Source organism: Mercenaria mercenaria, unplaced genomic scaffold, assembly GCF_021730395.1.
Source record: "Mercenaria mercenaria strain notata unplaced genomic scaffold, MADL_Memer_1 contig_3600, whole genome shotgun sequence".
Classification (NCBI taxonomy): Eukaryota; Metazoa; Mollusca; class Bivalvia; order Venerida; family Veneridae; genus Mercenaria; species Mercenaria mercenaria.
In genome coordinates this window covers 1-62,621 of record NW_026461756.1, presented here as the reverse complement: position 1 = coordinate 62,621, position 62,621 = coordinate 1, and the positions used below count along the sequence as shown (strand labels likewise).

The 62,621-nt window shown below is 34.2% G+C and overlaps 2 protein-coding genes across 4 annotated transcripts; both read right to left on the bottom strand.

Moving 5' to 3' along the window:
* Nucleotides 1-3,597: 3,597 nt before the first annotated feature.
* Nucleotides 3,598-4,656, bottom strand: LOC128553222 (uncharacterized). The gene has a single exon (XM_053534344.1). It carries the CDS (start codon nucleotides 4,654-4,656, stop codon nucleotides 3,598-3,600), a length of 1,059 nt encoding a protein of 352 aa, XP_053390319.1.
* Nucleotides 4,657-33,082: 28,426 nt separating this feature from the next.
* On the bottom strand, nucleotides 33,083-54,095 carry LOC128553221 (cellular retinoic acid-binding protein 2-like). 3 transcript variants are annotated; one of them, XM_053534342.1, is made up of 4 exons: nucleotides 53,852-54,095; nucleotides 38,278-38,447; nucleotides 35,846-35,959; nucleotides 33,083-34,348 (listed from the first exon to the last, which is right to left on the bottom strand). In XM_053534342.1, exons 1-4 carry the CDS (start codon nucleotides 53,943-53,945, stop codon nucleotides 34,295-34,297), a joined length of 432 nt encoding a protein of 143 aa, XP_053390317.1. In that variant the 5' UTR covers nucleotides 53,946-54,095; the 3' UTR covers nucleotides 33,083-34,294. The 3 variants fall into 3 exon arrangements, with proteins under 3 accessions (XP_053390317.1, XP_053390316.1, XP_053390318.1); XM_053534341.1 differs by lacking the exon at nucleotides 53,852-54,095 and adding an exon at nucleotides 52,683-53,112; XM_053534343.1 differs by lacking the exon at nucleotides 53,852-54,095 and adding an exon at nucleotides 47,764-48,236.
* Between the last annotated feature and the right edge of the window lie 8,526 nt (nucleotides 54,096-62,621).

The window sequence follows — 62,621 nt, the reverse complement described above, 5'->3', positions numbered from 1 at the left end:
CAAGATTTACTCGATACATTTTCAAATAAATTTGCAGAATATAAATCTTTAATTGGAAAAGGCAGCTTCACAAAGAGGTGATGATCATGATACAGCATTAGATAACCTTAAAAAAGAAATTAATCTAAAATTAGATGACTTTAAAAAAAAAATTCGAAAATTTGGGTTAGTATTGTTGAAACCGTCACATTTAAAATATGCAGAATTAAGTAAATATTACAAAAAAAATTTCAAGAAGATATTAAAGAATTTAATGATAAAAGTTGAAGAACATAAAAATGAACTGGACTTTGTAGTTGAAAAATCAGTTAAACAAGAAGAAGCAATTAAGATAATTAATGATCAAATTAAAAAATAACAAATGATTTGGACTCTGTAGTTGAAATATCAGCTAAACAAGGAAATCAATCACTGCTAATACCCAAGTAATTACTGCAATACTAAAGCAATAACCGTTAATGTCGGAGAAATTACCACTAATGCTGAAGAAATTACAAAAGTAAAAAATGTTTTCTTAAAACAAGAAACACAATTAGCTAGAACAAAGAATACTGTTGATAGTTATCTGCTTCTGAAGTTGCCACAACAAAACGAGTTGATGATTTAGCTGAAATAATTCTTAAACTTAAAAAGAAAGACAAAAAAATAAAAAAAAATTGGAAAAAGAAATAGAAAAATTAAAACATGAAGTGTTTCTCTTTGAATACTATAAAAAGTTTTTATGATTTACGTAAAAATGAAAAAGTATTTTAACCCTCATGGTGCTTGGTATATTCAACATATGAAGATCTGGGCGGGCTGGGCTATTTAAATATTTTCAATTAAGACCTGGAATTATCGTGATTATAAAGATTTTATAACCACAAACCAAGAATATAAAATAGATGTACTAGATGTGACTTTGAGTGGTGTGTTTATAGCTAAAAACTGGAATTTAATATAATAGATATTAATATTTTTTTAACGGGGGCCAACCCATAGGTGGAGGATAAACCGATTAAAAGTCCAATATCACATTTTTTTATTTAAAGGGGGTGGAAAGATAGGTTTCGGGGTGGTGTTGATGACTATTTTTTTGGTAAATTTAGCAGTAATATAATAATATAGCAGTGAGGCAGCTGGGACTTTGACACTGATCAGTTAAATCTATGTATAAGAAAAAAAATTAAAATTTATTTAACACAAGGAACAATGTTTGATATTCACCCTATGAGGATTCAACATCTACAGAAGTAACATTTTCACTTATGGGGGACGTTACATTAGATTCTACATATCGGATGAATCTATACGGAAAGGACGTGCCGATATAAGCAACTTTTGGATTAAAGGTTTTAATTAAAAGTTTAATTAAAGTTTTAATTACTATGTGTACCCTAATAATATACTTACTAATTGAAAATAAGATCGAATAAGTTACATTTTATCAATAAAAATAATCTGCCAAAAGTTTGCCAAAAGTTTGCCAAGTTGGCAGACATTGTCACATTGCTGCCACTTGGCAGAAAAATGGCAGGCTTTTGATTGGTTGAATTTGTGTTTGCCAACGTTCGGCCAAAAGTTTGTCAAGTTGGCAGCGACTGCCACATTGCTGCCACTTGGCAGGATTTTGGCAAATATTTGGTGGAAGTGTTTAAAATTATCTTTAATCATATTTTACTATAGGTTTTAACAATAATTTGTTAAAATTTGTTTTAAATTTGTTGAAATTGGTCAGCATTGGTCGGTTTAGGTCAAGGGTTAAAATTAATTTGGGTCAAAAGTGTGCCAAAAACCCCATTTCTTATACTACTCCCACTTTTTTAATCTTTCATTCAAGACAACGGTAAATAATTTGGCAAAACAACTAACCAGAGTAATCCCTCTATAATTATTAGGGTCCTGGTTATCTCCCTTTTTATATACGGGTACTATTACACCCTTTGACCATGATCTAGGGAAACACTGCTTGCTTAAAATATAATTAAACAAAATCTCTAATGGCCTATCTAACACATCAATGCCTTCTTTAAAGTATTCATACATAATATTATCTAATGAACAAGCTTTATTTGTGCCCAATAGTTTGACAGCACGTCTTATTTCATTAACAGTAAAAGGGGAGTCTAACTCCTCAAAAATTGGATCAATAATTTCATTACTGTCAAATTCATTCAAAAAATCTTGACATTCAATATCTTCTTCTATCTGAAATTCAGCCGATAATTTTTGAAAATGATTGTAAAATTCTGATATATCAACATCATCAGCCGTTTCAATGGTTTTCTTTTGCTTAAATATTTTCCAAAATTCACGAGGATTTTTTCGTTTCAGATCATTCATTTTCAGGCCCATTTGCCTATTATAGTTTTTCTTTGTAATTCTGCAACAATACTTATAGTCAAATTTCCTATCAAACAATATTCTCTTATTTTCACCTGTTTTATTCAAATTAAACTGGGCAAGTGCATGTTTATAGCTGTTACGTTTTTCCCTACATTCGTCATTAAACCATTTATTTCGAAAACCTGATGACCTATCATTTGAAAAATATGTACATGTTGATATTTTACGTCGTACTTCGAAATATTTACTACCTCTAGTACACAAAAAGTCTGTGAAAGTCTGCACCATATCACCAGGATCACTATCACTTTCTTTGCATGCATTTAAATCATTGCAAAGCATTTCAATATCGCGCGAAATATCATTTATAAACGCAGTTTTACAATCTGGATCCCATTTATAGTACAAACGTTCGCGAACTATATTATCAGGCAATAATGTACCTATCTTTAATGAAAAATCAATCGGTGCATGATTAGAATGAATAGTAAAATCATGAATGCTAAAACCCGTTATATTACAAAAATTAGCTTTTTCGGTAATAAGATAATCAACTGTACTCTGGCCGTTATGCGTATAACAAGTATGTTTACCAAGATTAGCATCGTTTCATACGCGACCATTTACAATACGTAAATTTAACGATTTACAAATATCAAGCAATAAATCTCCGAACCGATTAGTCCCTCTATCCGTCGTTGCCCGCGGTAAATACGAGTCGCAATCTAAGCAATAGTGATCATGTAACGGTTTATCATATTCTATAAAATCACACTTTGACCCAGTCCGAGCATTCATGTCTCCAAAACAGTATACCTGGCCTCTTTCTTGGAAGTACCGTATATCTGACTCAATTTTAGTGAAAACGTCAAAATCGTACACTTGATATATAGGTGAGTTTTCAGGTGCAATATAGGTTGAACATAAATATATGTCTTCTTGATTATTAAAGTAAGATTTATCAAGTTTAAACCACAGTATACAATCTACGACATTTCTCACCAGTTTAACTCCCTTACTAACTGAATTCTTCATATAAACAATTAATCCACCACTATTTCTTTTCGCGCGCCTATTTTGGTATTTCCGATAAGAATGAAAACACTTATATCCATTTAAATCCACTTTAGATGTTTTTCCCGTCCATGTTTCACTCAAGAATATAAGGTCGTAATTTCCAATGAAATCAGTAAAATCAGTGCATGATCGCTTTTGCTGTGACAGCCCCTCGATATTCCATGATAAGCACTTAAGGTCACTCCATCCGCCGTCCTACTTCACGCTACCATCCTCGCTCTCCCTGTGCAAACGACCGTCAATATAAAGTTTATCCACCTTTATATATGCCTCCTTTCCCTGTTTCCTGGCTTCCAACATGATAGGAATTAACCGCCGTCTACTGGACATGACTTCCTGGGGAAATTGCTGACTTATGCCATAAGGCCTTTCCAGTTTATTAGCACTAAGTCGTACCTTCTCTCTCTCAGGATAGTATACAAATTTCGCCACGATCGGACGTGTTTTGGCGTTATCAAATTTCCCAATTCTATGAGCACGGTGCAACTTAATGCTTGATTTTGCGTTTTCTATTTCAAGTTTATTTTCGATTAAATCAAGCACTTTCTCCACACAATCTGAATCGCTTTCGCCTTTCACTTCCGGTATTCCAAAGAAGAGCAGGTTATCCCGCATATTTCGACATTTTAGGTCCGTAATATCCGCTTTCATAGATCGCTCCTGCTCTGTTTGTTGGTGCTCTAGGACTTTTAGTTTTGACAGCAAAGAATCGATTTCTTTTTGTTTCTTTTCTATATCTGCCATACTTGACGAATCATACTCCCGGCTACGCTCCAGATCGTTTATTTTCGTCTCCATAGAATTGACCTTCTGATCTACCTTATCAAGACGACCCCTTATTTTGTCAACGGTATTTTTGATAGAGTCTAACTGAGACAACTTTTTGTCTATACTGTCAAGCCTTTGTATCATTGATGAAAACTGGTCAGTAGACACTCCATTCATATTGCCCGAAGAAATAGGCCACGGCTGCATAGGTTGTATTGACTGCATGTTTTGCATATTTGGTGATCCATTATTCAAAGCTTGCATATATGAAAACGACTGCGGAGAAACAAAATTCAAACTTGCCTGTGGAGTTGAAAATGTAGAATTGTTTGTTTGATAATGTCCGTTTGGCGACTGATACACCACGGAAGCGCCAGGTCCACAGGTCACACTGGGTGATTGCATTCCGCTCGCCATTGCTGTCCGTTTTACTCCACTTTCTTTGTCCTGTGGTGAGCCTTTACTTTTTTTACTTTTTTTTCCCATATTGAAAACACTGTCACAAAATGAAAATGCATACTCCACGATACGTTATAAACAACATAAGATTATCAATGTTACACTCTCCAATAATCTGTATATACGATGTATTTATTAATTTTTCATTTTTTTTTTCCACTACGGTTTTCAAAAGTCCGCCATATCTTCACGCATGCGCAACAATTCATTCGATTATCGTGGAGGACACCTCTTCACATGCTAGCTCAAAATTTTTGAATTTCGATATTTCTGCTGGCTCTAATTTAAATTCTGCTCGAAATTCGATGATTTCTTTTGATTTTAATTTCAATTTTCGAGTTTGTGCGAAATTCAATGTAAGCGAAATTCAACGTCATCCTTTCGAAAATTTGAATTTTGATCTTCTGCTTCTAACTTGCTTCTAACTTGCCCAACATATGCCGCCTCAAATTTCAATGTTTTAAAGCTTTTAAGTTTTTTCCTTCTTACACGCTCGAAATTTAATTCAAGCTCTAAAACAGTTCCTTAAGATTTCCATTTTCGACAGACTCGATGTTCAATGCTGGCTCGAATAAAACACTGAACATTTCAGTTTCGGGCTTCGAGCAAGATCCAAATTCGATGCAAACTCGAAATTCTTCTTTTTGAAATTTTGAATTTCGATCCTCTGTTTAAAATTGACTATTGGCTGTAAACAAAATCATATTATGGAGCGTCTACTAATTTATAATTCCGTACATATGTGCAGTTTAGCTGGTGAGAAGAAATCAGTCTTTACCGTTAAGGAGCTTAGATTCCGTAAGAATTGACGGAAATATACGAGAATGTTCGAGTCTTTCCGATAACGAAAACAACCTATAGTCATTTTCAAAATGCTTAAAAAAGACCATTTTCTTCTTGACCTGGAAAACTGAAGTTAGTCTGAAACAACAGCTAAATGAATATAGATTACTAAGTCGTTTGCAATGGTCTTGAAGGGCAAATAAGAATCTATTTTTTCCTTGTTAAGCAGAAGAAATTTCAGCAAATTATCCATATTTTACTATTAGGTGTGTGTGTGGAGGGGGGGGGGGGGGGGGAGGGCATGTCTACCATGCACCTCCCCCCCCCCCCCCCCACCACACACACACACCGACTTTTTTTCATAGGTACCAATTTGTTCGGCAGGATCAATTCTTTCAAAATAAATACTTATTTGAAGGAGGAATCTGTTTGTAACATACTTTAAACATGTTACGTTACCATGCCAGTAATCTTGTTTTATTGTATCATTATTTTCTCAGAAAATAGTAGAGGAATATTTAGTTATCAAGTTATACTCTTACAAAATAGTATAGTTCCATACTTCTCAAGCGATGAGATTTTTTCCGTAACGGCGCTTTAAAATACGTTACCACTGTATTTTGCTGTATTTAGAAATATGTAGGAAGAAATTTGAAACATTGTTATCAATATTATGATATCATTGATTTGTTAAAACTTTAAAGAATTAATTCTAACATTCTTTCGTTACTTTTGTCAACCAAGAAATCATCTGAAACAGTCATTACAAATTCAATGTTCCTTTTTCATTTTAAATTAATGTATCTATCAGTTTAATTATACTAATATCAGTTTCTTAATTATGTTGTTCTTTTATTTGATGATTTCAATATTGTTGTCAATAATTACATTTTATATTGATTATGTATTTTTATGTATATATTCTGTATATATTAATTATGTATACATCCCTGCTAACATCCATACACTGATAATAGGGTACAATTTGAGGCTGCCTTTCATGGAAAATGTTTTTTTTTTAATGGAATATTTATCTTTGTTTTGTGTGATTGTGAAGTGTATCTATACAATCATTTACGTGAGAAATAAAGCATTTTGTTTTTGAATTTCAGAAACACATGCATTGTATTGAGATATTTATGGGCTTATTAATAAAATTTTCACTGTTGAAAAGCAACACTGAACAAAAATTTTAAAAAAAATGAAATATTCAGGTACTTAAGTAATCTTTAGATTTAAACTTACGAAATTGCAAAAAGCCGTCAAGAATGTGAACAATATTAAGTGTTTAAAAACCAAAATTGTTAAGAAAACAAATACTTAATGCTATTCAAAACTTCTAGGAAGATACTGTGCCTTCTGAACGACATTTCAGAGTTGCTGAAAACATATTGCAATCGACTTTAAGATAATCTTTAAGAAGCAAAGAATGGAACCAAGCAAATAAATAACAAACTCAGTTGGATCAAGTCTCTTTATGAGAGGTAATGAAGTGTGAAACACACCTTACGCCCCCTAGCACTGGCTTAAGAGGAATTCTGTTTCAGTAAGCATGATCCAAAAGGACCAGAAAAAAATCTAACAACACTGAAACCGAGTACAAGTAGACTTTTTACAACCATCACATGGTACTTAAAGACTTTCTTGTGATAGTAAATTTTTTTTTAAGATGATCCTTTGGAAGCATATCAACTCAACCAAGCAAAATAATAGCTGACTAAATTTGATTGTGTCTGTTCATTAGATGTAGTGAAATGTGAAACTGTCCTCACGCCCACAGCACTAGCTTATACAGTGTTCTGTTCTAGTGAAATTGAATGGATTAGTTAAAATCTGAATCTAAAATCAGATGAAATGTCTGAATATGAACAGCACACAATTTGAGGCAGCAGTGTTACAAGAATCACATTCTGCACGTCTTGAATAAGATGTGACATACGATATTTTCACTTTAAAATAATGTTACCTACTATAGTATAGCTCCCTTGTTGGTTAGCTGTTATGAATAATGTGTTGCTTTATAACATATTATTTATAAAATGGAAAGCAACTGACAAAATAAGATCATAGGCTCTCCAAAAACCACTTTATTTTTTATGAATGACATTTGATTACACTTTGATTTCGAAGCAATTTGTATCATGCTCTCGAGTTTCTTGCTACAGTTTGAAATTTTGACAAAGACAGGTCATGCTTTCGTCATAACCTTTGGTACGTAATTTAATTGATAATCAAACTTTATTTGTTATGATTGATGCATAGTTTCTCTTAGTGTTTCTCTTAATGTTCCGGTATATCCAGGAATGTTCCACCACATAATACAATTTAGTCCTTGTCTGTACATTTTAAAATATCAAAAACTATTTTGTACATTCTGTCATTCTTGTAAATGTTTCAAAATGACTACAATAGCCTTCTTTATTTCATATCTGTCAAGCTTTATATATTTCTTATATCTTGATTTGGTATCACTAAAAGATAACAGTTTTGTCAACCTGGTAAACGTTTTAAATCTAAAGTTCTTACTTTAAATACCTCCACATTTTCTTTTGTTTGTCAGTTTTGGTTTAGCAAGGCTTTGCAACAGAAATTCAGTAATGTAATGTTGAGCAGTTAACCTAACAAATGTCCCTGGATTCTGTACCGGAACTATTCAGTTCTCTACAGGCAAATGCTAAGTTCTCCGTATTATACAGGTGTAAGTCTATTGACTTCAGACACAATGTCTTTATTGAATCGTCATGGAGAGCAAATGCCTCATCCAGATATCTGACTCAAGACCCTATGATTCGTCCTATCGAGCTAGAGTTGGTTTTGTATATGTTTTTATAATGGTACTATTTCTAAAGTTCAAAATATACTTTTTATAAAACTTGATTTTTACTCACAGGAAGACTGCACATATCAGCTGTATGATCATAATATTATGAATGCACAGATTGATATTATTGTGTGTTTTATTGAAATTCCATCTAAAATTTTAGTTGGATGGTGCAATATATATTTTAGGCAATTTCTAAAATAACAGAAGAAAACCTTCTTAAAACTTACCGCTAACAGTTTAAATAAATAAGTATGTGACAATTTTGGCTTCAATTTCCTCTTAAATTTAGGGTGGGCCGGTGGTCTAGTGGTATACGCTTGACTGTCAATCCAGAGGTCCGGGGTTCGAATCCCGGTCCAGACACTGTATATTTCTGAGATGCTCTTGAGTGTCTCCTACCTAACTAGAGGCCTGTACTGGTTCTTCCCATGAAAGACGGCTTCACCGTGCTATACACCGGACACGTTAAAGAACCAGACTGTCTATTCGAAAAGAGCTAGGTTAAGTTAGCCGGACACGTCTGTATCTGAAAAGTTCTCTCTGTCTGTTCTGGGGGCTTTATCTCACTCTGTCCCTCTGGTCAGATCGCTCTGTGTCTGTACTAGTAGAGGATGATTTCGCGCCCTGTGTGGCTGCAGTATATGTAAAGCGCCTTTGGACGTGCTTATCATGAAAAGGGCGCTATAAAAATCTGGTATAATAATAATAATTAAATATCTTTTAAAAAGGCAGTGGTAGTGGTAACGTATTTTAAAGTGTGTTACGGAAAAAAACTCACATTGTCTCACAAAGAAAGAAGCATATTGTATTATTATAGTACAAAATAAGTAATATTAATTATGTTTCTGGAATATTTTCTAAATAATTGATGCAATACATCAAGGTTGTTGAAATGGTATCGTAACATGTGTAATGTATTTTTATTCCTCCTTCAAAAAAGTGTTAACTCTATGTCTACGAACTATGTCTACTATGTCTACTATGTCTAGATCACATAAAAATTATTTCATTGATAACAATTAATTATATCATTTTATTCAGTTTTAGTCGTCTCAGAATTTTATTCGTTGTTTACGACACTGGTTCATTTTATGCAAATTAGCTGAGCACATCCACTTTTGAGTAAAAAAAATACCATAAGAGTAACAAAATAATATATTAAAAAACACCGAGAGACTTTAAGACCAGATCAAAGCTGATTGATACATTTAAATTGATTCAATACTTAGAATATGCTATTTTTTAACAAAATTTTGTTATTTTGTAACATTCTCATTAATATTCATGAATATGTTAATTTGTTAATTAACATAAACATGCTGCTATTTTAAAGCTAATGTCTTAGTTTCATTTTGACACCATTTGTATTGTTTTATTACCAAAACTGACCAAGATATGACTGATTATCATATATATGGTTGTCCTTTTCAAAGAATGAACGGTTGCCATAAAAAACAGTGAAATCATATATAGTTTAAAAGAGTTCTTTCACGGGATTTTTTTTTTATTTTGAAAGAGTTGATTCTGTCGAACAATTTGGTACCTATGAAAAAAAGTCGGGGGCGGGGACGGGGGGGGGGGGGGGGGGGTGTGGGAGACCTTATTGGCCCTCGTACTATATATGTATCTAATTGTAGATAGACAGATATAAAGTATACGCAAAAACATTTTCTTTTGAATTCATTTTAAAAATAAAATATTCATAAGAAAGACAATGCATTGAATGTTATGACATCGTTTGCAAAGCTAAAATACCTATAATACTTTTTCCATAAATTTAAATAAAGTAAAGGGCTCTTTCTTATTTTCCCATATGCGGACTCATGCGGGGTGGGGGGCCTGGAGTGTCATTCTGGAGAGCTGATGAGCTCTGAAAAGTAAAGGGGAGAAGTATAGTGATAGAAGGTGTGTAGGCCACTTCCAACAACCTTGCTGTTGGATTAACTCTTTAGCGACGTGGTTAGAGTGTCCGCCTACGGACCGCGAGGTCCGGGGTTCGAGTCCCAGTGGGGACCTTGGTATTTTCTCTCCCAGGGTTTACTTTAATACTTTAACATATTGTTCTGATGATACTTTTCAAATCACCTAGCTATTATCATACATGCTTATTTTTTTTTTTTTTTTTTTTTTTTTAGACAAATGTTAGCTATTAAATTTTATAATATTGATGAATGTACATGTATGCAAAATGAATTTCATTGATTTATACTTTTAGTGAAAACCCTAATCATTTCAAAATAAATTTCTGTTTAATTTTGTGCTACTGTTATTGCTGTAGGATTGTGTAATTACATTTATATATAAGGCCATACATGTATATTGAAAATAATTTGTATGTATACTATGTGCTCTTAATACGTCACCTTCTTAAAATGAAGTTATTATCATTATCATTATTATTATTACTATTACTAGTATTATTTTCATTATCATTATTATTGTTGTTGTTATTGTTGGCGGTGGTGGTGGTCCTTGGTCCAATCGGATGGAATAAAACCAGTAGACAGGGACGTTTAGAAGATAAGACAGAATATATCAACACTATCTTCCCTTAAATTGTAGTAAGAAGATATACAGGAAAACAAAAGAGGAATAAAGATAAAGTTGGAGCCACCATAGGTTCTCAGAACTCGATTCGTGCATATCGGCTCTATTCCTAACTAAGGGGAAGCAATACTTATCAATCAAAGATGTAGCATTCTAAAGAAGTATCTCCCGTACATGTAATATATGCTAGTTCACAAATTGATGTAAAATTATTTTAAAAAGTTAAGACAGTCGCCTATTAAGATCATGTTATCATGTTTATATGTACTAGTTTTTATCTTTATCAATACAGGTGTTTGTTTTATCCTGTTATGACATTGTTTTTTGTGTGGAAAAATAGCTCATAGAAAATGTTTATTGTTAATTAAATAAAGTTTCTGTCTTGTATCTTGTACGTTTCATTCAAATTCCGTCTATAGTGAAGTAGAAATAGTACAGACAAATTTCATTCAAAAATTACCTTTAAATTTGAAAACATGACTTCGTAAGTTATAATCCAAACTAGACCTGGCGACGATATACACAATATACAAGACTTCATACCAATTACCACTGTGAAGTTTTATCAAAGTCCGATAAGAATTTTTTTTCAGAATAAGCAATGTAAATGCAGAAAGGCAGGCAGACAGACAGACAGACAGACAGACAGACGACAAAGGCAAACACAATTTATGTCTTCCAGGATGTTGGGAGACATGATTATGAACTTCGCCTGTCTACCTAGAAAATTTGTATAATTGGTTTATGTTGTTGGTTAAAGGCACTGACCTCCAGATTTTGGCTAAAATATTATTTCTTTTAAATTGAAGTTTGGTCATATTATGAACATTGAATATGTGTTTTTATTCCTTAACTATCTTAGAAATGCCGAATAAAGAAAAAAAAAGATGTCCGAGTCGGGAATCGAACCTGGTCCGCCACGGCAATAAAAACTTTCCCGCGGTCTTTACAAATTCACCGATTTAAGTTTCCCGGTTGTATAATTTACCGCTTAATTTCCAAGGCGTTGTCTCACTTTGTTTGTTCGTTTCATCCGTTAACATAGTATATATGTGATTTTGTAATCTGTATATGTGAACCATGTACACATTCATACTTATACTTCCATTGATTTAGCACAACATGGAGAGCGCCGATCTACGGATCGTCGGGTCGTAATTTCGATCCTCGGGTGGGCCGTATGTTCTCCGAGACGATTTGCTAAAAAAAAGACTGTGTCTGAAATCATTCGTCCTCCACCTCTGATTCATATGGGGGAATTTGGCAGTACCTTGCTGAGAGTACAGAATCCAGGAACACTGGTTATGTTAACAGCCCGCCGTTACATAACTTAAATACTGTTGAAAAAAAAACGCTCTTTAATTATTAATAGTATAAGAATATAATTAAAAGTCTACACACAATGTACTTATAGACGTATACACACGATACACATGCCCGTAAAATGCATAGGCAAAGTATAAAATACAACGTACACCACATTTTGTTAAGTTTGAGTACATGCATGCATTTTCTTCCTTTCCTTTGCTTGAAAATCGCCATGGTTATGATCCTCTACATTAGTTTAATACAGAGATATGGAAATGCACTTTAATATTCTGTTTATCCTATGTTTGACGTCGTGGAAGCGAAATATAGCCACTACATAAATTGTGTATTGCTCTAGTTAGTTGCGATCGAATAATTCGAAGGTGGTCTACTTTATCATCTGTTCGAGTTTATCATTAGTACCAGTAGGCATTATTAAACAGAAGTACTTGAGTAAATATTATGTTTGATGCAATGTAAAAGGTTTGAGGTACTTGGTAACGATAGATCAATTACAGTCTCTTTTTTTCCTATAATTATATGTAACAGACGTAATTTCCAGTAGGAAAATCTATGTTTTACTGTGTACTGATCGATCGTCTTTGTAAGCATTGGAGGTGTTGGTCAAAGAAGAAATTTTGAATAATTCAGCATGAAAAGCTGAAATGGGATGGAAAGAGTATTATTTTGCTTCTGTCAACAATAAATTCATTAAAGTCGTTGAATAAATTCAAAATGAAAAGACATTCATGTACTGTGGTCTGTCTCTGAAATGTCTCTTCAGAAATATCTAATTCTCTGCCATTTTACTCTCGGGCTGTTCCATTCAAATTCTCAGACATAAGGTTCATTGAGCTGTGTAAGGAAAATGTCACCTGAACACCCTCAACTTTATTCACATACTTGGTTTGCTGTTTGAAAACGCTATTCTTTCCTGTAAAATATAACACACTATAGTTCACTGTGTCTTTTGTATCATTGTTTCAGAGAGATTAAGATATTTCAAAGGGAAAGATTCATGTTGCAGCAGTATTTAAAAACTTCATAAATTAGAAGAAAAAAAGAAAGAGATTATTTCACCGATAGAGAATTATTGCATCGAGTCGAAGTCTAGTCTGGCTACCGACTAGATAATCTTTTTTATTTTAGAAAAAAAAAATCTGTAAAAAATTCTGACTTCATCAGTCTTGGCTCTGATTATCGTATGTTTTGAGAAGACAAGGGACATAATTAAATCAAATTTGAATAGCCTCAGGAGTTATCTCCTTTGAACAAAACATACGGTCTGAACACAGAGTAGTCGAAGTCAAGCAACACGTGAGATCGCATATTAATAAAAAAACAATTGAAATTAGTCTATTGTATAGCACAGTCATGCATTCAAATGAAGTTACCGACATAAATGTTAAATTTTGGGCACGGAAAGAAATAAAATCGAACATAAAATCGCATAAAGTTTAGCAGAAAGGAACTCCTCCACGTCAATAAAATTTCAAATTGATTGAGAATTTTCTTAACTAAGTACTGCACATGATGTGATTCATGCGAACATCATTTAAACATGGTGTTTGGGTTGGGCAAAATTTGTGCTGAAGTTTTCTACAAGAACATATATACATTACGCACCAGTAACGGCCAGACATACCGATTACAGATTTAGTTCAAGACTATGCGATGTTAAATGCCAGTTTCATTTATCACAGAGAAAACACAATGCTTTGTATGAGTCTCATTAGCTTTATATGGTACGCTTGTGATGTGTAATGTATCGTGATATTTGTAAAGTTTTGTCTTTCAATCTTAATGTCATGAACAACAAGTGAGCCACCATGAGAAAACCAACATAGTGCATTTGCGACGTGCATGGATCCAGACCAGCCTGCGCATCCATGCCGTTCGCTAACGGTTTCTCTAATTGCAGTAGGCTTTAAAAGCGAATAGCATGGATGCGCAGGCTGGTCTGGATCCATACTGGTCGCAAATGCACTATTTTGTTTTTCTCATGGTGCGGCTCAAGTATGCTATATATGGAAGGAGGATCCGAGTAACGATTTACTCAATCATAATTAGTTACACAACAATAAATCAGAAACTAAAATACTAGTATATTAATTTTGTCCACATTAATAATATCTGTCATGTGTTTACGAATCGGATAGAAATATCCGTCCCGAGGGCACCTGCGCATTGGGCGGTAATGAGGCTTGCCGAATTACCGCCCATGCGCAGGTGGCCGAGGGACGAATATTTCCATCCGATTCGTAAACAAATGACTGATATTTTTTCTTGCATATCGTCTACATGTTAGCATTTTATTCTTGCAGATTATTTTTCTTGCATACCGTATTTTACAAATAACAGGTAGAAATATTTTCTTTGTAGCACTCTTTCTTATAGCAGAGCGCGGGAAATTAACGTCCGTAAGTAGAAGTGACGTCATGATGTTTTGCGTTACGCACAATAACAAAGTTCCACTAAAGTTTTATCGTTTGTAGCGTAACGTTATGTTCTTATGGTAAACTAACGTATTTTGAATCGAGAAATATGCTATATGGAACGGAGAAAAACTGTCAAGGTACCTGCCTTTTTCGTATTTTATATGAACAATATATTATCAGTGCATGAACCACTAGTTGTCATTAACAGCACGAGGAGTCATCTGGTATGGGGGGTGCCAGATGGGTTTTGTCGGCATGGGTAAAATCACCGGAAACGCCAGTCCGGTGTGCAAGAAATAATAATAAAAAAAATACGTCAGTTTTGTCTGTATTACTCACTGAAATGTCAGTTTCTTTCTTTTCATACGAAGTGCAGTGCCTTAACAAATATTCTTCAAACATAAAATATAACATGGAAGTAAACACCGAAGTGTCGAATTAAATTTATACTAATCATTAAACCTAAATGCGATCACATATACTAACAGGGCGATTGTTGTGCCTTTCTGGAGATATAAGAATATAAACAACCGTATTTCTAAAACGAATTTCATGAAACATTGAAGTGTAAGAAATTTACAAATTCCCAATGTTCGCCAACAACGTACGCAACGTCGTATATAATTTGACATACAGTATGAATCCTAGTAACATACTAAAATTTTGACGAACGTTTAATGTTTGATACTGTCAAGCTTAAAATATCCTTTCACATAATTGATATGCAAACATGTATTTTTCTTTGTAAATTCCAAGTCAATACAGTTGAAATCTATGAATGGGAATATTTAAGAGGCCGATCATTTGATATTCTTGTGGGAGGGCGCCATACATGTGTGTAAAGTGTGGCCGTTGACATGACTAACTATTAGGTCCGAAGTCACAGTTTATTACATAATTATTTTCAAAACTGGAGAGCACACGTCTAAGTACATCCATTTGTGGCAGACTTATTTATTCACACAATTTGGATGAATGTTGCACTGTCATTGTAAAGGGAATTCACAGTTTTCTTATATCCAATACTATAATATGAGGGGAAAGAGAGGACACTTGAAATAGATTACTATTTCAAGTGCCCTCTATGTGCCCCGATTATGATAAGCCACTTGGTCAGTTGTTTACTGGACACGCATGATGAAGTCAGATGTTCATGAGCGTAGCCTAGGTGTAAAGTAGCTATCCAGCCTATGTTGAAGTTTTGGATATATATATATATTTTTTTTTTCTTAAAAAAAAAAGAAGAAAGAAATAGAAATATGTCAGTGCATGTTTTGATAACACATTGTTATTGTATCTTTCTCCTTTCCCTCTAACATTTTAAGAAAGCTCACAGTTTTCTTATATCCAATACTATAATATGAGGGGAAAGAGAGGACACTTGAAATAGATTACTATTTCATTTACCTTAGGTAGCGAACCAATCTTCGCAATCGGTATTTTCATACAATTACGCATACTTCTAGCCCGCCCGCTTAGCGCAGTGGATAGAGCGCAGTTCTACGGATCGCGGGGCGAGACGTATGTTCCCCGTAACGATTTGATAAAAGACATTGTGTCTGAAATAATTCCTCCTCTACGTCTGATTCATGATTGGAAGTTGGCAGTTACTTGCGGAGAACAGGTTTGTACTGGTTCAGTACCAACCTCCGCGCAGGAATATTGTCAATTTACTGTACCGATAAGAGGAAGTAACACTGTGTTGGAGTTTGTTACAGTACTATAGTATCTAGGAACACTGGTTAGGTTAACTGCCCGTCATTAAATAACTGAAACACTGTTGAAAATCGGCGTTAAACCCAAAACAAATGCATATTTCTATGGCGTTTCGGCATTCTTCCGACGATAATGAAGCTCATACGGGTCCCTGGCATTCCAAGCTATAGCCGAAATCCGTAATCGAATGTAATTTCCGATGGTCCTTACGTGACTATCACCTTAAGCAAACTATTTAATACAAATATGTAGATCTTTATCGTGATTATTATTTTTTAATAAACTTAATATTAGAAAAATACATTGATCAAATGTCTTTGGCTTACTCTGAAAGAGATCTAGCCTTCAAGTTCCGACAAACAAATATTCAGGGTCTTGTGTTCCACCTATTGTCCTATCTGAGCGGGGATGTGCTTTGTAGCCTTCAGCATAAATATCAATATTTCTCTAATCTGTATAGAGGTTTAAATCTGTTTTTAATCAAGATGTGTCTCTTGTTGTGAAATTTACAGCATAAAGTAAGCTCATGACTATCGGGTAGAAGCGGTACTTTGTGACTATACTTATACAGTTTTGACAATGCACTTCCTTTCGTTGTCAGGATGTCTACTGTTTGTCAGTTCAGAAACGGTAACTGAAACATAATTCAGTCTCGCCATTTATTACCGTTCACGGATTCCAGTAATTCTGTGACAGTTATACTTTATAGTAATACGATGATTTTCAACCATATTTTGTGAAACACGTACCTCAAAATATATGAAATATATATATATAGCTCTCTCTCTATATATATTGGCAACTTGTATCGTTATGCGCTTGGATTTTCATTGTATGCCATGTTTGCGCTTTTCTGGCATTATCTGGTGCATAACATCCGCCAACAAATAAAGACGTTTTCTCAAATTATAGTTAAGGCCAACCTTCATTATTTGTTATTTTACAAAACCAAAATACCACTGGTACTAATTTTTATTATAAAAAATTAATCATGACGCTGCCATTTGGGCAAACGCATCAGCTTAACATTTCAAAGACCATGCAAATCTGACAAACCGTTATAACGATGGAAATGACTTTAAGTGTTTTTCTGCGCTGTGAAACATATAAGAACTGTTCATTTTTTATCTGTAAAACAGCATTTAATCACCTTAATAAAAGAGATGCGTATTTGTTCACACGGACTAATGGAATGACAACTTTAAAAAATATGTTAACGCTCTGTTCAGCTTGGTGCAATAAGAAACAGATTTACCTTCAGACAGGTAAAAATACAAAAGTTTTTATACGCTACAGAACGTAAAGAAGTGGATTTTTTTTAAATTTTTACCTATAAGGAAATTTACGAAGTGTCCTTCGATATAGAGGAAATATCTTTCACGAATACCTTCAGTAGCCCCGACATTCAGACATTCAGACAAAGCAAAACAAACATAAAAATCCAACTTCTTCCAACTCCCCGACCTGAAGTTCAAATAGTCGACCTATTAGTAAATTAGTAAAAGTCGTTGAATACAACAGTCAGCAGAACAACCTTAATTATTTGCTACTCCTAGAAGATATTTTTCTTAAAGACAGATCACGTAAAAGTCGTTGCCTTTACAGAAGCTCTAACGTAGTCTGCTTCTTTCAAATTTCAACTATCATGCCTCGATAATTATAATAACTTCAATATCGGCCTGTTTCTTGGTGTTCAGATTACCAAGGTATATTTTGAGGTAATGAGTCTGACATTTAAAATTGCGTACGAACTATCTGTGAGAAGAGCTAATTCAACATTCGATATTTTAGAATATCCTTTTTATATACTGCTATATTCCTCCAGCACTGCTTAATATTGAAATAATTATTTTTTAGCCACAAAAGCCGCAAAATCAGAAATATGTTTCTGACGGATTAATAATAGAAATATCGTTTTGGAAAATAGACCTATCTTGTTCAAGGAGGATTTTAGAATTTACATGGACAGCATATAGCGCAAGTAAACATACATTGCGGAATACTCATTGTTATTTGTTTTCCAGCAAATCTAAGCACTTTTCTCAATTATTTCGGAAAACCATGCGAAAAAAGCAGGTAAACAATGCCGTGACTCGGGAAAATCATAATTTCCAGTACGTTCTCTGAAAAACATACAATATTACCAATTCCGTGATATCACTGATACATTTATGTAAGATGTTTGCTCTACGAATGATGATTTAAATTTCTTGGAGACCTATAAAAGGCGATTCTACAGGATCAGCGACTGCAAAATGTAGTAAAGAAAGAGCTTTAGATTTTTCTTGTGTTCGTGAATCGTTGGAAACATACCTATATTCACTTAATTTATCTATAAAACAGTCGAAAGTAATGGCAAACCAAAGAACAACATAATCAAAAAGATGTTTGACGCCCTACTCTGGTAAGACTATCATCACCATTAAACAATTATGTTGGTACTAAATTGAAGTGCATGAAAATTGAAGAGATGAAAATGCATGACTGCTGTAACTTATCTAAGAACTTAAAATATGTACTGATTTAGGATGTCTTCTTATCGGCTTTGTACGGTGCCCCTAAAGTGACATGTTACACACTTTTTTTTCCAATTAGGTAATGTGAGACTTTTTTTATTTCGTTTAAACGAAATACGTTATTTCGTTTATACGAAATCATTTCGTTTAAACGAAATAAGTTATTTCGTTTAAACGAAATCATTTCGTTAAAACGAAATCATTTCGTTTAAACGAAATAAAAAAAAGTCTCACATTACCTAATTGGAAAAAAAGTGTGTAACATGTCACTTTAGGGGCACCGTAGCTTTGTGCTTGATGTTCAGATTACCAACGTATAGTTTTGAGGTAATGAGTCTGACATATAAAATTGCATGCGAACTAACAAGACCCATCTGTGAGAAGAGCTAATTCAGCATCCAATATTTTAAAATATCCTTTTATATTCTGCTATATTCCTCCAGTACTGCTTGATATTGAAATAATTACTTTTTAGCAAATTCAGAAATATGTTTCTGACGGATTAATAATAGAAATATCGTTTTGGAAAATAGATCTATCTTGTTAAAGGAAGATTTTAGAATTTACATGGACAGCATATAGCGCAAGAAAACATACATTGCGGAATACTCATTGTTATTTGTTTTCCAGCAAATCTAAGCACTTTTCTCAATTATTTCGGCAAACCATGCGAAAATAGCATGTAAACAATGCCGTGACTCGGAAAAAGCATAATTTCCAGTACGTTCTCTGATAAACATACAATATTACCAATTCCGTGATATCACTGATACATTTATGTAAGATGTTTGCTCTACGAATGATGATTTAAATTTCTTGGAGACCTATAAAAGGTGATTCATGAACGAACTGATAGGTAACACAGGAGCTACAGGATCAGCGACTGCAAAATGCAGTAACGTAAGAGTTTCGGATATTTCTTGTGTGTTCGTTTTCATGAATTTCAAAGGGAAACATACCTATATTCACTTAATTTATCTATAAAAACAGTGAAAAGTAGTGGCAACCCAAAGAACAACATAATCAAAAAGATGTTTGACGCCCCACTCTGGTAAGCCTAACATCACCGTAAAAACAGTTATGTTGGTTCTAAATTGAAGTGCATGAAAATTGAATAGATGAAAATGCATGACAGCATCAACCTATCTAGGTTACATTCTACCAATTCAATTCCTTATTTATTTCATATTAATAACAAAACATTCAGACCTCATTTTCAGCACTTTAGAGCATTTCAATGATATGAAAACCATATATGATCATTTAGTATAACATGTCTTCTTATCAAAAATGGAAAAATATTGACATGTTATGTTGAATATAAGAAAAATAATCTGTTCTGAGAAACATCACCCTCTAAAAATGCCCCCAAGAAAACAGCCGTTTAGCAGTTACGCGTAGGTAGACATTTTTCGCAAAGAATAAAACTTATTCCAAGAAATTTACAATGAAAATGGTCTAGATCTATTCTCAATACTATAAGCAATAAACAGAAGCCAAAAATTTAACTGTCACCTCCTCATGTCACTCATTATACCAGATTTCATCCATAGCATGGAACTACATTTTGGACTACTTCACATGTAACACTGAGTAGTCACTTCCGGTTTGGTGTAATCCGTCCTCTAAGAACATAAAATCAATACTGATTTTAATTTTTATCTGTACATAATGCCGAGCGTTCCGCACTGTGGACATGCCACACTGGGTTCCCTGTTCTATGAAGGTTTCCCTCTCACCATTCATTACATTTGTTACACTGGAAAATTTAGTCTTTGTGTCTGTTCATATGTTTCTTTAGGTTTGATTTTGTTGAGAATGTGTGATCGCATATGTAACACATGAAGCAATATCAAAGAATAATGCAACGATTCACCTGCTTTCTTTGCTTACATTTAGAACTGGTATAGTTCCGGTAATTAGCGCAATATTGGAAGTATTTACTCGTGATTTTTGTTCAACTCTCCTCCTTAAAAAGGTGGAACCAGTGTTTACAGGTTCTGATTTTAGAGAATTACTCGCAAATAATTGCTAAATCCGTAATTCTGCAGTAAGATATTGTCAATTTTTACTATTGTAATATAGCTCCCAGTGAAATGTCTGTGATTGTGGTCACGGACCCAAAAGCTTTTCAACCTACTTTTAGTCTGAAAAAAAAAAAGAAAATTTACATACTAGTATAATGGAGGTAAAATCAGTGTGAGAACCATGTGAATATAGTCACGAAACGGCGGACCAGTTCTTACTTGAGAAATTCTAAGAGGTATGCGTGTGTGTTTAAATTTCATTTGCGAATGTTTTTGACATTTTGGTTTTGTTTTGTTTTTTTGTGAGAATTAAAGTCCATTTTGGTATGAAAAGTAGTTCAAGTCAAAGCATTTTAATTTGGGTCTCAGGATGAATCTCTCCAAAATACATGGCCTATAGCTTTCTCGCCCTTTTATGTCAGTTTTAAAATTATTCGTACTAATCTGAAATGGGGCAAACTATCTGTGGATTCATTTGGAAAATATAGACAACAGGATTAAATACAACATGCTTTCTTCTGTCTAAAACATTTTGACCACAGTGTGACTGAATTCCTGCCCATAAGCCAATAGTAATACATATGGTTTCCGCAGAAATAAGTGAATGATTAACTATATAAAATGCAATAAATTGCTGTTTAGACTAGAACGTTATCTGGAAACAATACTTATCACTATTTCTGTTAGATATATTAAGTGAATAAAGGTATATTTTCCTTGGAAATTCATGAAAAAGGAACAAATAAAAAAATCTGAAGCTCTTACGTTTGCAGTCGCTGATCCTGTAGTTCCTGCATTGCCGATCAGTTCGTTCATGAATCGCCTTATATAGGTCTTCATTCTCATCATTTGTAGCACAAACATGAATGTATCAGTGATATCACGGAATTGGTAATATTGTATGTTAATCAGAGAATGTACTGGAAATTATGCATTGCTTACCTGCTATTTTCACATGGGTTTTCCGAAGTATTTGAGAAAAGTGCTTAGATTTGCTGGAAAATAAATAGTAATGAGTATTCCGAAATGTTCGGAGCACATCTTGCGCTGTATGCCGTCTTTGACAATAATTTCTAAATAACTGAAAAAGACAATTTCTTTGCCAAAAATCATCAAAACCGCTCCATTTCATACAGGATCATACATTACTGATCCGGCTTTTCAAAGTAACGATTGGACACGGTGTTGTATACGTTGTAACTTTATCCATTGGAACAGTCATGAAAAAGTACAAGAAGGTGAATATAATGGATACGTTGTTTAATCAAAGGTTTGAAAGGACTGAAAGCCAGTGCTTATTGAGTGATATTTCAACCGATACACCTGAAGAATCAACATTTCATTGTGCATAGACTTGTCATGATTTGAACAATGTTGGTAGAGGTCCACTAGACAATGCTACATGCCAAAAATCTAAGCCGTGTGCATTATGGTTCAAGACAAGAAGATTTTTAAATGTTTTCCCTATACAACTCTATGTAAAACTAAGTTTGCCTCAGGGTGGGGCCAGTTTCAACCTTAACCCTAAGCCCTAAGCCCTAACCCTAGCGTGGAGTGATTCCGAATATTTCGAAAGTGAATATAAAGTTCATAATTATTCTAGAATCCGTTGCTGCTTGTTTTTGTTGTTTTGTAGTGCCCAGTTGCTCACACACTCACACAATACCAAGATTATAAAAAATAAATATTGGACTATTTTTTTACATGTCTAGAATGTTGCGATCACATAGAAATAGAAGGAAAACTCAAACGATGTGAAGCTGAAACAGAGCTATAGCCAGTTGCTAAAGCACTGGCTTAAAAGTAAAATACTCATATTTCAACTACGTCAAAATGGGAACGGCGTTTTTTGTTTGTTTTGACAATAATTATAGACGAGGGAAAAATGAAAAGATATATACAGTCATTTGCGTCTATAGTAATTTCCGGCCACGCAAGGTACCGGTATATAAGGTATTATCGAAAGGTATCATTGAACCTTCAAGCTACACTTGTTATATCCATAACAAATGATTAATTTGTTATTCAAAATCATAATATTTTCCGTAATTTAACTATCGCAAATCTAACTCCATTATAGTTTTTTAGTTTTAGTTTGATCCTTTACATGTATGTGAATTTATCTAATGGTTTAATGTCCGTCGTCGTTTATTTATAGACAGTCAGTTGATAAGCCTTCTCTTCGCTCCCGGGAAGAACCAATTCTAGACTCTAGACATTACCGACTTTTTTCAACTAAAGAGGCATGATCGGTTCTGGGAATCGAACTTATGGCCTTTAGTCAGTGATAGGTTACAGTGATTTAAAATGAGCGACTCCAACAACTCGACAACGAGTCAGTCGCGTTTTATATTGTGAAAACTAAACACCAGATACATTATTTTAAAGAAAAATATGCAGCTAAAGGCACTGAAATTTAAGCAGGACAATGCCTATAATGTATTAGAGGGTTCCGTTGTTTTTTTCACATCCACGTGACCTAAATATTGTGTGCATGCTCAACGTAATACTTTATGGCAAGATTCATTTAAAATTTAAATGACGATTACCTGGTAGTATACCTTTTACTAAACACCCGTTTCGAACCTTTTTTCTTGTAAAATTCTAGGTCATGTCACCAACGTAAACAAGTTTATTCAGTGTATTTACCGACTTGTTGCGTAAATTAATCTTACCTCGTACAGTCCATAAAATAAACAAACGTGCTTGTAAATATGGACGGATCCAAACGGAAGGGGATGAAGCATTTTATAGAAATATTACGATGGCAAAATACAATACATATCCGTAGCCCTGACCAACCTATATACCGGGCCAGTCGATTTTATAAGTGCAACAACACGGTTGACCTATTTAAACGATCTGTACATTGTATCGGAAAAAAATGTACTGAACTGTGATGTCCAAAATGCCGCTTTTGTGACGTAAAGGTAAAATTCTATCGATATTTAAAAAAGGCGATGGGGCAATTTGATCTGCAAACAGTAGTAATACAAAGACATTAAAAATGCCAAATGTATGTAAGCAATGGGAAAAAAAGGAAATTCCAAAGCTCGGTTATTCCTCGATCTTTAAATTGCCATCCTCACCAGAAAGTCATTTGGTATTTATTCATGTTTCATTACCTCCATTTTATTACGTCTTGCATTACGGTACTGGATTAACAGAAGAACGAGAACCTGGGTAATAGTGTCAAAGTGCTTTCTCTCTAAATAATGTACGTACTTGAGACAAATACGCTATTAGCATTTGTTAATATCTGGTCATAAAACAGGAACATAAATTCTATATTAAGTAGACAAGTAATAGCAAATGTACTTGAATAAACGGAGGGTTCGATATGGCAGAAAAACGGGAATATAAAAGCCGTCTGCAAAACAATTTGACAATCTCAAGGTAAATCTTATATACTTGGGACAATAAATTTTGTCTTTATCTGGAAACAGCTTATTTATGTGATTGTTCCATTGTCTATATTTCTGTTTTCCTCCTACGTGTTTTAACAGCGCGGATTCATAAATTTTCAAATCTATGAAAACACATCTGGTGGCAGACGAAAGAAGAGTTCTGCTATTCACAGAAATTAATTATATTTGGCGAAAAATGAAACATGTTTGGTATATATTAAAGGTTATTTATACGTATCCAAAGTCTATTTTAACATGTTTATGCTGGACATGATTGATTCTGTCTTTGCGACCAGTGTAGATCATGAACAGCCTGCACATCCGTGCAGTCTGATCATGACCTGCACTGTTCTCCATTCAGTCAGTATCTTTTTGGTAAGTACCCCTTTTAACAGTTAATGGTACTGTCCAAATTGAAAGATGGATAAAGTCATTGTAGAAACTTAGCAGGGTAAGGGTTAACATGTTTATACGAGAAAAAAATGAAAGATGAATTACTGTCAATGTTGACTGTCTTACGTCATATATGTTTACTTAACGAAATGGAATATAAGCATTGATCCAATAGAGACATTTTACATTTAATAGACGGAAACCAATATTGATGCAGTACTCAATACAATATCATATTTATTTAGCTAAAATCAGAACACCATATATAGCTAGTTGGTCGATATATCACATTTTCACTTCGATTGCTCTAATCGACGTTTTCGGACAGAACAATACTAAACATCTAATGAAATGCTTTTTTAAATACTTTATATCTTCCCGTATCTTACAAACCTTATTTATGCGCGTTATGTAGGGATAACGCATGTTTTTTCGTGTTATAACGTCTGCAGAATCCCGAGGGATTTGTTGGTGCCCGAGCCCGTAGGCGAGGGCACCAACGTATCCCGAGGGATTCTGAAGATGTTATAAGACGAAATCAACATGCGCTAACGCTATTCTAGCATAAAACGCGGAAAAAACTAATAAATTAATAAATTGTCACTCAACGTCATTAAATTTCTATGAAACGCGCGGGAACGTCTGCGTTGTTTTTTTTCACGTTGACGTCATTTCCATTTGAATTATCCATTTTGGGGCCGTAATACGTTTACGCTTTGCCACGGAACGTGCATATATAAAAAGGTGTTATAATAGCACGCGAGCGCGAGAATCTCTCTGTTAACACACGTTTTCTCTCCTGTTAAAACACCCCCGAAAAGTGACAAGAACAGCAGTTTTATGCTAGAATGAGCGTTATAAAACATTATACACATTACGCATTGTTGAATGGCTTTCTGGTCAACAGTTAAAGCTATTGCACGATGTCCAAAGGAATGAGAGTCTATAGTTTTGTCTATTTACAGACAAACCATTCAATAAATGTATTATCAAATGACATCAGAAATTAATGTTCTTTTAGCTAAGCAAACATGTGACTCATGAACAGACTCATTCAAACCGAGTCTGCTATTATTTTGCTTGGTTGCATTCTTTGCTTCCAAAGGATCTTTTTACAGATTTTATTAACTGTCATAACAACAATCTTAAAGTGCCGTGTGGCGGCTGTAAAAAGTCTCCCCGTACTTGGATTCAGTGTTGTTATATGTTCTGGTCCTTTGGGATCATGGAGTCCTTAAGCCGATGCTAGGCAACGTGAGAGGTGTTGCACATTTCATTACCTCTCATGAACAGACTCAATCAAACCGAGTCTGCCATTATCCTGCTTGGTTGCATTCTTTGCTTCAAAAGGATCGTTTTACAGATTTTATTCTACAGAACTATAATATAATATATATAACTATAATAACGATTTTTGATTCTTGATTAATGTTTCAATTTGCAATTTGCATAGCTTAATAAAAACTTCTGTTTGTTTATAAATAACTGCAATTACGATTTGTTACTGCATAGCTAGATAGAAACTTCTATTCTTTTCTTATAACTATAATAACGGTTTTCCGCTTGATTTATGTTTCAATAGAATTTCCTTGTCGTCTTTTAATAACTTCAATAAGGCCATGTTACTTGATTATTATTAGATTTTCAAGGTGTAATACGTGGTAATGCGTCTGGCATTTAAAACTGCGAATACATCCAATGAACCGAAATAACACCTTTTTGATTTCTTAACTCCTCCATATTCTTCGAGCACTGTTTGATGTTTAAAAGAAACATTTCTGTGCCACATAAGCTTTGAAGAAACATACTTCTGCTGGGATTATTGTAGACAAATCCCTGGATAATATATTTATCTTTCGTAAGTAAATTTTAAACGACCTTTTTTACAAAAGCAGTGCAACATACTTTGAAACATACTTTGATGCATGTATAATAGAAGGTTGGAAATGAACGTCATTTTTGAAACAACAATACACAATGTAATATTAATTTTAAGGTGATAGCCTATGAGGGCATCGAACAATGTTTCTTCTTATGACAAAAAGTGCAACAGCTTTCTGAGAACAAAAGAAAAACGTAGCATATTTATGAACTGCTATAAGAAGAAATTTCCTGATCCCTGTTGTTTCTCATAAAATTGTCGTCCTCGCCAGAGATCCATTTGCCAGTTATTTATGTTCCATTTACTCCATTATATTAAGCCTCACATTGTGGCACCGGATTATTAGAAACTCGAGAAATGGACTAATAATATGTAGGTGTTTTCTCTCAGAAAAAACTGTGAAAGAAAAACATACTAGGGATAAACGTACGATATTGTTATTTTGTTCATTAGTTGTCATAAGAACTCGAAATTCTATGAGTAGACAAAGAATACCAAACATACTTAGATGATTAGAGGTTTCAATGTGACTTCAAACTCGTGTAACAGAAAGCACTCTGCAAGTCAGTGCGAAAATCTCAACGTGATTGAATTTATTTATTTATCTTTGGTTCGGGCTGGGCTAGAAACATTACCGTGGTTAGTTCCTGAAAAAATGGTGATGATATCTGATCGGGCTGCTTCTTACTTCAGTATATGTAGCCTGAGGACGAACTTCTTATCTAGAGGTGTTTAATGTGCTTATGTCGAACCATTTAATACGAAGCACCTTTTGAGAGAAACATGAAAATACTTTAACCAAACGAAAATGTATTTCCGTTATCACAAGAAAGTAAGCAAATAAGATTGTTTTATTTCAGTATTTCAGTGGTTTATTGAAATAAAATAGTAATTATATTTGAAACATTCACTTTTTCAAAACAGTTTAATTTTCATTTTCAGCTTATCGATGACACGAAAGCATTATTTTTAACCAATACCTTGACCATGCTCATCTCAGAATTCCGACTATCTCGAAGACATTTTCAAGGCCCGTCCCAAGAACACGTGTACAAAGTACTATTTAGGTGTCACCCCGGTATAGAAGTACTTCCGGGTCGTTGTATCCTAGAAAGTAGTTCTTTGAAATTTTGAAGTTCCCAATTTAACGCTATCCCTACTTTGACATGTTATATTCCAAATGTATTTATTGATACTGTGTACATTTTTTGTCATTTCTGATGTCTTTAACAGTTGTTTTATGTGTGTTTTTCAGGATTACATTTCTGTGCGGAAGGATTAAAAAAACTACACCAGACTGGTGGCCATGACAGATGTCAGTGGGAAATTTAAACATGGACTAGATACTTTGATGTGTAGCAAAAAAGTTCATCGTTGATGGTGGTGTTTTTCTGTGATATATTGACTGGGATAGTATTACTCTTTAGAAATACAGAGCTGTCAATGCTGCAATTTTGTTGTGAAATTCACAACCCATGTCCAAAAGTGCTTGTTTTACTATACAGCAAAGAAGGAGAAATTGTACCGGGCTGACACCTATATGGCAAATTCAGAAAGTGGAATATCTCAGTAACCATAGGGTTTACAGTCATGAAACTTCACACACTAGTAGCTGATAACAATACAAATCAGTGGCTAAAAGGATATTTCCAAGGTTTGTGAAATTTTAATTTTATTCAAATTTTAAAATTCAGTAGTTGAATTTCTTTGAAATTGAGTAATAGTTGTCTCCTCTTGATTTGTCAGTCTTCTACTATAGTGCAAAGACACTAAACCCAAGCAGGAAGCTTTAAAAAGGCTATATAAAAAGAAGACACATATTTTTCACTTTAATTTTAAGAAAAAATATAAAATTTAAATTTCTTAAATTTTTAAAAAAAAAATTCTATTTCGCATAGCGTCTCTTTTCCGAAGAATTTATAAGTATATATATGTGAACATGTTACATAGTGCCGCAGTAGCCCGTGGATGAACAGTGTCGTATGTGTGGAAGCTGTACATTTTGGACCGGATGGGTTTATAAATGAGGCTATAGTCGGTTTCGTAACAGGAGTCGGAGAGACTGATTGCTTGTCGGGCCTGGATCTCGAACCGGTCACGGTGTTATTACACTGATGTTAAAGCCAGTCAGCAGGCGTCTGATATATGATATAAAGAAATTGCGTGAATGTTCGTTCCCTTGCGTATGAGACGCATAACTAATATTACACGAAATAATTATTTTTCTCATTTCATTTCAAATCCAATGTGCTACCGGCATTTTGGCATTGAAGGACATTGCTTACCGGTGTGCCGAGTGCATTTGTCGGCATTATTATGAAACAAGTTTTCTTTACACTGACAGGACATTGGTTGTATTACACAGGGAATTACATGGAGGTTGCTTCAGTGTGATAAAATAGTTGTTGTGTTGTTGTTTGTGTATTATTTATTTATTCATTTGTTTTTCAGTTTAGAACATATTCCGAGCTTTCAGCTTCAGCCCGCATCAGGCCGTCGTCAGATACATTCTGCCTTGAATGGGAATGCTTCTATTCTTATTTGCTTTTCAGGTTTACAACGCAGGTCTGTGTTACTAAGACAAAATTTAACGGGGCTGATTTCCTGGGTCGGCCTTGTGCAGTTTCCTTAATATGTTTTTGTCCTGGTACCGACTGGAAACACAACTTGACGGTATTTGTATTTCAGTTTTGCTCGATTCATTCTACTTCATTCTTTAGATCTATAGACTTTTCCTGTTGGGACTTTTATTCATGTTTTTCTGTATGTTGTTTTTTCATAGCATTTATTTGTTTCAATTCTTTTAAATGTGCATTTCAGATACTTTGTTGTCTGTGCTGAAAGAGGTTGTCTGGTAATAGTTATTTTAATATTCTTTTCACTGTTTCAGCTAAAATATATGTAGAAAATTATTCAGTTGCAGTGTTTTAATGACAGACTTCCTGTAAAGTTCCTGAACCAGTTGATATCAGAATGATAAAGAAATGATAGATGGTACCAATCTGTGAATATTATGTCACTTTTTTCTATAGGTGTTCCTGATCACACTTAGAACTATACACACACACTCAGCTGTTTCTCAATAAAGGCCGACACCGGTTCACAATCTTTCTTTTGTCATTTGCAGGCGATGAATCCATATGTCAGAAGGAATTTAGAATCGTACAACCAGTCAGCAGCTACCCAAAAACCAGACCAACCTATTAAGTCGAGCGGGCAGAAGCTGTGATTCCCAGTGTAACACCGCAGAATGACGGCTAGTTTTCGGTAAGCGATTTACATGTTCCACCGGTGCATTGCCCTCTGGTCCTAATGTCTTTAGTCAGAACTGTAGCCTAAAATGTCAGTAACTGCTTGACAGTTTTCAGGGGTACCTGAGCTGTGTCTGGCCTCCAGTTGGAGTTCTTGACCTTCCGCACTTGCCTGCTTCCAAGATGGCGCGGATCGGCTTTGCATTTGGCGTTTCAGGCATTGTTCGGCTTAGCCGAAGAAATAATTCATTTTAAGATAGGCTGTAATGTATTGATCTGTTTTACTTCCAGTAATTGTCATAAATATAATCACATATTGGTCTTTGCTTGTGGTTTTGGTCTTTCAATCATTAAAAGTTTCATTTTTCTGCAATTGTAGTGGGTAAATTATACATTTTTTACTAAAAATTGCATATTTTTAAAGGTAAATACTCATTTTGATACATCATTTTTCAAAATAAATAAGCTTAAAGTTACATAAAACATACTATAAGCATTAACTAGTGATATCACAGTTGATTTCATGAAAATCTGATTGAAATTTTCAGAAGGAAGGCAAATTTTGTAATGTGCCTTTTTTCTTCAAAATTCCGGTTTCCGAGCCAATTTCTCCGCAAAGTAGGTCTAATGTTGAAATGTTTCTGCGGGACAAAATTTTCTTTGCGATGACAATGTTTGTGTAACTTTTCTCGCAAAACCCTAAGTTACAAGATTTTATGGGAAAAATTTGGCTAAATTAAAAATTTGATAAGATTTAGGTGTCACCCCGGTATAGAAGTACTTCCGGGTCGTTGTATCCTAGAAAGTAGTTCTTTGAAATTTTGAAGTTCCCAATTTAACGCTATCCCTACTTTGACATGTTATATTCCAAATGTATTTATTGATACTGTGTACATTTTTTGTCATTTCTGATGTCTTTACAGTTGTTTTATGTGTGTTATTCAGGATTTACATTTCTGTGCGGAAGGATTATAAAAAACTACACCAGACGGGTGGCATGACAGATGTCAGTGGAAATTAAACATGGACTAGATACTTGATGTGTAGCAAAAAAGTTCATCGTTGATGGTGGTTTTTTTCTGTGATATATTGACTGGGATAGTATTACCCCTTTAGAAATACAATGCTGCAATTTTGTTGTGAAATTCACAATCCATGTCCAAAAGTGCTTGTTTTACTATACAGCAAAGAAGGAGAAATTGTACCGGGCCGACACCATTTTTAGTCGAATGTCGAACATACCGAGATTCAACTGTACTAGTAGTCGGACGTTCTATCCCAACTACACATTAGATAAAGTTATAGATGCATATACATACCTACAAAGGCATAAAGCTACAAGCCCCTCCGTATACAAATGTAGCAGAAATATAGAAATTAAATCTTTTGAAATGTTACTACAACTTAAACATTATTACGTCATAACATTGCGTGTGACACTGTCCAACTCACGTGGCATTGCACGTGTAAAATTATAAAGAAATTAGTGTAAAACATTGAAAAGACATTTAATAAAGAGATCTGTTTGTTAAACATTTTATTTAGAAATGCATTCTACAATTTCATTGTAACTGATGCTCAGTCTTTGAAAGATATTTCGATCTTACACCGCAAGAACAAATATAATTTCCATCTATATAGTATTATGTTTTTCTCACCTTAAGGTTATTTTTCCCTAGCAGCTAGAGCAACATTATTTGTCTATATCGGGAACACAGATAAATCGTTTGTCTGTTTTTTATTTTTCCACCTACGTGTATAATACCACGGATCCTATCTTATACAGCTGCAGAGCACATCTGATGACCTACATAGGAAAGGTTTTCCTTAGAAAAAAATCTTGTCGTTTTCTGAGATACATCATGTTGTGTGCAAATCAAATCTGCATTACCATATATGGAATGATACATTTTTGGATGTACAATTTATGTTATTGCTCATATATTTATTAAAAATTTATCTTTGGCATTTCTGACATATTTATTTGAGAAATAATGAAAAACTGAAATACATACAATATATATTATATGCTCTTTAGAGGAAATTCCTATTATCATTCAAATAAATTTCCGATTTCACAGCTGATATCTTTATAATGGTTGCTGTAGAATGTAATAAATGTGATAAATAGTCAATTTGTTATTTTTTCACAAGTAATTTTATTTAGCCGTCATTACAAGGCTCCATTTAATTGTTTCTCTGTTTGTTTCTTTTGTTGGGTTTAACGTCGCAGCGACATAATAAAATATCCTATGGCGACTTTCTATCTTTACAGGAGGATTACACGTGCCCCTATGGGCGTTAATTCCGATTCGAACCGCAACCTTGGTAGAACAAAAAAAAAACAAAAAAACGCCCGTAAGCATGGATAACTCTCTCATATGAAGAATGCTACACCTCAAGCAAGTGTTCAGAACTTCAAGCGGTGAAAGGCAAGTACTTTGAAGTCAGCGGCCTTAGCCACTCAGTCACGATACCCGTCCAATTGATTGAGTCAGTTCACGAGAGGTAATGAAATCTGTTACACCCCTCACACTTCTTCTCACGGAACTCCATATACAGACACGTGAACAGACCATTGCTCCTTAAGGAAAATCAATGATAACTATTTGTTTATGTGATGTAAACTGTACCAGTATAAAGGGCATAGTTACTACCAAAAATGTACTCCCAACATTTTCACTCCTGTCGTGTTTGGCGACAAATAGATTTCTATCTTTTTCTATTTGACGTTTTATTTCTTGTTCGCTGTGATGTTGGGGTCCTTTGAATACCACGTAGTGGTCATAAAATGTCTCTCCGAAAATGGACTCAATGTTGTTATAATTTCTTTCCTTTGGGTTTGTTAGCGTCCATCCAATATAGTTACGATAAAGCATGTACTTGGGTACTTTTGGTCTAGCTGTCGTTACTTTTCATAAAATGATTCAGTAAAACCAATGCTGCTTTCGTTCCTTTGAACGAGTAACATGCTTATATGGGATCATTTATAAAGTTCATACTCATGGTGTCTGGTCCGCTTCAGTAAAAGAAATTGTTTAAAAATATTTAGTGAGTAAAAGACCATATTTACTTCAAAACTTCATTACTGCTTTAATTTGAAATGTTGTCAAAATTGTATTTCGTAGTTCAAAATAAAAAGAATTTCGTCACAGACAACATTTGCCCGAGTTTCTACCAATACAGAACACCTGCTTTTGCTGGCTATCCTTGGACATAACATCTATAGGAAGATAGATTCCCTGGAAGCATAGAACTCAATCAAGTAAAATAATAGCACTCTCGGTTTGGTTTAATCTGTTTAGTTTAGAGGGGACGAAATGACACAGAGCAACAGAAGTATAACACGTATAAAACTATGTATAATATATACTGGTATTAAGATTTATTGCGCACATTTTAAACAACAACAGCGTAATGGACTTGCAGAAAAACAGAAACACTGCGTTTAACACATTGACTTTTGAACACAATCACAACAACAAGTTAGTCTATAAATATACATGTTGATCTACAATAGTCTACTGCAGAAATTCATAGATATTGCTGAGAATTTCAAAAACCATTTTAATATGTGACAAATAGAAGTTTAAGAAATAACTTATGTTTTAAATAATACAGCCTAAGATCGACGTACAAAGTGTGTTGTCCCGTAATCACAGGTCGTAAGGAAGCTTTTCAATAACGGAAATTAATCTGAAGGTAAAACGTCTTGAAAATTAAATAACCGAAATGACTCAAAAATGGTTTTCAAACCCTTTTGTCTATTAATACTTTTGTTGATATATGTAATTACAATAAGTGTATTTCAGCCAACATTACAATATGATTAAGCAGTAAATATGGGAGAATGGTGTCTTTGAATGAAAATGTCCTATGTTCCTGGCAAGGTAGTAATAATCCGAGGGCTATCGTTAGCTTCTGGGGCCATTGCAACTCAAAAGCACTCCTCCTCCACGTGTTTACGTGTTTGTTTACCTCTAATAACACAAGACTAGTATGACACATTGTTCATTAGTGATGCAGTGCTTTTTGGTCGTGTCCGCAATTTCTGTGATGTCGCATTCTTTTGAGCATAATGGTATATCACAATTAGTTTATAACAACACCCTTTCAACAACAAAAACATGCATCGGCCATATTTGTATGTTTTATTTAAAACAACCATGTATATGGTCACAAGTGTTGATGTTTCGTTCTCTATACTGTATTCTTCAAGGGTTTTAGGATAGCCAGCCAAAGTCATATTTGAATTCCCGGTTTCCTTTCACAGAAGTTCTAAGCAATGTTCACATTTTCAACTTTTTCTTTCCGTGTCATATCTGGTGTTCAATTGACAGCTTACTATACATAATTTCGTCATTGTTTTCATTTATGTTCTTTATTACATTTAGACGCGTTCACATCATTAACTCAATGTTCGCTATGCCTGAATTAAAATCTAAAGCGGTGTCATTCAAGCATAGTTTATACCAAAAAAGCGGACCCATTATAAAACCAAAGCGGTCATAATAAAGTGTACAACAGCAATATAATGAAATTGCGATACAATATAAATTATTGTTTTGCATCATCACGTTTGTTGTTTAAACCATCTTGTACACTTGACGTCTCCAATCCACATTGTCTGAAAAGTAAAATTATTCGAGCATTTACAAGGATCAATGACATCCATTTAAAGATATCCAACGGCCATCTATCATTACAATATTTTATCTTTAGATATTACCTTCAAATGTATAAATTTATCATCAAATGAATTTAACTTTATCAAATATATAAATTAAGTCTGTTTATAGAACTACATTCATAATTAAATATGCTTATGCTGTAGCCGGAAAATGTCCCTATAGCTGTCAACCAACAGGAAACCTATTGCAATTAACAGAATTAAACAGATGAAAGGTAAGGGTAGATTTCTCGGAAGCACAGAGCACCACAAACACAGCCACAGAGCAACACATTTGCAAAGTAAGCCCACATCAAATAGAAATTATACAGTGTATTTAATTTAAAGTCCTGCGTCTACATTTGCGCTTTTATAAGTTTTCTTATTTTCGGGGATGAGAGGCAAGTGTGAGGTAAAAAACCCGTTAAATATATTTAACCTCTCTGTAGTATTTTCTACCAAGCTTGTCAAGAATATACCCTGAATATCTAGTCCGTTTTAGGGGTTGTGCTGTGTTTTGTATATTTTGTAATGTTTATTGTTGTGGGCCCGTATTCATAAAGCATCTTAAGTATAAGTTTTGACTTAAGTTGAAGATTTTACTTAAGTTTGTGGTGATTTCAGCTTAAGCCTAAGTAAAAAACTTAAGTCCTATTCATAAAACAGCTTAAACTTAAGATAGGTAAGAAATGACTTAAGTCAGAAAACAAAATGGCGTTGTGAGTACGGTTAAAGTGTTGCTTTTCAGATAAAAGCACTTTAAACATAATTTTGCATGTTGTATCTGTCTGAAATTAATGTTGTTTTTTTTTTAAAAATTCTGTCCATAATAAAAGCCAAGAATTACTTATTAAGTTGTTTTTAAATAACAAATATACTTAAGTAAAATAAATTTCTAACCTAAGTAATACTAAGTCTTAAGTGATTAATCAATTTCTTATACTTAAGATGCTTTATGAATACGGCCTCAGAGCTATTGTACGGCATTTTCCGTGTTCCATGCATTGAGTTGTGGCTTTGATAGTTTAAATAAATGTGTTCGAGAAGGTCGACATTATATTTGGGGTTTTCTGGAAATTTATTTCCCTTCTTATTCAAATTGTTTATATGTAAAGTACAGAACAGAAAAGCAGCAATATTTTTTTTTGATCTTTGTTAGTGATATATGAAGAATTATTGAATCCGATAACATATAAATGTGTGCAAATGAATTTTGAGTATGCATGCTGTTCTAAACGAGCAACTCAAGTTAACGAAATAAAGTTTTAAATATGTAAACAAGCAATAATTAAATTCAGTTTCAGGATAAGAGTGCAACCTTGTAATTGAACTTTGGGTTAGTTCCAGCCTGTTAAGGTATATATGAACATGTGTTTTATTCCAATATACACATACCTAATTAACACTTAACCTAGACTAGTTCGCGATTAATTCGTTCCTTATGAAAGCACTTACCTGCACTAGTTCATCATTAATTCGTTCCCTATGAAATGTTTGTGGTTTATGCTTCTCTGGTTCTACCGGATTAGCTTCTGTTATAAGTTTATTATCATCCCATCTTGTTAAACACTAAAATAGAATGGAACGTTTCCAAAGCTTGAACGATATTTAATTCGACAGAAAAAATATATGATGAGGCGGAGTTGTTTGGAGAATGCTTTACATTTTGAGTTCTGGTTTCTAGTGGCCCTACATTACATAACAATTCTATTTATACATGCTGTTACATGGATACTCTTTATGAACAATATACCGGTTTAACCTTAATGAACTGATTACTGCCACTGGCTTCTGATGTGTTCGTTTCCTCGTTGACTATATTTCGTACTTTGTATTTATTGCTATATTTATATTTTTCACCCTTATTTTTGGCTGGTATTTGCTAAAATTTGACGTAAGATTTACAATGGGGTAGGGGTAGGTAATGTCAAATATCTATTAAAGAAGATGAGGTTTGGTTTTGAAATTTTCCTGACTGATACATATAATAATGAGCTATAACTGAAATAAAAGTTTTCAAGATAGCACATTATATTATCTAGAAAACATGTATTAAAAGAAGAAGGACAAAAAAATATCAAAATTCACCAGTTTTTAACAGTTTTTTCTTAATAAATCTCTTAGATGCACGGTGACCCCAAGTTTTTTTCTTTCCATTTTGAAGCATTTTTGTGGGTCATTAAAGCTGCAAAATATTTGGAAAATCTTAACGTCAGAAATTTTTTTGTATATCTAAATACGTTTTTCCATTGACAATAAAGAGGGTGGGGTAATTATGTCAATATGTGAAAATGAAAGAGAATTGTTAGTGACATTTATGCTTATATAATACTGGCATCACCTTGTATTCATATTAACCTGTAACACCTGAAATCCCTATAACATTAAGTGGGATATTATATGTTTCATAAAGTATCACCATTTTTCTAATTTTACAAAATTTCAGAAATGCTTAAGCAGTGGGTGAAGAAAATGTCCTATAAAATGAAAACGAGTTCGGTGACCTATGTTTTTTCTTCTCTTGTTTGTCTTGGAAACAAATGTTCTTCAAGCTCACAGAGTATGAAAAAATTCTTTACGTTAGAAAAAATTCGCTCCTACATCCTTAAGAGTCATACCGACCATGATCAGTCTGTTTCACTGAATTTTGTGGCTACGTTTTTTTCTAGCCCACTGGGGTCATGGAGTCCTTATAATTTATTGCGAAAACCGTATTGAATTAATCTGGATATTTTATTTATCAACGGCTTTTATTAACAAAGAAATTTTAACCAGAATTGTTGCACCGTCGCGGAACAGAAGTGAATCGCTGCCTGAAAGAGAAAATTAAGGTATAGAATAATATAACGTCTTTAAGGTAGTTCTGCATGTTTGGGTCGAATTTATTTCTACAATGTAGAATTTGATTAAACTCCGATTTTTTCAGAACTTCAGAATATACCTAGAAAATTCAACAAATAAAAATGATAGGCTCATCTGCTTGATTTTTTGCTAGACTGATTTGAAAAATTTGAACCTCATGCAATATTTCATAATGGGAGTCTATGGGAAAATCATAACTTTCATAACATTTTGGCGAATAGAAATTATTCTACAATGTAGATTTTGATGAAACTTCTAACAGTAATAAATGATCATATGTCTTATAATTTTGTGAAATAAATTGTATAGGTCCGTGTGCTTATTTTTGAGATATTTGACCATGAATAAAATGAACCAAATATTTCATGGTAATTTTGAGACAGTATTTCGAATTATTTAACGTGTCATATATTTTAATATCATATTTTGACTTTAGAAATAAAGCAACAGTGCCATTTTGATTTTACTCACAGGCTGTCATTATTTCATAAAATGATTTTCATATCCGTACACCGAACCCAGGCTTTATTCTAAGTTTTCCGGATAAATGACGTAACGCCATCACTTCCGGTTTATCAAACGTACAGAATTACCTTAATACTCTATTTCATTAATTCAAAACCAAAGAATATTTTCATTTCTCTATATCATGACTACAATAGCGTAAATATGCAGGTTTTTAAAAGGATAAACTGATAAAAGAAAAACACATTCTAAAAGGTTTAACTTTTCTTTCTTGTGCACACTAACAAGCTGTGTTAATTGTAAAATTCATGTACACAGATTAGACTCTGTTAAAGATTGAATCTATATCACCCTATGAAGCATTTGGGCAAAATGGAAACATATATATATATGAAATTGCAATTTATTCTCATTTCTGTTCATAAAATAATTTCACTGATATGGATATGAGCTTTTTTCTTGTCATTTTTTTAAATCATGGATATTTTTTAAAAGGCATTACAATTCTGGTAATTCCAGAAAATATCAAGCTTTCGCAGATACATAAAACCACATCTTACTTTCATTTTGATCCCTTCAAATTCTTGGTCATATGGTTCATTAATTGGAAACATCATTGTCTGTGTAAAAAATGTAGCTTTGGCAATGATCTTCACTTTGCCGTCTTCTACTTGTATTTCCATGCTCGGTTTGGCATGGCTAGCTAACTTTCGGAATACAACATTTAGCCCTGAAAAATAGAACAAAGATTGTTAATTGTATGGCATTTTACTCGTAAATTCAAAAACTTTTGATTCGTACTAATTTTATACTTCATATAATGCATGTTAATGATTTAAAACGGTTGATAATATTTGTAAATTTCACTGTTTCAAACAGTAAATAATGTATAATCACTGGTGTGAGACTGTCATGGTATGCGCAAGATTATGGATAATTAAAGACAGAAAATTTTCATAAAAATATGCTGTAAATCACGCTATAGCATTATTTTATCGTGTTCGGCAACCTGTGTGCTTCCATTTTTTCTATTTAAAGGTATATTAGATCCAAACTTCATATGCAAAAACATGGACACTTTCTTCTTATAGTTTATGTAAACGCAAAGTTAATAAGTTTATGTGCATTAACAGTTCTATGCAATGACATCATTAGGTTTAAATAGTACACACTGTATAGGTCTATAGATAGACACAGTATAAATTGTACTACCACTAAAAGAACTGACTTATTTAACAATCAGCTGTGACTGCATCACATTTAAGTTTGTTGCATTTAACGTCGCACCGACACATGATAGGTCATATGGCGACTTTCCAGCTTTACTGATGGAGGAAGACCCCAGGTGCCCCTCCGTGCATTATTTCATCACGAGCGGGCACCTAGGTAGAACCACCGACCTTCCGTAAGCCAGCTGGATGGCTTCCTCACATGAAGAATTCAACGCCCCGAGTTGAGGTGAACCCACATCGATGAGGGGCAAGTGATTTGAAGTCAGCGACCTTAACCACTCGGCCACGGAGGCCCCATATATGCAAATTTAATTTGTATATTTAGTCAAGTTAAAAACATTTGATGAGGATTTGAAATATTTGAAGTAAATATCTAAAGATAAAATATTTTAGTTAAATATGGTCATTGGATAATGAAAAAGATTTACAATTAGCCAATAAACTGACAATTCACGGTCATTTTGTTCCTAAAACGCAAATCGTTTACAATTAGCAAAACGAATAACTTTAGCTCCATCACTTGAAATCTTCGTTATGCTGTACCAGTTTACGATAGGGACATCTACATGTAATATCAATAACTGTCAAATTCAAAATTCATTTCTTTATAAAACAGTCACAAAGAAAACGAATTCCTGAAGGTATAAATGGTTCCAAATCACAAGTATGGTAAAATAGGTACGTGACGTTAACCGACTTCATTCATATTCGTCATTTTTTTTATTATCATTTATACTGAACAAAACAGCTATCTCGCCGTTGCTACTGTGCCCATATCTTTTTAACAATTACTGAGAGTACTTTTTGTTATTTAATGTATGCTGATATAGTTTTAAAATTGCAACAAAAGTCGAACAATAACACCTTATAAATTAACACATTTCACCACTTCAACCCAGTTTTGAAAAGTCGAAGGAAATACAATAAAATGTATAGAAAGTAGCAAAACAAAAATGTTATGGCAGAAGAAAAGGACAACAAAAAATAAAATGACGTGGTTGTATTATTTCAGAGAGTTGGAACTGAATTGTCATTACCTTGCATGCTTATTTAAACTCTCATATGTAAGCACATTAAAGTGACTTACTTTAAAGCAATAACATATCCTATCTGATCTTAAGCTATGTACAGTTTCAACATGACACCAAAGCCACGTTGCTTTGTTGGAGACGACACCAAAGCCAGGCTGCTTTGTTGGAGACGACACCAAAGTCGCGTTGCTTTATTGGAGACGACACCAAAGCCATGTTGCTTTGTTGGAGACGACACCAAAGCCATGTTGCTTTGTTGGAGACGACACCAAAGCCACGTTGCTTTGTTGGAGACGACACCAAAGCCACGTTGCTTTGTTGGAGACGACACCAAAGCCATGTTGCTTTGTTGGAGACGACACCAAAGCCATGTTGCTTTGTTGGAGACGACACCAAAGCCAGGCTGCTTTGTTGGAGACGACACCAAAGTCGCGTTGCTTTATTGGAGACGACACCAAAGCCATGTTGCTTTGTTGGAGACGACACCAAAGCCATGTTGCTTTGTTGGAGACGACACCAAAGCCACGTTGCTTTGTTGGAGACGACACCAAAGCCACGTAGCCACGTTGCTTTGTTGGAGACGACATCAAAGTCACGTTGCTTTGTTGGAGACGACACCAAAGCCACGTTGCTTTGTTGGAGACGACACGAAAGTCACGTCGCCTGTTTTCTATCCTTCCTATGCAAAATGGTAAAATCATGCAAACGTGGAGGAGGTTGTAATGTTATGCATCTTAAGGGATAGAAATGAAAAAAAAGCTTAGATAACCGCATAAAGCCTTGTTCAGAAGCAATGCAAACTAACGATAACTACTGTTAAATCTTACATTTTTTGGGGCATGCAATTTCGTGGATTGGACCAAATTAGGTATTTCATGTAAATATGGATGGGCAGATTTCAACTTCTCAAGATAAAATGAATGAGTTTAAATTCCCTGAAATGACGCAACCAGAAAATCCACAAAAATGTTTCCAGACGAAGATTTACGATTTACAAAAGATAAAAGGTAAGGGTAGATTGTTTTGGAAGCAGAGTACCACAAACATAACCACAGGTTTTACCACTGAGAAGATCATATGCTCGGAAACAACGCTTCATAAAGCTTCGTTATAAGACATAACATTTTAAGCTGTTTTAGCGCGCTTATTAACTGTTCAAAACGCAACAGAATTATATGTTGGACGAATGACTAAAATAACAAGATAATTTTCACTGATTGGTCATAGCTCCAACAGCAACTTATTATTTGATGTTTAGATTATAAAGGTCTTATATTCAAGTAATGAATCCACTCTGACATTTAAGACTTCCTGCATTTCCATGCCTTAATCCAGGATAACAAGACATTATTGATTCCAAAATGTCGAGGAAAGCCATTTCACTGTGTGAAAGAAATAAGCTTCTGATGGAGTAATTATGGACACATCCGTCTGGCAATCAGACTAATTTTCTTTCAAAAAGATTAAGAAATGCAGACGAGACCTTTAATAAGAGGACTTTATACTTTATGATTATTGTGCTTTAGTGAGGTCGATATGCGGATCTGTCGACCTGAAAATAGTGATACTGACCTAGTGCTTAGCATATCCTCATATATACTACACTAAAATAAAAAAGTGGAAACTCCACAGGTTACTCAATACGACAAAAATGAAAATGTTGCAGGCTCGGTTTGATTGAACTATACATGGAATGTAGTGGAAATGCATGCTTCCGCCCACGACCTCTAGAGCTGGGTTGAGCAGAACTCAACCTGTTCACATATTATAAGTACCAAAAAACAATGTCGAGACATCCGCAAATGTGTTCATACGGTGGTGCACATGGAACCTTCAATGATATAATATTGTGTGTAATTCCATAAAATGCAGCATATGGTACCCGTTTAAAATAATGGGTTTGCCCTAAACGAGAAAACAATGCGCAGAACTAAACAAACTGGAATTTAGAAGTGGGACCTGAGATTACGGAGTCTGCATATCATAGAAACTGCCAAAAGACGAAATTAAAAAGCAGGCACTATATCCAAGGTGTGATTACACGATACCCAAATCTATGAAAGCGGGAGTATTGAAACCATTCGAGCCAAAATGTTCAACCTAAATACTAAACAGTATCAATTACACAACATAAAAGTCGTGCTGAACGATCTGAAAAGATCAAAATATAACAGCTCTGATTGAATGTATGGGACAACATTTTACGACCGGCACCCGGCACAAACAACGCTGCTGTGATAATAAAATGGAAAAAGTGCAAACTCCACAGGTCGGTCAACACGACAAAAGTGAAAATGTTGCAGATTCGGTTTGATTGAGCTTGTTTATGGACGTTAGCGGAAATGCATGCTCCCGCCCATGCCCTCTAAATCCAACATATTGATGGTTGACTGAAAACAGGGAAATCAAATTCACTTATTTGCTGAGATTGTTCAATTTTCCTCGGTATATTGTTTGCGAAGACACACTGTTTTGACGTCAAAATGCTATGACGTCACAGCTGGAAGTCAGTATGTGTTTTTTGCTCCGCCTATGAGACAGTACGACGTTTTATTATTAAATTTTAGACTGCGTAAACACCAAAGGAAAGGACTACAAAATAGATCTAATAATAACAGAAAGACAAAAACAACCATACAACAGTGTTTTAAAGTCCGCAGCATGTTACCTCCTCTGTCGAATCTAATCCATTAAGAAAGATGTTCAGTGGGTACACCCTATACATCCCATTCATATAAGGTCAATTCACGATACTTTCTCTTGTCATATATTTTGTATGAACAGTACTATTGGATAAAGAGCGGTGTATACCAACAAAAGAAGCGTCAGCAATTGCCGTTAATTAAGTGAAGCCCCAGGGAATAAAGTACTGTCGGGTTGGAGGTTTTAATATGATATGAAACAGTTATGTCACTCCCCCAACACTTAACATTAAAATTAGAAATTATTCTTACGTCATTGTCATTATATCATCTCTTCAATGTAATCAAACAGGTGGGTTTTTCTTCAACAAAGTTAGAAATATAATGAAAGATGAAACATGTAAATATTGCTTTTGTCACGATGTCGACTTCTAATGTGGAATGGAATATATGCATTGATCCAATCACTGTTGATATAGTCATTCCAATGTTTATAAATGTAAAACCAATATTTATATAATACAGGACAAAGTAAAAGTACCGCACTTGATGTGCTAAAATCGTAACAGGTAATAAATGATCAATAATAATACCACTTTCTCACTTCGATTCAATGTTCTAAATGTAATAGCAGACAAATGAGGTTAATGCCTAATAAAAAATACCGTTGTTTAACCATAGTCTATAAGGTTCTATCAGTCAAATGTTTCTGTTTGTTATTGTTTGCTTTTGGAAATTATCAATATTTTAACCCACATAAACATTGATAACTCACAAAACTATTTATTGTAAAACGATATGAAATGTTTCCACACTAATAATATGAAGACACGCACATTTGATTAAATAACAATTTAAGTTCTGCTTTTATAGCCCCATATCTGTAAAAAAGATTACTCTATGCTTAAATTGGAGATACTAAAACATTATACTGCACGGTATTCTGTATTATACCATGACATGAACCATCCAAAAATAATCAGACAACTTTGGTGCCAGTCAGTTACAATAAAGGCATTTGTATTGGTTTAAACTAGATATGTATTTAACAATGTGACCGTTTTACTAATGAAACAAGAATAACTAATTACCTTACAAAAACGTTTGGCAACTAAAAATTACTAGTAATAAACCTACATTTTTTTGTATTTATTGTGAACAGATATGAAATGCCGTCTTATATTTCCGTCTTTGAAAAAGCTTTTCAGCTATAATTTAACTTGAACAAATACATTATTCCTCGATATTTCGAAATTTTGACAAAACAACAATTTTACTTTTGATTTAATAGCTTCATATCTGTGGAAAAAAAACAGATGGTTCTGTGCTCAAATAGGAGATAATATCACATTCATTATTAATTTTCAGAGTTTCCTGTTATTATACCATGACATGAACCATCTAAAATAACCCAAGAGCTTTTTACAATAAACTGGAAATGCTTGTTACACTGTTATTACGATAATTATCTGAACAGCTTTTTTTTTTATTTTATCCTCAGATAGATTGACGAGAGTTGATACTCGTAATAATGACGTACAACAATGCTACAACAAAATAAAAGAATCGGATCCAAATCTTGGAGCGCTTAATGGCTTTTAAAGATTTTAGATAAAAGATATATTAGTAGAAATAGAGTGTTGTAAGATCATATAATCCATTTCTTCTTTTAGTATGCCTGCGGCCTTTTTCTAGACTTACAAAGTCTGTTGAGATCAAGTAATCTGTAATAATGTTAATTTCTTTCTTTATTTTCTCTCTAGGCTCATCTCAACAGTCGTTAGAGTCACAGATATGAGAGTTGTTTTTCCAGAATGTGCTATTAAATAGGATTTTATGGAACAGACATTTGTTTTGAAGGACTCTAGCGACTGGTGCCAGTCTAGTCTTCTTCAGCCATTGCTAAAGGGCGTGAGGTGTGTTGCACATTTCATTATCGCTAACAAACCGACTCTGCTGTTATTTTGCTTGGCTACGTTTTATGTATCCAAAGGATCTTCCTATATATCTGGTTAATTTGTATAACAACAGTTTTACAGTTACTAATTACGATCGCAAAAAAATCCCAATTTGCTACATTTTTTGGTCTTTTCATAATAGGGTTATTATAGCGGTACCGCGATCAGCAATGTTGTATTCGGATCCAGTGGATTTTGCCAGGCCTAGGTCCTACAAGGCGCTAACGGTCTGACAAAATATATGAGAGCCGAATGTATCATTGGGGATCAAGATAGTGATAGTAGTTTATTGACCCTTTTATTATACATACACTTATTTCTACTGTTATATTAGTCAAAATGGGTTATAATTTTACACAAATAAGGCTAAACAATCGTTTGAATTGATGAACTTTTTGTTGCATTGAACGTCGTATTATAACACGTATTCGTGGTTTTATTTTCATAAGTGAAAAAAAAAACAGGCTGTATATCAGGGTATATAATAATACCTTTTATAACTGCGGACATAAACCGTATATGCTGTTATTTTGCACGATTGTGTTTTATTCTTTGAAATTACTTGGCATAATAAATTGAAAAATACCGTTTCATTACTGGTTTCATGTAAATATAAACATAGAATTTCATAATGACTTTAGGATATTAAGGGTTTTAAAAACAACTGTAAGGCAAATATATTCTAATCCATAGAGTAATATAATGAGTTTCATTCAAAGAACAAAGAATTTGAAATCAATCGTTTATCTGCCTATCAATATATCATTCTAAACGGCCAGCATGCAATATTGAGAGAATGCTTTTTAATAACACCTGAAAGATCTTTTGAAAGTACAGAATGCAACAAAGCAATAATACCGCAACTGGTTTGATCGAGTTTGTTCATGTGAGGTAATGTGAAATGTGCAACACAACACCGGCTTAAGCAAACATCTGTTTAATAGATACATCAAATTGACTCCATAACAAAAGAAGAACGAGGAAATTTATCAACTGATATCCAAGTATTGGGACACATTTTCCATCTACCACACTAGTGCTGTGATAATAAAGTATACCTGTAATTGATATAATGAAAGCATGTTACTCAATCAAACGAAATAACTCGAGATTTAATTCAGTCTATAAAATTTTCAAATTGTCTAACTTACTCGAGCTGAGGACAAATTCTACGCGCAACTAAGGCGGTATAATTTGTTAAAATATCTAGTAACATGCTAAATATTGGTGAGATATATAATATTAGTCATGTTATTCCACGAAGGATTGGAACAGCTTTTCTGATGGAAAAGTAAGTCCCTGCTATTTTGAGTAGCACAAGGTGATATATCTTTCCTCCATTAGTAGATTTGCCACAAGGGAAAAGGCTTGTGAATCTCGCAGTAAATGCTTTAATTTATGACCTAGCACGCAAAGGTCCGTGCTCCGTTTGGATGTTGGGTCATGTTCAATTCTAAAATTTGATACTCTCGCTTAAGCCGATAATAGGGGTTGTGAATTGCCAATTTCATTACATCTCATGACCAGACTCAGTCAAACCGTTTATGCTATTAGATGTCTTTAATTTGCGCTGCTACGTTTCCAAAAGATCATCAAAAATTGAATTCATTAATCAACAATTTCATTACATAACTAACCTATATCATGAAATCCAATATATCGGATAAGAGCCTAGAACTTTGCAGTTATCGCAAGAATTTATTGTGTCTCTAGGCCAGAGGTGACCTTCTCGATGATAAATAGTCTTTTTGATATATTGTTATATTTCATATTCTTAAAATGTCACTACCATCACTGACATTTATCTGATACCTAAACGACAGAAATATTTCAAAGGACGAATATATCTAAGGATGGAGATTTGTCCTTTGGAATTTGGCATTTTATTCTTTCAGGGTTTATTTTGACATTACATCATGTTTGCTAAGACTGTATTATTTGTTCTGACCATCAAGTCTATGTTTCGTGGACTAGATCTGTTATAAAGGTTAATTACATGGTGTGAATGACACTTTGTAAAACAGAAGAAGTGGAAACTCCACAAGAAAAATGAAAATGTTACAGAATCTGTTTGGCTGAGCCAGTTCATGGACGATGGTGGAAATGCACGCCCTCTAGCCCCTGGTTGAACAGAACTCAACATTTGCACATTTTATAAGTACTAAAATACAATTATTAGAAATTCATCTATATGTTCATACGGCGATGTACATACATGGAACTTTTAATAATACACTAGAGTGCAATTTCATGAAATGCGGCGTATGGTCCCTAATTAAAATAATGGAGCAGACAATGGGCAGAACAAAAGAAGCTAGAATTTAGAGAGGGGAGATCCACGGTTATTGAGTTATCATCATTTGTGAGAAACTCCCCCGAGAACTCTTAGAATGCTATTATGTAGGCAATAATTAGATATAACAACAGATTATATATGAAATTACTGAGAAGAGAGTTTTATGTTCTCAGTTTGAATTATTTATTTATATTTCCTAGATTCCTAAAAGGTTTATATGGATGACAATATATTCAGAATAATACATCAGACACAAAACATTAACCTTGTAACAGCATTTCTCAAGTTTGTCTGTGTATTTCATTAAAGTACTGTTAATAATATTTTAATTAGATTTTGAACTATCACAGAGATATTCATGTGTAAGAAACTCCCCAGAGAACTCTTGGAATGTTATTATGGAGGAAATTATAAAATGAGCCGCGCCATGAGAAAACCAACATAGTGGGTTTGCGACCAGCATGGATCCAGACCAGCCTGCGCATCCACGCAGTCGGGTCAGGATCCATGCTGTTCGCTTTCAAAGCCTATTGCAATTAGAGAAACTGATAGCGAACAGCATGGATCCTGGATCCATGCTGGTCGCAAACCCACTATGTTGGTTTTCTCATGGCGCGGCTCATATGATGCACTTCTAAACTGTATTCTATTCATATCACATGCTGACCTATAAAATTCCCAGGTGATGTTATATAGGTTTTTTTTTTAAAAAAAACCCTGAAGATTTTATGGAAAACATGCGTTTTGAACACAAGAAAAAATAATGCCGATTGGCAATGCAGTGAAACTAGTCTTAACCGTATCTACAGAGCATGAAGAGAACAAGAATGCTACTTTTTAATGTACAAAAAAGAGATATTTTTCTTAACGTAGATGAATGAACTCACCCATTGCCTGCAATGCCTCTTCAAAATTCTCAGTCCTATCTAACTCCCAGTTACCAGTTAGTTTTTCTTTAATTTCTTCTAATGCACTCCCCATTATGTTAATGACCAAAACTTTATCAGACTGTTGAGAAATGGTCCGCTGTTTTTCTATTGAGTCACTTATTCAGCTCTATAATTGTCAGTTAAGTAGTACTGTAACAGTAAATAATTTTTCAAACGCTTTCGTACTCAAAATAAAATTCAATTAAATGATTTTCTGATCCTTGTTTCATCAGGTGTCCCATGTCACTTAGCACTTTATACATGCCCGGAACAATGATATTTCCAATACTGCGTGAATTACATCCAGTAATGAGTTTCCTTTTGTTATATTTCGCGTGATCCGATACAAGGTCTAATCTTAATGACGTATCTATAACATAAATATCCTGCAAATGTCCCTAAAGTAATTAGGAGTCTGTTGACTTTCTCTTAAAGATTTCTTCTGGTAATGCCAAGTTACAGAACGAGACCTACAAGTCACATATAAAAACATAACAAAAATCCAATAGAAAAAGATACGCAGCCTAGGACTGTAATAGAAAACTGGCATGACATACTAGTCTATTCAGTTGGCCATTTTATCAAACTTTTATCGAATTTGGATATCACCTGCTTGTAAAACATCAAAAAGAGCGCAAGACGTATTTTTGTTTGTTTAAACAATACATGCATAATGTGACCGTAAGAAAAACTAACGAACTAATAACTAATGTACGTTACAAAGAATTCTAGCATAAAACTGCTGTTCTTGTCACTTTTCGGGGGTGTTTTAACAGGAAAGAAAACGTGTGTTAACAGAGAGATTCTCGCGCTCGCGTGCTGTTATAACACCTTTTTATATATGCGCGTTCTGTGGCAAAGCTAAACGTCATTCGGCCCTAACGGGCTAGGGCACCAACCAATCCCTCGGGATTCTGCAGATGTTATAACACGAAAAAAACATGCGTTATCCCTACATTCTTGTCACTTTTCGAGGGTGTTTTAACAGGAGAGAAAACGTGTTGTAACAGAGAGATTCTCGCGCTCGGGTGCTGTTATAACACCTTTTTATATATGCGCGTTCTGTGGCAAAGCGTAAACGTCATTCGGCCCCAAAACGGATAATTCAAAACGAAATGACGTCAACGTGAAAAGACAACCCTGACATTCCCTCGCATTTCGTGGAAATTTAATGACGTTGAGGGTCATTGTATTCATTTATCAGTTATTACGCGTTTTATGCTAGAATAGCGATAGCGCATGTTTCTTTCGTGTTATAACATTTGCAGAATCCCTCGGGACACGTTGGTACCCTCGCCCTAACGGGCTCGGGCACCAACCAGTCCCTCGGGATTCTGCAGATGTTATCCCTACAGTAACGTTTTATCCATGTAGAATGTGCACAGGCTTACATGGCAGAGTTCTAATGAGTCACGTTAGATTAAAAAGCCATTGCTTCAGATTTTCCTGAAGAGAGTTAAACCAAATGACCTTGAAATGAATAAATTAAATTAGAACATATTTTCCTTTAGTATATTGCACAATAATTACCATGTTTTACATCTTACACTCAATAAACATATGAAATCAATCTATTGCTACAGCAATGTGTAAATGACGTCATAAACACACTAAAATGGCTGCCTCCATGATCAGCCGATTTCTTAAATTTCAAGCTGTCATATCTTTTTCAATAGTGGTCCGATTTTAAAAATTATTTCAGCATTATGAAAGGCTTTATTGTTAGGCATTCCTTGCTCTTTATGAATGTGTTTTATCAGCATAGCGTATTTATACCTTTCTAGCAAAATCTGTTTTGCATCACAAAGCATATCTATCGTTTAACTAAAATTATTGCGTGCTTCAAAAAGACTTATGTTTAGAAACATGAAAAAATTGCATATCCACCATATCATTGAGGAAGTTCGCACTGGCTAACTGTCTGAACGATTTCATAATCTGATTTAGATTAATTGACTAGAAAAATATTTACATGAACTTAATTGGCTTATTATCCCTGAATGTTTACAAGAAGATTCTTTTGAATCATAGAATACAACCCGACCAATTAATAGCAGAATTGGTCTAAATATGATTCTAGTACGTGCAATACTCCCCAAGGCTATTAGCACCTGCTCGTTGTCTCGCAATGAATTTGGTCATATACATCGGCTCGCCCAATATGCATCTTCGAATGGTTACTCGTTCGAATATATTGCCGTATTGTGCAGAACAATGTTAAATAACCTAATAATAACATCGCTAGTCATGGGACAATCATTAATTTGCTATTACGGCTTATTATAGATATGCCATTTCTATTTTATGAATATGTCTGCAGATTGATTATATAACTTAATTTAATTTCCGTGGTTCGAAATTACAAGTTACTCCCTAACTGCGTGTTAGCAAACAATTACGAGATAACTTATGATGCCAGGAAATAACAATGAGCGGTATGAGGATCAACTAAACTTGGCTTTTTTTTTTGTTGTTGTTTATCTTATGTCAAATATAAGCAAGAGTAAACTATCAAAAACGTGGTTCTATTGCATCATTGGGTCTTCCTTAACAGGAATCAATTACACAAACAAGAAGATATTCTAGATAGTATGTATTTTAATACCGATACTAAACGTGCTGTTTATCTTTTTAAGGGGTTACATGTGTGAATTGTAGGTAAGCCATGTATAATGCAACTTTATCAATTATACGGCTTCGTTTCAAAATTAATATACTTGGCAACAGTGTAGATACCTTTTCTTCCCAGTTTGTTTCATTTCATTTGTTTAATTAATTTTTAAAAATAAAATTCAGTTATACATTTTAAGGTTATTGCAACGCGCAAACGAATATTTTTATACTTTTTGCGCTATATAAATGTATTTGTATTTGTATTCATAGTTTTTACACCCATGCATAAAATAAACGACAAAGATTTCAGTGCCACTAATGAATTGAGTCCACAATGATTTTGTTTGGTTCCGATTCTTCATTTACATTCAAAATGATCTCCAGTGGGATTATCTACTATTTTCGTGCAACATATGTGCGTACTGCATGAACCCGAGCTCTGAACTAGCCTACAAGATGTAATATGATAGCGATGCACCTAAGAACATACAATTTTGCAACTACCACAGGAATGTTTATTATTGCAGTTGGCTAGTGTCTTTACCACATTTGTTCTTTTACCGTTTACGTGTTAAATTTAATACATTTTGTTAACGCAGTGTCGGTTAGATAAATTAAAATTTTAGAAAATAAATAGCAGCTTCATTTTCAATTTATCAGATGTTTCAAGAAACATTAATTCTGTTGGAGAACAGTTTGTCTAATATCTTAGATGAATAGCTTTTGAATTATCACAGAAATTAATTTTGTCTCGTAGCGCCTTGGGTACAATGATTGTAATAGATATTTTCGTTATTTCACAGCTGAAAATAAATGATGAAGAAGATGACTGGAATGCAGACATAGGCATAAACAGAAACAATGTTCTCAGTTTGAAGCTCTAGATATGTATTTTAAAGGCATCGTTTGGTTCTAAATCTTTGTCAGATGGTTTCAGTATTTGTTTTTGAGCAACACATTTTTTTCTCGTTTGTAATTTTATTCAACTCAAAGGAGTCTCGTGTTTGTCACGCTGGCCCATTGCAGAATCGCTTATATATGTGTTTATATGTAATATATAAATATCGTGTTTGTCATGCTGGCCAACTGCAGAATCGCTTATATATGTGTTTATATGTAATAGATAAATATCATTGGTAAAACTGAACTACGATATCAAAATTATCATGGTTTAATTTCAAATACAATTTTCTTCGTCAAAGATTAGTTATACTCTTTATTACTATCACAAAAGAAACTGATACAAGCATTTTTGTTGTTCATTCCTCTATAATATTTAAAGTGCCATCTTATTCGAATCAAAACTACCGGAAGGGCCAATTTCCTTATTTCTTATTAAACAGCTTTTGTGTAATTACACCAATTATTTTCTCTTTTACAATTTTACGTGTGGGTTAAGCATGTTTAGTGTGTTTAGAGTCCTGAATTGTTAAAACGTGACATGCTAAGAAGTAAATGTCATAAATTTGTGAAACTTATGCCGCCATTCTCTCCTTTTAAGAAATACTTTCAATTAACACAAAATACAGGTGTTCACTCAAAGGAACTTCAAGCATCGTGATTTGTACGTCATGTGGTAAACAACTTCAACTGATGTACCAGAGATTTTAATTTTTATGACAATATAAATTTCTGAATCCTCTTTTAAATAACGAACCTTAAGATTTTGACGGATTTTAGTACTTCTATTAGTTCGAAAAGGTTTTGTGAATTTACATGCTTTCAACAAAATGAAAGAAACTGTCATAAAATGTTTCTAAAGATTTTTTAAACAAATATACTGGGAAGGTTTCCTGATACATTCGATACATACCATATTATATTATTTAAAAAAACAGAAACGGTCTTAACAGAATAAGCTGAAAGTTTATTTTCATATTAAAGGAAGAAAACTGATGAAGATTATGACAGTAATACACAGTCGAGACTTTTTACGCCCCTTTGGCAGTTTTGGCAATATCTTTATAACATTAATAGTACATTAAATTTCTTCTCAGACATTATACAAAAAAAAAAAAAAAACATTTTTCAAAATGTATGAGGAATGTCAAAAACAGATTCCGATTAGTAATAAAGTTATTGCAAAAATATCGAGAGAGCGTTAGAAGCCTTAGTAAACCCAATAACATATTCAGTTTACAATTGTTGAAAATAATGTTAGAACTTACACGCTTGTACAGTATGGTATCATTATCAAGCGCCATAGTCTTAATATCATCGTTAAAGTAAACATCGTCAACGTTTTAGCAAACAAATTCACTTACCCATGGCCTTTAAAGCCTCGTCAAAATTGTCTGTCCTATCAAGGGCCCAGTTACCGCATAGCTTCTCCTTAACTTCATCCAGTTCACTTCCCATTATTTCAAATGATTCTTTGAATTATTTTGCAGCTTTGACCGTTCTAATTACTGTCGCTAATTGAGATAGCAGACAGAAGATATTGTATGCTGAAAGGAATACGCTGTTAAACCGAAGAAAAGTATTTTAATAGTCTGCACCATTAATAAAAGCGTCATTTCACAAACGGTTAACCATCCCTATTTAGAATTAAATATCCTATAACTGATGAAAGACAACAAGATTCGAAATTCACCCCCTCTTAATACGTATCTCACCTTTCCTGAAACTTGTCTCAAGTTATCGCGATGTGAACTAGCAGTTACAGGATAAACTGTTACTATACAGGAGGAATCCAATACAAGCATGCAAGCTCATCGGTACGGTTTCTCATTCATAACAATTTGGCTGTTTACCTACTTACTAGTGGGATATAAATCTTCGAACACTTTCTCCTTACGTTGTTTTTTCTTTTCTTTTCTTTTTTTATTTTTTACTTTTTGCAAGAATATTTACAAGCATATTTAAAAAAGCACAAGAGATGCATATTGAAATAATATTCATACCATGAAATTTCGGAGGAAATACAGCGGTTTTAAAGAGAGATACCAGGCGAGAAGTGAATACCTCTACCTATATAATTAACATATTCCTGCTACATAAAAGTGTGTGGTTGTTCATTGCTTTATGTTTTGCCTCAGTTATTTTTCTAGATTTTGGTTTGACTCTATTTAGTTACTTTATACAACATACAAATTGAATAACACGTTTAAAGAAAAGAAAAAACAATTGTATTACATATAAATGTCAAGTTTTCATATATATATATATATATAAATATATATATAACTGGATCCTGTTTCACTTGCCTACTAAGAACAAAGATAGGACTTCAGCATAAGGTGTTTCACAAAATCATTTAAATTGATTTATTTAAAATATTCGACTATCCGAGGAACCTGAGTCGAAAAATGATATGATTGCTCTGTCAAAAAGTTGAATTGATACACAACATTTTTAATGATATAAAAAGTAGGCCCGCGATAGTATATCAATCGAACCGACTCGGTACAGTAAGAACTGTATAGCTACTTACCCATGGCTTCAAGGGCCTCGTCAAAGTTTTCAGTCCTGTCAAGTTCCCATGCCCCTACAAGTTGTTCACGTATCTCCTCTAAAGCACTGCCCATTTTTACAGTTTCTAAATCTACTTTATCAATACACAAAACGACTGTCACGCAAACTGACTTCAGTAAAAATTATTTCTTCTTTAAAGACAGATGAGCTGCTATTGATACTTTATTTAAGTGCGAAAATGTTCTGTACCACTGATATTTCGCACATAAATGAAAATGTTTTCTATTTAAGAAGAAAACCTATAGTATTATTGTTGTTTCTAATGCCATCTTCCGCTTATATAACACACTTAATGGAAACCGATAAGTCAGATGTGGATATCTAATACTGACAGTTTAACTTGTGGCTTTTCATCCATTCCCCTTGACCTTTTCCAAGAATATAGTATTTTCCCAGGCTTCAGAATCTATAATTAAAAAAGTGCTTACATAGAATTTATTTCTTTAAAATTGAGGGTCATGTATCATTAATCACAAATTTATATCTTTAAAAAGGTCGTAATTAAAACAATAGCACTATATAACGTATTTAAACTAAGTGTGGAAAATGTACATATGTAAAGAAAACATAATGCTACAGGGAAAGGGCAAACTAAGTGCAGAAAAGAAAGAAAACATGATTCTATACAGAGAAAGGGCAAACTAAGTGCGGAAAAGAAAGCAAATCATGATGCTACAGAGAAAAGGCAAACTAAGTGCGGAAAAGAAAGAAAAGATGATGCTACAGAGAAAGGGCAAACTAAGTGCGGAATAGAAAGAAAACATGATGCTATACAGAGAAAGGGCAAACTAAATGCGGAAAAGAAAGCAAAACATGATGCTACAGAGAAAAGGCAAACTAAGTGCGGAAAAGAAAGAAAACATGATGCTACTGAGAAAGGGCAAACTAAGTGCGGAAAAGAAAGAAAACATGATGCTACAGAGAAAGGGTAAACTAAGTGCAGAAAAGAAAGAAAACATGATACTCTACAGAGAAAGGGCAAACTAAGTGCGGAAAAGAAAGCAAAACATGATGCTGTAGAGAAAAGGCAAACTAAGTGCGGAAAAGAAAGCAAAACATGATGCTACAGAGAAAAGGCAAATAAAGTGCGGAAAAGAAAGAAAACATGATGCTACAGAAAAGGGCAAACTAAGTGCGGAAAAGAAAGCAAAACATGATGCTACAGAGAAAAGGCAAACTAAGTGCGGAAAAGAAAGAAAACATGATGCTACAGAGAAATGGCACGAGGAGAGGAAGAATTATGAGGACTCTCTATATTTGAACTACTTTAGACCAGACCTGCGTTGACTAACAATTGATCTTGTGACCAGTTTATAAGAAAAAATATAAGAGTTTTATCTGGATTTTGCATCCATTCTCAAGATAAATAATTCTATTTCCAAACGATTCAATTTTGATTCATTTAAGTGGCAAGATGTTTGTTATTGCTAATAAAAAGCGCGCAAAACATCCACTAACATCGAGCCATTGACAACGTTAAAAGAGGACAAAACAAGCATTTGTACGGTGCTAAAAGTGATCAAAGTATGCCCATCTTGACGAATATTGCATCTGCATTCCCAAACAATTAAATTTATTAGTATATAGTGATGTAGCATCATTTTACACCAGTAGCAATAGATTAACAGCTCTTTATAGGTTGAACACTTAATGTGAACATTCTTTAGTTGAAATAAATACTAAGTTCTTCATAATGTTGAGTCGACATTTTCAAGAATTTCAGATTTCAGGTGTTAGCATTTATGTGTAGGAGAATATGCTTCTTTCAATGTAACTTTTCGGGACTAAAAGTTCTTACGCCCCCATTTTAATTTAGCAAGTGATAGGAACATGCATATTTCAATAGAATGCTACGAATGCATATTAGAATGAAAACACAACGCTTTTGATAAAGGGCATGAGGAAAGGAAGAAATGATAGGACTCTACATTTGGACTTCTTGCAACCAGACATGCGTAACATTTGATTTGATAATGATCTGCGTATAATATCTCGTATTGAATGAAGAACTTTAACGGTATATTAGATCCAAACTTCATATCATAAACATGAATACTTACTTCGTACACTTTATGTAATAAACAAGAAGTTGAAATTTTTACGTGTATTAACAGTACTATGCTTTTAATTTAGTACACACTATATACATGTATAGACAAACACAGCATAATATTATATGTACTACAACTAAAAAAGTGGCTTTTTTTATTTCAATCAACTACATTGTATTACTGCATGGGATTTAATTATAAATGTAGCTCTATAGCAAACTTGATTTATATATTTAGTAAACTTTAAACACATTGATGAGAATCTTATACGTTTAAAGTAAATATATACAGATAAATTATTTTAGTGAAAGATGGCCGATGGATATCTTTAAGAAACAAGTTCTTTGATTCTTGTTTTACATATGCATTAAAGAAACTCGAATCTATTACAATAAATGAGTTGTGTTATCATCATGTCTGGAGCACGGTTATCATCATGTCATCATGTCTGTAGCTCGGTTATCATCATGTCATCATGTCTGTAGCACGGTTACCCTCATGTCATCATGTCTGTAGCTCGGTTATCATCATGTCATCATGTCTGTAGCACGGTTATCATCATGTCATCATGTCTGTAGCACGGTTACCATCATGTCATCATGTCTGTAGTTCGGTTATCATCATGTCTGTAGCACGGTTACCATCATGTCTGGAGCGCGGTTATCATCATGTCATCATGTCTGGAGCACGGTTATCATCATGTCTGGAGCACGGTTATCATCATGTCTGAAGCACTTATCATTTTTCATCCACGGACGTAAGACGTAGTTTTTCCATCATTTAGAAGCATAAAATACAATCAAGTAAACTCGGTTCGATCGAGTCTACTCGTGAGATGTAATGAAATGGCAACACTCTTCGCGCACTCCCCCGCCCCAATCCTCCCACCCTACCAATTATAGGCTTAAGAAGAACTCTGTTCTATTCAGATGCATGTATTTTGCATGGAAGCCATAATCCCTAAGATTTAGTACATATAAAACAACATTGCTCCCAGTTACGGAAAGAAGTAAATATAAAGAGAACTGAAATATAACCTCATTCCTGGTACTAACTCTTAACAACCAATTATTTCTTGAACACTGTTAGACGACCTATATAGATTCTATAAAATACTTGGCTTGAATTTCACACGTAAATTTGAAGTACCTTTTGTATTGTATGTTGCCGGCTACTTTCATTAATATGCATGACCTGACACAGTTCTATAAACAGCGCACATAAAATCTTCACTAATGAAGATTTCGTTCAATAACAAAACAATAAACAAAAAGGTGAAGGTATATAATAAAAGGGTCATTATAACAGTAGCTAGATCTGGGATTTTGTATTCGGCTCTCGTCGATTTTGCAAGGTCGGATCACACTTGACGCTTACGCGCCTCGTGACATCCGATCTGCCAAAATCCACTTGAGCCGAATACAGCATCCCAGATCATGCTACTATTAATAACCCTATTGTATTCAATCCACACAGAGTGCAAAACTTCTCTGAAACGGACTTTTATTCTTACCCTACCATGAAACGTAAAACTTGTGAGAGCATGTATCATGTATTGAAGCTGAAAAAGCCGTATTTTCATATTCATTGTGTCGTTCTTAATCCACCAACTCCCGCCACCAATTCCTCTTACTATATACACACCAAAAATGAATACAGTATAGCTAACAAATAAGGAAAGTTTTGACTCGAACGTGCATTTCTATTTGGTATTGTTGAAACAGTATCATTAAATTTATTTGAAACTTTGTCAGTCAAGCACAATTCCTGTGAAAGAAGAATCAACCTGATTCTGTCAAATATCCTATGCTAGACTGACATTGACCCATCTGTCCTATTTTCCTGTTTGAAAACAATCTCTGATAGTTCAATGAACTCGGAGAGAAATGCATTGTCACAACGATCAATGTCATTAAGAAGAAAAAAAAACACTACAGAAAAACAGGTATCACTTAAAGTGTCTTGCTCGCAGAAAAGCTTTGTAGGCCGAACCAATCTTCTGAGGAATAACGATTTATTCGATATCATGTCCTACTGTCTTGACTTAACCCGAAAATCTGAGAAATAGGTCGCAGACTTGATTATTGCCTGAATGACATTTAATGAATAGAAATGGTAGAGAAACGGCATTATATCAATTATTTGTATTAGTGGAGAGAAAATGAAAGGATTTTAAGATATGTATAATACTATTATTATCATTAACTAGACCTAAATAACCCTTATTTATTACCGGTACTTATAATAAAGATCTCGTCTTTTCAATATTCTGGCGGAAATTAAGACAGATTTAGCTCTACAATGGCCAAGTGGTATTTAGGTAATAGTTTTCAGTCAAAATCTCATTCATGTGAAATAAAACTTGTAAGAAACAAATTTGAACGCTGTAATCAGACTTAAAAGTCGATCCATACCCAGTACTGTTGTTAGATTGTTAGTTGCATCCGCGCAGAATGGTCAGGATCCATGCTGTTCGCTTTAAAAGCCTATTGCAAATAGAGAAACCGTTTGCGAACAGCATGGAACCTGACCAGACTGAGCGGATGCTGGTCGCAAACGCACTACGTTGGTTTTCTCATGGTGCGGCTCATTTGACCCTATAGGTCCGCTTCAGTTGATTCTAGAGGACGTGAGAGGTGAGGGATATTGCACTTTCAGTCAGAATCTTTTGTGAAGAGACTCAGTCAGAACGAATATGTTTTAATCGTTCTTGGTGGCAGTCTATGTCTATTTTAGAATTTTTTATTCTATAATTGGTGGAATTAATAATTAACTCGAAAATGTAGCATATTATCGTCAGTTAGTATGCGTACAAGGTGGATGTCAAACACTATATAGGCAGTGTATAAAATTACCTTCCCGTAACCTAGCGTGTGTACAAGGTGGATGTCAAACATTATATAGGCAGTGTATAAAATTTCCTTCCCGTAACTTAGCGTGTGTACAAGATGGATGTCAAACATTATATAGGCAGTGTATAAAATTACCTTCCCGTCACTTAGCGTGTGTACAAGGTGGATGTCAAACATTATATAGGCAGTGTATAAAATTTCCTTCCCGTCACTTAGCGTGTGTACAAGGTGGATGTCAAACATTATATAGGCAGTGTATAAAATTACCTTCCCGTAACTTAGCGTGTGTACAAGGTGGATGTCAAACATTATATAGGCAGTGTATAAAATTACCTTCCCGTCACTTAGTGTGTGTACAAGGTGGATGTCAAACATTATATAGGCAGTGTATAAAATTTCCTTCCCGTAACTTAGCGTGTGTACAAGATGAATGCAAAACATTATATAGACAGAGTATAAAGTTATGTTTCCGTTTGTTAGTGTACATACTAAGATGAATGTCAAACATATACAGGCAGTGTATAAAGTAACCTTCCCGTCAGTTAGTGCAGGACAATGGCGAATGCCAACATTTTTTAGACAGGGTGCAAATGTCTTACTATTTTGGCAGCTTGCATTTTAATTGTTTTTCTTCGGTCAAATGGTGAATATCAGACACATTATAGACAGAGTAAAAAGCTCTCTGTCTGTCAGTGAGTGCGAGTTCAATGGCGGAAGAAAAACAATAATGCAGACAGTGTTAAGTTTTCTGGAATGTATAGTTATACGAAAAACTGTACGAAATAACACAAGGTTCTTGTAAACATTGTACTCATAAAATGCAAGTAGATTTACCCTTGAAAATTATGCCTACTTATATTATCCTTGCCTACTTGACCGGGAAGACAAGGATATCCTGGTAGTAGATTAATTTACTTGCCTTCCTCGCGAGGAAAGTTTACAAGGATCTTATATGATTTCATGCGTAAGACACGGTTTTCAAAACCTGAGAGCAGCGTGAAATGGAAAACCGAAGGCTAGCGAGGTTTTTTATCAGCACTGATCCGAGGGCTGGGAAAGCACCTGCTTTACTCTATCAGTCATGTTTAAATCATTTTCTTGCCTACACTTGATATCATTGCAATAGTTAAAAAAAAGATATTGATTAAAACAGTTCATACACTATGACATCGTCATATGACGTCAAATAGTTACGTTAATATGCGCATGTGTAGCTTGTCTTTTATTTCCTACCAGGATAATAGATAAGATAAAAAATGGACGGACTTTCGAGCAGGTACTGACGTTATATTATGACATCATAGTGTAAGAGTGAGTTTTCTTTATTTTTCTTTACAATATCTTTGAAACATATATGCCTGGGTAACGCAGGTGTTTCCTCAACCCTCGAGACAGCGTGAATAAAAAATCTCGCTTGTGCTCAGTTTTCAATTCCACGCAGCCCCTCGGGTTTCCAAATAACAAGTGTTACACAGGCAAGCATATAAGATCCTTACAGTGGCAAATCGACGCTGAGTATGTATGAAGTAAACAAACATTCAAGAAATGTGCGAAAAAAGTTTCAGAAGTTAACGTAGGCTGTTGGCACTTAAGCACTGGTTCTACAGAATAGCAATAACATTTTTCAGTTAATAGATTTCTCCAATAAGAGGACTATAATCCGACTGCCGTTGTACAGCTTAACAACTTAATCTAAAAACAGACTTAACGATTACATGATTGACATTTAAAGAACGGAAAGATTTCCAGATATGGTATTATTCTGAATCTTTGAATCAGTAGATCTCGTGGGAGACATGGAAAGAATATTTAATATTTCCTTATAATTCATTTGGTGCAGAGAGGCCACTCTCCAGGACCAGCACTGTGTGATCATGGGACACTGATTACCCAAAGGCGCATTTTGATTAATTAAAAGGTTGCGTAAAATTGTTCTCAAACTTAGGTATAATTTTTAAGGAAAAGTCGGGCATTGCCCGCATATAATTCTGCGTCTGTTATATAGATGTTGTTGCCAGTTTGGTTTAGGGTTGCGTCGATATTTTAGGTCACATAGTGACATCAAAGGTAGATCGATTTAATCACCATTCGGACACTATTTCAAAAAATTTTCAGGTACCTGCATGGTTATAACTCTCGACCTCAGACACTTGCTGGTTCTTGGTTAAGGCTCTCAATGTCAGAATCTTGCTGGTACCTGGTTAAAACTATCGACCTCAGACTTGCAGGTACCTGCATAGAACTATCCATAAGCTAGCTTGAGACCTTCTTATCATACAAGTATTATATATGCCAAGAAGAGTTTTGAACCTACAAAGTTGAAGGGCTAGAGATTCGTAGTCAACGACTTCATTTGCTCGGCCATGAAGATCCCCGCAATGGAGCGTAAACTAGCTAAAGTAAAGGAAAGGACCGAAACTTTATACGAGCTTTTATAAGATTTAAACAGAAATATGTGGTGAATTCAGGCGCAACAAAAGCGTTGATTTTGGCAATATTGTTGTTGTTACATATAGGTCGTACGATTTAATTATAGTCTTACGCACTTCATTAAGTCTTATTGAGCCTTTGTTTAAGAAATAATATATCTCATCCAGTGATTTGTCGTTGAATAAAACATTGTTTGGAGTTCAGATGCGAAGGAATTATATCACGAGGGCGCAGCCCGAGTGATATAATAATACGCATCTGAACGATAAACAATGATTTATTCAAGAGCAAATCACTAAATGAGATATATTATTTCGATTCTAACACGTTACCAAGGATTTTTAAGTACATCCTTGACGACATTCATTAAATATTTGCCCGTTTTCAATCGGTTTCTTTTCCAGCGCGCCGCTATGCCGTTTGACGCCATGACGTAATAATTGTGACGTCAGAACAGTGATTTGTTGTATAATAATTCACTGTTTTCTGCCTTCTTTGTTTAATAGGAAAATGAACCGGATCGTGTTAGAATAATGGTTTTGTCAGCTGGTTGTGGTCGGCAAATCATTTGTTTATTACGCTAGTGGACCAGTATTGACACTAGGTAATTTCCTTACGATTACGTAACCGCAAACTTCGGCATTCTTCGGTATTGTAATCATTAATTTACTGGAACTTTGATTTTCATATTGTCAAAGCTTATAGCTGGAAAAGAAAACATGGCTTACATTCTTCTGGAATTGCTTAGATTACTTGTCGATGCACGTATTTAACTTACAGAGATATTAGTGGTTAATAAAACACTTGTAGGAGACGAAATGCCTATAGGTCTTCGATTAAGCATACCTATCAAATTAATGATACATACTTCTGGCAAAAAAAATGTGTTTCCCGATTCACACTGCGTGCTGTTCGTTGATGTAATTATTTTATGAAAAGAATTAAGCACACGAATCACGAGTTGTATTCAATAGGAACTAACAAGTATGGAAGAAGGAGCTTTCAAAAGAAATCTACTTTATTCCAAATATGCTTGTAAATGCATGGCTCTGTGGCTGTGTTTGGGGTGCTCTGTGCATCCGGGAGAAAATCTACCCTTACCTTTTATCTTTTGAAGACGTTTCTGTCATTTTAGAAATGCTCAAAATAAATAACACGCTCAGATTTGTTATGGGTACGGTATTAAATTAAGGTCTCAGCAGAAACACGGGGAAGGAACTGTTACACGAGACTCGGTGTGGAGGATATCATGTTACAGATTTAGGATGCTACTGTTACAGTGTTCCTGGATAACGTTACAGCATTCGGAGGATAATAATCGCTGGCGGTGTTTTGTTTGCCAAAGAAATGGTACAGATTTATGTCTTTTTTGAAAAAAAAATTGTTTTTCTAGATC

Coding starts and splice junctions, on each gene's coding strand:
- LOC128553221 (XM_053534342.1), bottom strand. CDS start 53,945: ATGGGCAGTGCTTTAGAGGAGATACGTGAACAACTTGTAGGGGCATGG. Junction 38,448..53,851: donor CGAGGCCCTTGAAGCCATGG/GTAAGTAGCTAT, acceptor TCTATTTTTCAG/GGCTAAATGTTGTATTCCGA. Junction 34,349..35,845: donor TTAATGATGAACTAGTGCAG/GTAAGTGCTTTC, acceptor TTTACTTTTCAG/ACAATGTGGATTGGAGACGT.
- LOC128553222 (XM_053534344.1), bottom strand. CDS start 4,656: ATGGGAAAAAAAAGTAAAAAAAGTAAAGGCTCACCACAGGACAAAGAA.